This window comes from Pleurodeles waltl, chromosome 2_1 (genome assembly GCF_031143425.1).
Source record: "Pleurodeles waltl isolate 20211129_DDA chromosome 2_1, aPleWal1.hap1.20221129, whole genome shotgun sequence".
NCBI classification, from domain to species: Eukaryota; Metazoa; Chordata; class Amphibia; order Caudata; family Salamandridae; genus Pleurodeles; species Pleurodeles waltl.
Genome location: NC_090438.1, coordinates 89,431,413 through 89,503,501, shown reverse-complemented (window position 1 = coordinate 89,503,501; position 72,089 = coordinate 89,431,413).

Genomic DNA, 72,089 nt, shown 5'->3' with positions numbered 1-72,089 from the left:
CAGTGACTGTTCTCTCTCCCTGTAAATTAGGTTGTTTGATTCACACACACCCCACATTTGGCATACTGGTGGCCCCTTATAAGTCCCTGGTATATGGTACCCAGGTACCCAGGGCATTGGGGCACCAGGGGTTCCCCATGGGCTGCAGCATGTATTATGTCACCCATGGGAGCCAATGTAAAATGTGTCTGCAGGCCTGCCCTTGCAGCCTGCGTGAAAAGGTGCATGTACCATTTCACTTCAGGTCACTACACCAGGTCACTGTAAGTCATCCCTATGGTAGGCCCTCCTAGCCCAGAGGGCAGATACCTGTGTGTGAGGGCAACCCTGCATTAGCAGAGGTGCCCCCACGAACTCCAGCTCAATTTTCCTGGACTTTTTGAGTGCGCGTACACCATTTTACGCGTGTACTGGACATAGGTCACTTCCTATGTCCAGCTACATGATGGTAACTCTGAACCTGGGCATGTTTGGTATCAAACATGTCTGAATCATACCCCAATACTGTTGCCAGTACTGGGTGTATGATTCCATGCATTCTGGGGGCTCCTTAGAGAACCCCCGGCATTGCTCCTACCAGCTTTCTGGGGTTTCTGGGCAGCCCACGCTGCTGCCATCCCTCAGACAGGTTTCTGCTCTCCTGCTGGTTGGACAGTTCAAGCCCAGGAAGGCAGAACAAAGGATTTCCTTTGGGAGAGGGAGGCAACACCCTCTCCCTTTGGAAATAGGTGTTACATGGCTTGGGAGGGGTAGCCTCCCCAAGCCACTGGTATGCTTTGAAGGGCACATTTGGTGCCCTCCTTGCATAAACCAGTCTGCACCAGTTTAGGGACCTCCAGTGCCTGCTCTGGCGCGAACCTGGACAATGGAAAGCAGAGTAACCACTCTCCTGTCCATCACCACCCCAGGGGTAGTCCCCCGAGCTCCTCCAGTTGGCCACTTGATTCTGACATCTTGAAACCAAGGTGGGCAGACGTCTCTGGGAGCACCTGAATGGCCAGGTCAGGCAGGTGATGTCACAACCTTCTCCTGATAGGTGGTCACCTTGCTAGGTGACCAATCCCCCTTCCAGGGCTATTTAGGGTGTCCCTCTTGGTTGGGTCCTCAGATTCAATGTGCAAGACTCCAGCAGGACTCCTCTGCAATGTTTACTTCGACTTCTGGCCACTGGAACTACAACTGGACTCCACAGGAACCTACAATCTGCAGCTACAGTGACAACTTTGCTCTGCAACATTGTTTCTCCAGCTCCTTCCAGCAACAGGAACATTTCCCCAGCCGTGCATCCTCTGAAGGCGGCAAGTCTTCAGTCTGCACCAAGAAGCAAGAAGGAATCTCCCTTGGAGTGAAGGAGTCACTCCCCTGCATCTGCAGGCACCAACTGCAACGTTGGCCGGCTGTGTGGATCTCCTCTCCTCCTGAGCTGCCTGGATGCTGCATCCCGGGTGGTAGTTTGGAGTGATCCATTTGGTTCTTTCTGCCAGCTATCCAACTTTGGAGAAAGTAGACCCTTGCCTTCCCATGCAGGACAGAACCCCTGTGCATCGCGTTTCTTGCAGCTTCCAAGGCTTGTTGGCATCTCCTCCAAGAAATCTTCAGGCTCAATGTAGTCCCAGCCCCCACCACTCCTCCCTGCGATGCACAGCCCTCTGCGTGCTTCTCCTGCAAAGTGGGACCTTTCTTCAGATGTGCTGTGTGGGCATTGCTGCAACTCCTGGGCTCCTTGCCTGTGGGTTTTCGGTGGGGGCTGCCTCTCCGTTTTACGACTCTCTGCACTGCTGAGGGTCACCCGGGACTCCTCTCCATGGGTTGAGTCCCCCTGCACCTTGCTGGTCCCCGGCAGCTCCACTTTTCTTCTACTGCGACATTTGCCTTTGCCAAGGCTTGTTGATGTTTTTTCCACACCACAGACTGACTACAATCCTTCATCCGGCGTGCGGCGTCGACTGCACCTTCCAGGAACTCTTTATCTGCTCCAGTACTGAATTACTGAACATCTTTGTCTCACCGTCGACCAACTCCTGAATCCACAGACGGGTGGGTAGTGGCTCCTGCCACCACCGGACACTCCCACGTGAACTGGACTTGGTCCCATTCTTTTCCAGGTCTTCTTCTTCCAGGATCCACCTCGGGTTTCTTGCATTCTTGTCTGTGTTTTGCAATAGCCTTCTCTGAAATCCTTTTGGTGGGTTGGGGAAAAATCAGTAACTTACCTCTTTTCTCCTGGATGCTGGGGGGCACTCTAGTACTTACCTTTGGGGTTTCCTAGTTCCTCCAGCTCCCCTCTACGATTCCACTTCCTTGGGTGGGGACCCAACTTTAACATTCCACTTTCTTAGTATATGGTTTGGTTCCTCTCCCCCATGCCTTCAGTATTGCCTATAGCTTTCCACTGTTTTGTATTGCTTTTTATGCGCATTTCTGATTGCTGCTGTACATATGTAGTGTGTTTACTTACCTCCTATTGGAGTATTGCCTATCTAGTGTTTTGTTATTGTGTTACTGTAATAGAGAGCCTTTATTTTCGTTAACACTGATTGTTTTCTTTCATATGTGTAAGTGCTGTGTGACTACAGTGGTATTGCATGTCTCCTAGATAAGTCGACCAACCTTCCCCCCCTTCCGGTCCACCCATACGACTTCTCTCACCCCGGACGCTCCTACAATCTGTTATGCCCCCCAGAACCCATAGTTCACCTCCAATTTCAAACCATGAACATCCCTCCCACAAACCGCCTTCGCACTATTCCTCTCCAATCTTCCACAAACCATTATCTCCCGCTCTGGCTGCCATCGCCACCCTCCTTTCATCCCCATAATCTGCCCACACGTCCTCTGCTTCCTCCCTTTCTTTTTCGCCTCCTGCCCCAACATCTCCAAACACCAGACACCAATAACCAGTTCCTCCCCCCTTGCACCTTAACCCCTCAGAGTCCGTCGCTGACAGTCCACCCCAAACCTCCCACAATTACTGAACATAACTGGCCTCCATTCAACATACTCCATTCCTCATTCTAACACCTCTCTCGAAGAATGGACAGCCTCACATTGGTTCTATTCTATCTTAGCGATTCTCTGTCTTCTCATCACTCCTATCCTCATCACCTCTTGTGGACTCTCCCCCCAAACCTCTCCAGCATGCAGAGAGACAGCCGCCTAGCCAGACCCAAATGGACACAACCACCCCTTGACAATTCAGACCTACTCCATCGCCTAAAGAGTTTTGTATCTCCAAATTCCTCTACCCCCTCCTCCTATCTTCCCAAAGGGGACTGCCAGATTTTCACCATCGTCTCCGACCACATTTAAACTCACACACACCATCCTAGTGCACGCCTATCCCCCCTTATACCGATGCAAATCCCAACTACCCTCCTGGATCAGCCAAGTCAAAAATACAACAGATTCTCCCTGAACTGCATGCTACAAAATTGTTGATCTGCAGTCAAACACTGTCTAGAGTTTTTGAATTCGATCCTGACCCATAATCTTGGCATCCTGATCCTCACAGAAACATGGCTTAATGTCTCATCTAACCACACTCTAGACCTTCTTCTTCCTCCCAACTACTCTATTTTGCGCCACAACCATGAAGATAGACAAGGTGGAGGTCTTGCACTCATTCACTGTAACTCTCTGAGATGTTAAACCCTCCCAATGACTCACTTTCAGTCTTTCAAGAACTTGTCGGTGGAACTGCCCACATCCACTACCTCCAACCTCAGATTGAATGTGATTTACCACCCACAGGGTCAAAACAACACCTTCATCGAGGAATGCATGGATTTCTTCACCTCTCAACTTATAAGTAACAACAATTTCTTCATTGGTGACTTCAACATCCACTGAGGAGACGTGAACAAACAGCTTTTGGACACTCTTACCTCCTTTCTCAGAGCCAACAATCTCCAACAACACTGACTTAAACCTACACACCACAAAGGCACCATTCTGGATCTGATAATCTCCAATTACCCCTACCTAAAGACTTATGACCCCATCCCAGTCGACTGGTCTGATCACATGCAGATCCCGTTGTCTCTAACCGGCTCTTACACCAAAACATTTGGGCAACCCAAGAAAGAGAAAATATGGTTTAGAGACACATCCCACCTTGACACAGAAGCCATGGCCATCATTGCCTTTTTCCACCCGAGTTGCGATTAAACCCTATCTTGACATCAGTGAGGCCCCCACAAGTTCAACTCCTGCATGGAATACCTTATTGACAAGTGTGCACCCCTGAAGTGCAAATTATCCAGACCAAAACCCTCTAGGAGCTGGTTCTCTAAAGAGCTTTACAAAGAACTAAAGCTTAACGAGAAAATATTAGAAAGAATGGAGAAAAACACCATCTTTCCTGAGTATGACTAAGCTTTGCAAAGCAAGAAAACAATCCTCAGAGCCAAATCCTCCCACATCAGAGCCCTCGTGAATTCTGCAAAGAATAGACCAAAGAGCCTGTTCAAGGTTGTTGCACAGTATACTAACCCCTTTATCACTTCGGCTCCTAAGCCATCCATATCCTCCTGCAACAACTTTGTGGATTTCTTTGCTAAAAAAGTTAGAGACATCCATATTTCGCTTCCCATTAACAACTACCCTGAAACGGTTGAGTCTCTACCATGCAAGGTACTACATTCATGGTCATCTTTCTCTCCAATCTCCGAGTAGGACACACAACAAACTATCTCCAAAGTAAAACCTTCAAACCATCATCAGGACACTACTCCAGGCTATATCAGAAAATCTCTTGCCACACACCTACTTCCCACATCAACCAACCTGGTCATTTTCCCTCTCAAGCAAGCCATCTTCCCTGAATGAGTAAAAATAGGTCAAATCACCCTGCTCTTAAAAAAGACAAACTATTGATCCAGAGAACCTGAACAACTACTGCTCTGTCTCCACATTCCCATTTTTAGGCAAAATTGTTGAAAGTTGTGTAGCGTTCCAACTAGCCTCACATGTCCCAACAAACAACCTCCTAGACATTCTCCAATAAGGTCTCCACCAGGGCCACAGTACAGAAACTGCGATCCTCCAAATATTTGATGACTCCCTTAGAATCCTCGACTCCAGCAACTACTGCCACCTGGTCCTCCTGGACTTATCCACCGTATTCAAAACTGTCAACCATCATGTCCTCCTTCGTATTCTTGAACTATTCATGGGATGTGGAGGCACTGTTCTCAACTGGTTCTCCTCTTACCTATTCAACCATTCTAAAATTGTTAAAATTGGCAACTTTTTCTCGAGACCAGCCTGTGTTAACCAAGGTGTCCTTTAAGGTTCGATCCTCTCCCCAACCCTATGCAACCTCTACCTAGAACCAATATGTTTGATTCTCGGAAACTCTTGGATTCTCCTCCATCTCTACACCAACAATACACAATGATACTTCAAAATCTCAACCCCGGAGGATGTTGCCCTGCTTTCAAATACACTCCTAAAAATTCAAACTTGGATGCCCAACCACCATTTAAAACTCAACCCAACTAAAATAAAATTTCTTCTGATCTTACCCTGAAAGCAAAAAGGCCAGTACAAGAATGGGTGGCCAACTTTCCCACCTTAGCAGGCTGCCCCGCCATTGTCATAAGTGCCAGATCACTCGGTCTCACGTAGAAGGTGTCGTTCCATGACCTGTGCAAGAGAGTCGAAGACACTGTCAAAGAATGTATTCAGTGCCAAGCCTCAGGCTGGAGACCACTGGCCCCAGTCATTACAGAGGAAATATTCCAGGGGTAAAACATTTTTGCCTTTTCCCTTGCCTTATTATTATGGATGATTGGATGAAATACCCTGAGGCCGCAACAGTACAGTCATCATCATCATCAAGTCATCAAGACTGACAACAACTACCCCCTTCCAGGGTCAAGAATTTCACTTGTAGCTTGAAAAAGTGGGGATCCAGCATTGTTGAATCACCCTCAAGTTTTCTCAGGCAAATGCTGAGGTGGGATGGTTCACGTGGACATTGAAATACAACACTGAGAACGTTATTGAGGAATTATTGATAAACCATTTATAAGCATGGTACAGAAACACACCACACTGTACTACTCAATGCTACCTGGTGCCCCTAATGTTTAGAAGGGCAGTAAAGACATCATACCTGTGGCCCCACAATGGACACAGAGGCCTTCAAAGTCACAGATGGCAATGAAATAATGTGTCAGCCAGCCAAAAGTGAAGATCCTCTCCAAGAGACCTCCAAATAGAAGAAAAGAACACGGATTGGTATCCGGGAGGTAAACTCTGCACTTTGTTTGAGAGTGGCTACTGGACCACTACTTCAGTGAATTTTACAACATTAATTTCTAACAGAAGTGAGGGGACATACACTCATGACTTATCCTGGTTCAGAAGATTGAAGTGCTCCTGCCAGAAAGCAACCTCACAGGAGTTACAAGAAAATCAATCAGACTATTAGAGTATAAATAGGGTCAAAACCAGGAGCGAGGCCTTGGAGAACTTATGACAACAGTATATGGTACTGGGCCCAAAGCCTGGCATCTGAGTAGCTTGCTGTGGCTTACCTCATCAAAGAGGTAGAGCTAAGCTGAGACAATTTTGTAAATTTCTACTTCGGTTAAAATCCTCTAATTCCACTGTAGACTGGAAAAGAAATGAGGTTCATGTGACTCAAAGTCCGCTCACACCTTCAAGCAATGTTTTACCTTCTTCCTGGTGCCAAGAAATGCCTTGCACCAGAAGAAGTAAACAAACAAGAAGCAGTATTAATATGATAAGATTACCACAGAGGATCAAACATCATTACTGGGGAGTGAGGTTTGCATTGTATTCTTTAGGCGAGTCAATGATTCCCAAATGCTCAACTCACATCACAATCCAGTCTCAAAGCTGCATCAGCCGGGGACACAGTTATTGAGGAATGGACGCTGTGAAGGTCCATCAAGTTCTCTTCTTCACTGCCCAAAGAAAAGGTGACTCCTTTCAGTAGCCACAGAGCCTCCCTGCACTTAATAGTACACATGAAATGTGTCAAGTCACTATGTATGAGAGTCCCAGTTAGGAGGACAAAGCCACAAAAAACCTTCCTTGGCAATTTAATAGTTCTTGATTAATGATGAAGATTCTGGATATGACATCTGGGAAGAGGAAAAGACAAGCAAAGATATCCTGTAGAGGATCCATAGAGATTTCAGGCTGCAAGATGCAATAATCTAGGATAATATTAGTAACAATATGGGCGATGAACGTGACAAAAAATAAGGGGAAAATGTGTTGCTAAGTTTACTTCACTCTCTTTTATATATGATTCATACCGGAACTTACATAATAGGAAAAGACTCAACTTCATCTTGGATTAGGAGCCTCAAGCAGAAATGTCTGCATCAACCACTATCTTGGAAAGTACAGTTCATAAAGCTTGACCATGTCTCTCTCTTCTAAAACATAGGGCCTCATTACGAGTGTGACGGTCTTCAGACTCACTTGCGGTGGTGGTCAGGACCGCCACTGTTGTGGCGGTCCAACCACCATATTAAAACCCTGGCGGTCAAACCACCAGGGAACCGCCTGCACCGCTAGGATCCATGATCTCGGTGGCCTTGCGGAGATCGTAATCCACCAGGGCAGCGCTGCATGCGGATTAGGACTTTGTTCTCCGCAAGCCTTTTCATGGCGGTAACACCACCATGAAAAGGAGGAGGGAGAACAGGTGCAGGGGGCCACAGGGGTGCAGGGGTCCCTTTGACCAGCACCTTAGCAATGTTCACTGCAGACAGTGAACATTGCAAGGGTGCTGGTGCACCCTGCGGCTACAGCACTGCAGTCGGCTCGATTATGAGCTGGAGACAATGCTGTAGCCTGCTTCCCGCTAGGCCTGCAGGCGGAAACTGAGGTTTCCACCCGCCGACCTAGCAGGAAACTCTTAATAACTATGGCAGGGTGGTTGCCACAAAGGTAGCGGCCACCCTGTCAGGAGTTTGGCAGACGGGCTTTCCCATCCACCAAACTCTTAATTAGGCCCATAGTGTTGACTAAGCATCTGAGGAAGAAGCCCGCATTTGGCATCTTTCAAGTGATACAGAACTTCACAGTCCCACCATCATGCCTCCAATACAACATGGTCCTCACAGGTCACAGAGAAGCCCACCAGATGACCACAGCCATGGAAACACCAGGGCAGTCTAGGCCGCAAGGATGCCCAAACTCTTTCTGAAAATGATGTGTGCTGCATCATGCTGCCTGGCAGCACACTATCTTTTCCTGTAGGCTCACTGTTTCTGGTAAGCTTGGCGTGGATGTACAACACCGTCCAGCTCACATAATCTTAGGGGCTGCCTCTGGGCATGATTTTGTTTGATGGTATAAAGTTGGGCTATAATCTTCCATCTGCTCCTCCATCTGTTTCTCTGCTGTCCGGATCTCCCTACTGTTCTTGCACCACTCTCTGTACATTCCAAATGTGCTCTTTTTCTACTTGCCGGCCTGGAGCCACTCCTTGTAACTTATGTATGGTTCTTCCAATGAAAGCAATGTATAATGAACGCCATATCCCTTCTGGTCAGCCTCACACTGGCTGTCTGGCTTCTTGTTTATAAGTCTATTGGTAATCATGCCTCCAATTCTTGCTATATTAGTACACACCCTGTCACACCCACAGTCCTGATGAATCCCACAAAGAGGAGTGGAAAGGAGGCTGGAACTCAGATATTCCAACATCTTTGTGAAATAAACAGGAGATACCAGCGACTTGTGATGGAACGCTGAAGAGTATTGTTGGACTTGCCAGGAGTGAAGTAAAGTAACCCAGTTTAAAACCATGTCTCCAGCTGCCCCAGAGCCTGGAGGGTGCATCCACACTTTTATTAAACTTTTATTAACTTCTGAAATGGGGAGAGATGTATTGTGTCATCATACTCATATGGAAATGACCTGCACTCCAGGTACTGTCTATGAGGATTAATAAAGGGCATCCGAAGTGTGCAGGTTTAGGTCTGAAACAGTAGCATAGTGTCGTGTCTGCATCTCTGTGTTTGCCATCCAGCCTGACTCTTGGCCCATAGTTCATAGTCACCACAAGGCCCGCAACTATCGCACACTAGCGGAGAAACCAAACTGTGCTCACCACTGTTGGGAACCGCCCATCACCAGATGCGGCATGCCTGATCCTTCTTCTTGCCCAGGGGTTATTGTTATGTATGCTTCACAGAGACAAGGAGGTAAGTAATCTTCATTTATTAAGTAAAGGTAAGAGTAAAGGCCAAGAAGTCCTCTCGCCACGACGAACAAGTTACCTACCTTTGGTAATGTTTTTTCTGGCGGATACAGTATCTACCTGTGGATTCCTCAGCTTTTGAATTTCCCCAGTGTGATAGCATGTCACTGAAACTTTTCTTCATAGCTCTCCACATCGACGAGGATGTCAATGCCACAGCTCCGCACGCGACTCCATCTGACGCCATCGGAGACATAAGAAGCCCTCGTCAGCGTGCTCACATCAGTTTCCACCAACTTTTTTCGTGCCTTTGAGGGTGAACCTAACATCACAAATGCAACAATTTGCCACAAATCGCATATGTACACAATAATGTACATGAAATAGAAAATTGCATAATCAATATACAAACATATTTCCTTTTTGGCATATGCAGACAAGCAACGGGGAGGCGGGTGGGTCACTGAGGAATCCCCAGATAGATACTGTATCAACCAGAAAAGGCGTTTCCAAAGGAAAGTAACTTGTTCTTCTGATGGACACATCTACCTGTGCATTCCTCACCTTTTGAATAGAATCCCCAAGGAGTCTCTCACTTGGAGATGTGTACTTGTCTGCCTATACCAAAAGATCTCGCAAGACAGAATGGGCAAAGTGTCCATCCCTCCTCACTTCGGAGTCTAAGCAATAATGCTTTTCAAAATTGTGGAGGAAGGCCTAAGTTGCCACTTTACAAATGTCAACTACTGAAACACCTCCAGCCAAAGTGAAAGTACAACACTTAGCTCTAGAGGAATGAGCGCTTATACCTTAAGGTAACTCCTTGTTAGCCAGGATGTAGCAGATCTTTATGCACAGGACGATCCACCTGGACAGTGTCCTCTTTTGTACAGCATTTCCTTTCATTTTGCCTACATATCCAATAAATAGTTGATCGTCCAGCCGGAGATCATGTGCCCTGTCTATAGAAAAGCTTACAGCTCTTTTAGGGTTCAAACAATGAAAGAGTTCCTCCTCTTTAGATGGATATGGAGGAGGATAGAAAGCAGGCAGGGTGATAGACTGGTCCAAGTGGACATGAGTAACAACATTTGGCAGCAAAGCAGCCCTGGTTTGCAACACCAACTTTTCTGCAAATAAAGTCATTAAGAGGGGTTTCACACTTAATGCCTGCAATTCGCTAACACCTCTAGCTGACGTTATTGCAAAGAGAAAGACAGTCTTAAATGTAAGAAGTCTCAAAGGACAGCTATGTAAGGGCTCAAACGGAGCACCCTTAAGGTAAGAAAATACCAAATTAGGGTCCAACGGAGGCTTGATAAATGGAGTGGGAGGATACCTATTAGTAAGCCCCTTAATAAACGTTAGCACTATATGGGACTTAAACAGAAAAGGTTGGTGAGGTAAACAAAGGAATGCTGAAAGGGGAGACAAATGTCCCTCAACTGTTGCAACTGCACAACTTTGTTGCAGCAGGGAAAGTGCAAAATGTAAAATGTCAGACAAATGAGCCTTTAAGGGGTCAACAGGATTTCCTTCGCACCACTTTACAAACCTAGCCCATCTGCCAGCATACTCAGACTTGGTGGAGTGTTCTCCTGGCCGATAAAATAACATCCACCATGTCAGGGGTGAGGGTAACAGAACTCAGGTTGTCCTGCTCAATCTCCAGGCATATAGGTGCAGGGTCTGGAGGTGGGGGGGTGTAGAACCTACCCCTTCGACTACAAGAGGAAGTCTTCCCTTTGAGGGAGACCTAGCAGAGGGCACAGTGAGAGGAGAAGTAGGTTGGTCGACCACACTCTTCTCAGCCAATCCGGGGCTATTAATATGACTTAGGCCTGGTCTTGGCGAATCTTCCTCAGAACCCGTGGAATCAAGTGCGTAAAGCAGCTGGGAGCCCGAGTCCAATTGAAACACGGCCCCCAGTGCTTCTTGCAGAGAATATTGGATGCTACAGAATGACGGGCAGTGCGCATTCTCGTGAGTGGCAAAAAGTTCTATCTGAGGTGTCCCCCATAGCCAGAAAATGTGAAGCACCATCTCTGGGTGGAAACGCCACTTGTGATCGACTGGAAAATGCCGACTGAGGCTGTCCACATTATACGACCCCACACTTCCTTCTTTGTTGACATACCATATAGCGGTAGTATTGTCTGCCAAGAGCTGGATTGACTGACTACAAATGGATGGGAGGAAGGCCTTGAGAGCCTGATGTATCGCCTTCAATTCCAACAGATTGATGTTCAACAACTGCTCCTATGGAGACCACAGTATTTGACCTCCAGATCTCTCAGATGTGCTCACCACCCTACAGTGAAGGCATCCGCTATCACTGTGGCCACTGGAGGTGGAGGACAAAATGGCTTCCCTTGTGACAGTTTGCTGTCCAAACCTCACCATCGAAGATCCGCTGCAGTGTCTCTGGAGATTTTTACAGACTCTCTGAGATCTCCAATATGTTCAAACCACTGTGAGTGGAGGCACCACTGAAGGGCCCTCAGGTGCCAGCATGCATGGATGACCAACAGATTGCACAAACCAACCAGATCAAGCAGGTCTAAGGCCTCCAGAGTTGGAACCATCACTTTACTTTGAAATATCGCAATCTTAGCCTGAATGTCCCGAATTCTCTTAGAAGAAGGGTATGCACGATTCACTGTAGTGTCCAGTACTGTTCCTATAAATTAGGTGCACTGAGAGGGCTCCAGGTGAGACTTGGGTACTTTTATGGAAAAGACCAGGTTGTACAACTGCATTATCGACTGAAATTGATGCAGCACCAACTATGGAGACTTGGCTTTCAGCAGCCAATCGTCCAGGTATGGGAATACCCGTACTCCCCACTTTCGGAGATGTGCTGAAACCACTGCCATCACCTTCATGAAGACTCGCGGTGCGGAAGTAAGACCAAATGGAAGGACTGCAAACTGGGAATGTTGTGACCCCACCCCGAAACAGAGATACTTCCTGTGCTACTGCAGAATGGTGATGTGGAAATTCCTGGAAGGATAAAGCGTACCCATTTTGTACTGAACTCAAAACCCACAGGTCCAATGTTATGGACCTCCACTGTGGTAGAAAATGGAACACTCTTCCTCCCACAGGCAGAGCATGCTCTAAAAAGGTGAACCCATGGCTGCTTTCTTGTGATGTTGGCTGGGGAAGAAGAGGAAGAGGAGGAGGAAGGCTGATGGCCTGCTCCTCGCTGTCTCCTCTTGCCACACCTTCTGTAGGACTTGTAAAGTGGATTGGCTGACTGTTGCTACTGAAACTTCTGTCTGCCATGAAAGGAATAGTTCCGGTTAAACTCCCTAAACTTGCAAAACAGCCTGTAGTCTCTAGACTGAGTTTGGAGGCCTAAAGACCTCGCTGTTGCTTTGCTGTCCTTTAAACTTTCCAAGGCAGAATCAGCCTTTGCATAAAGCAGTCTTGCATCATCGAAAGGTAAATCGATTAGAGTGACTTGCACGTCAGGCAAAAAGCAAGATACCAGGTGTGCCTTCTTGTGGCAACTGAGTTTCGCATCGCCCTAGCCACTGAATCAGCGATATCCAGGCCCGACTGGATGATCTGTCTCGCTGCCGCCTGGCTATCATTCAAGAACTGCAATGTGCCCCCGAACATCTTCTGGCAGCTTTGGAACCACAGCCCTTGCAGAATCTATCAATGCATGAATATAGCAGCCCAAGAGACATGTGACATTGGCAGATTTTTAATCCATACTCCCCAAAGGAAATATGTTCTTCGTGGATTGCTCCATTTTCCTTGACTCCCTCTCCGCTGAAGAAGTTCAGAAGGACTCTGTAGTCGATTTTGAAGAACAGAAAGCTTTACCACCAAGCCTCCAGGTGTTGGATGACTGCGTAAAAACACAGGATCCCCTGATGCAGTCTTGTACCTTCTGGCAATGGGTCAAGACACTGCTGGAATAGATAAAGGTTTCTGCCAAATGTCCAACACAGCTTCTGACACAGAAGAAGCAGAATGAAATTCTTCTGTCAATAGATTAAACTTAAGTTCGGTAGAAAGGGGTAACTCAAACATGTCAAAAGCTTTTGTTATCACCATATGATATGATGTGACCTCAGGAAGAGGCATGCCCTTTGGTGACAATAGTTCCCATTCTGGGGAAGTATCTAAGCCATCTGCAACATCTAATCCCTCAAAATCTGAATCCTGTGAATGATGTTTACCTTCTTCCAGGTCAGGATCTTGCTTTGAGCAGAAATACTGTTCTTCCTCTAGGAGCCATTTAACATCTCTATGGGATCTATGCCTGAACTCCAGCAGCGGTGCTGTAGGAGACTGAGCTGGCGCAGGCGCCACTGGTATTGGTGCTGAGGATTTGGACACCTGAACAGCCGTATCTACAGGGACTGGAGTCGAATGATATGACACGGACATGGAGCCTTCTGACACCTGTATGGGCGCAACCAGCGCTGATGACTCCTGCTGAGTGTCAGTAGGCAAAGGAGTCACCTTTCTCAGTGCCAGAGAAGGCCAGGGTACTTGGGCCATCAGCATGAAAGGCAGGAATGGAGCATGCTGATATGGCACTGGGAAATGTCCCAGGAATAACTCATCTGACCCATGGGGCCCGCAGGTGCACCAGATGGATTCATAGCCCTGATAAAAATGCCAAACATAGCATTGCGGAAGCTGGAAGGAGCAGGGAAAGATGGATACTCTTGCTCCTGTCGAAGAGGCAGCGGAAGAACTGGAGTCGGAGGACAACTTTTGGCTCTGGATCAGGAAGCACAGGTGAAGTCGATGGTTTTACTGGACTCAAAGGCAATACCAAGCAAGCCACAGGGGATGGAGCTGGGGAGTCTTCAGTCGACCTCAGACAAGGAGACATCGACGTTGGAGAGACATCTCTTGAAAATCGACGTCGAGAACTGTGACACCAATTCTTTTTGTGCTTCCTCTTGGATGACTTTGAGGAGTAGAAAGATGGTGACTCTGAGCGAGGTTGCAAGGTTGAGACTTTCTACAACTTCTCTTTTTCTTCCATGCCTTGGCCACGAAGAACTTTGCTTCCCTTTCTTTCAAAGCCTTCCAGTTCATCTTTTGGCACGAAGAACAGGCGTCGATGTCCGAGTTGAGACACCAAAGACAGTCGTAGTGAGGGTCCGCGGTCGACATCTGATCCTTGCACTCCCGCCAGGGCCTTAATCTGGATTTCTTTGGTGGAGACATTCTTGGAGAAAAACAGTATCTACTGTTTTTCCAGACTGAAACACTGTCGCCAACAGTATACCTAAGGGAGAGATGAAAAAAACTGTTACGCGTCGTAGGTGGTGAAAAAACAGAACTGACATCAGCACGTGGACGAGGGCTTCTTTTGGCTCCGATGACGTCAGATGGAGTCGCGTGCGGAGGCGTGTGGCATTATGACATCCTTGTCGATGTGGAGAGCTATGAAGAAAAGTTCCTGTAGAGAGCTAGCACAATGTGGATATTCAAAAGTCGAGGAATCCACAAGTAGATGTATCCATCCGAAGCCCCACTGCAACTTCCCCCAAGTTCCGCAATCCCAACATTCCTATATTCTAAAGAAAACAACTACCATGCACTGCGCACTGTACGTACCTGTCCCAGCATGTGATTTAAAGATATACACAACAATTATACATGTTTGGGCTGTGATTTACCCACAAGGTCCTGCCATCTTAAACCAGACAACTCTCTAATTTTTTGCTGGAACGTGGTCTGTTTCTGAGTGCAGAACCTACATAAGGGCTCTGCTCCCCATGTCACAATTCATTCAGACATCTGCAGCTCAGTTTAAGTGGGGTCAGTCTGGTCACATCCACAAGCGAGACCCCCAAACAGCCTGAGTGGCCCTTATCGGTCCCATCAGCTCTGAAATCTGGCTCTGCTCACTTATGCCGGTAAGTGCTAGGTGTCAGATCTGGTGTGACCCATGATTCTGCGTCTCTGGAAGCCATATTTGACTAGGCTGCAGCCCAAACCCCACTCTGAGTCCAATGCCCTGTAATCTTTAGTTGAAGTTCAGCTAATGACTGGCTCTTTTTGCTGATCTCCACCTCATATTTAGTCAACGTAACATTGACATCCTGCAAAGGTGTCCTTCCAAAGGGCCGTAGTTGTTTCCAGCCACTCTATATGTCTTTCTCCTGGGTGTACGAAAGCTGATATGGTGAATCCTATCACCACTGTACGGGATACTAAGGTCCAGATTCTCAAAGGTTTAGCGTGGGTTTAGCACTGCTTTTTTAATGCTAAACCACACTAAACTTTTTTGGACATTCACAAACCAACGCAAATAGGTATTTGCGTTGGTTTGTGTGGGACAGTAACGCAGATCAGAGCGAAACACTGCTTTGCGTTACTTTGAGTCAAGGCAGCAATGCATGGGTGGTACTTGGACATACCCCTGCTACCACCCATGCGTTTTGACACTTAACCCTATTCCGAAAGATCGTAAGGAAGGGTTTAGCACCAAAAATGTACGCCTTCTAAAAGCAGGTTCAAAACTGAGAAATGTTTTGTTTTCTCCCTGCTTTTCCAACTTTGCATGTGTGCTGCACTGTACAGCACACATACAAAGTGGGCAAAGCATTTGCACTTGTCTAGGTATAGTATTTTGTACAGAAAGGATACTCTTTTCGTACAACACATATACTAGACTCATGCACACACCCTAGCACTATGGCGCCTGGCAGCTGAAATCAGCGTCAGCGCTAGGGTGAGGGGAGGAGATTGCCATTTCTATGTGAATATGGTGCTCTCCTGCTCTCTCCTTGTCACGCAGCGCAGTGCAGCTTTTTTGGATGCTGCGTGACACCTACCAGAATCTGGGCCAAAGTTTTCCAAGAAGTAAAATGTCACACTGTTGCCTGCCACCCCCCCCCCCCCCCCCCCTTCTCTTTGTTCTCATTACAGTTCTGTAAGACAGATCACCTCCTTGCATCAAAGCACACTCGGATTCTACTAAAGAAACCTCCCCTGCTTTGCTTCATTTTTACATGCCTGTGCTAAGCCTGGTCTATGCTTCAGCCTGAGAGACCAACCTTGCCCACTCTCTGTTTACACTCTGACTCATTGCAACCTGATGTGGCTGCCTCTTGCTAAATTGTTCCCCACTGAATGCTAGCTAAAATTGCATATTGGCTTCCTGCTTAAAGTACACCTTGGGTGAACTGCCTGTCTTGATAAATTACTTATTGACTTATGCTTCCTGCTAAAATACACCTTGACTGGCTTGTCTGCCTGGTTAAAATTGCACATTGATTTATGCTTCTTGCAAAATGGCACCTTGACTGAACTGTCTGCCTAACTAAAGCATCTGCAGTGCTCTCACGAGACCTGTAATTCTATTTTTTGTCCCTTGTCTGAGCTTCATGCTCATTCAGTATGTTTAACACAAAATGACCACTGACATATTTCTTTGTAAGACAAAGGGCAATCTCTTGTAGCTCATATTATCCCTTTGACATTGACACCACTTCTCGTCTACCCACATTGACCCCTGCAACAAGAACTGGTCCCAGGTAACACATACTTACTAGAGTGTGCAATCAGTCGTCAGTGAGATATAGCATGTGTCCCATGGCACGGTGCGCATAGGACTAATGTCAAGTGCATATCCAGCACACTTAGGGAGTCAACTGCAACAATCAACAGAGTGATGGAAGGAGTGCTTGGTCTAATTGCAAAACCCGTAGCCAAGAGGACAAACTGAAATATAGGCTGGCCTTGATGGACTTCACAAAGACTGTCGATCCACCCGAGCCCTGTTCTATTCTGATAATGGTGCAGAACTGTCCGAAAACACTACTCCAAGTGGTTAAATCTCTATTGGATCCTCTAATTATCTCACCCTCTACTTTACTCTCACAGACTTAATGTGATGAACTGGCTGATTTCTTCTGTAATAACGTGGCTGATAATCAGACCTCGCTATCTCCTATTCCATTGACCCTGCTCTCAGGCGCAAACAGAAACAGTGACTACTTGTTCTGTGACTTCTTGCTCCCAGTCGCAAGTAGGAAAAGAGGCTATTCCCAGCTCCTCTCTCGCTTGCTCTTTGAGCACTTTTCTGCCTATTGACCTTCCGGTTATTCACTTCCTTACTGAGCTCCATCCAATCCGGTCCTCCTCCTCCTTATTTTAGTACATTATGCCCTCAGTTCAAAGAGTGACCCATCCTTTGAATTCTTCACTTTCTGAGGGCTGAGTCCCCACATCTTGGAAGCATGCAATGGCAATGCCTCTGTTAAGCTGAATCTTGATCTTCTCATCTGGACTAATTACAGACTGATTTTGCTTGTACTATTGTTTTTCAAGAATTCTAGAAAAGCATGTTGCTCAGCAAATTTCAGTGTTTGTAGAAATGAATGGCCTCCTCCACCACTCTCAATCTGGTTTTAGGGCTGGTCACAGCCCCGAGTCCACTCTGCTTGGAGTCACTGAACAGTTCAGACTCCAAATAGATAGGGGCTGCACCACAACCCTGATTCTACTTGATCTCAGTGTCGCCTTTAATACTATATCTAACCAGCTACTTCTACAAAGAGTGGAGGACATGGGTACTCATGACCTGGCCTTGACTTGGTTAAGTTCATTCTCACAAGACCGTTCTTTGCAGGTCTTTACTAGAATGTATACTTCCAACCTCCATCCCTTATTCTCAGGCGTACCTCAGGGTTTAGCTCTCAGCCCGACCCTGGCTGATGTAGCGGAAAGCTGTGGTCTCACGCTATTCTCATACGCAGATGATACCCAGATTATTGTCTCCCTTTCTCCCAGAGAAGGTTGCAGCTCTGACAATCTGAATATCTGCCTTATGAAAATTGCTGCCTGGATGAATGATAACTTCCTTAAACTGAATGTAGATAAGACTGAAGTTCAGGCAATCAACCTCATTCCTGGGGACCACATTTCTGGTCTGATGTTCTCAGTATTCTTCCAGGCCTTGTCTCAGTAGTTAAGAACTTAGGTTTCTGGCTTGATAAACAACTCTCAGCGAATCATCATATCACAAAGGGAGCCTCCATCTGTTTCAGCATTTTAAGATGGCTAAGGAAAAATTATATGGCTACTCACGGTCTCCACCCAAAGATAGTTAATACAGGCCTTAATCATCTGTAGGTTGAACTACGGTAACATTCCTTATTTAGGGCCCCCAAGGCCTCACTCTGGTGTCTTCAGGAAGCCCCGGATGGGTCCCCTAGATAATTATTCGACCTCTCGAAAAACTCCTCTACTAACTAATTTTCTTTGAGAGCTCCATTCCTTCACATCAAAAAACAAATCAATTTCTAAGCTTTATGCTATATGCATAAGGCTATGTCAAATTCAGGCCCTCTTTATCTCAAATTACTGGTGGCACCCCATCATCCAATTGTTCTCTTCGATCAAGCAACAGCAATCTCTCTCAGTTCCCAGAGTGAGGAGAACCAGTCAGGGTAGCCAGTCTTAATGTTACATGGGTCCCAAACAGTGGGACTGTCTACAATGGTACAACGGTTGAAAAATGATGGACCGGAAAGCAGCCCGGGTGATGCCAGTGGGTGAGATTAAAATATTATTATTATTCTCTGCTGTTATGATAAGGTTCTGATGTTATAACTAAATATGCCTAGCGCTGGGAAGCCCTGTTAGGTTAGCTACACGCTCTACAAAAAAACTATGTAACACTATTAGCAATATTAATGATTTAATCTCAGCTACTGGTGATCACTCAGGCCACTTTCCAGTCCATCATTTTTCACTCATGGTACCATTCCAGACAGTGCTCAGACATAGGCAAATCAGTCTTTGTCCTGCTCAGGTAGAAATAGTCCAGTCAGAACTGCCAGACTAGGTGTCCGCCATGTGGGAGAATCAACAACTCCAGACTGGTTTCCGCCTATATAAGCCTCATCCGTGAGGTATAGCTTGAGTCCTGTAGCACAGTGAGCAGTGAAAACATTGCCATATCTGTCTCATCCATGTGTCTCACTTATGGTGTTGTCTGTATTAAACAACTATGGCCTTCTGTCACAGACCTGATTGATTTTCGGAGTATTTGGATTTGAAGAAAGATCACCCTTGAAGAATGTTCACCCTCTTCACAGATACCTTCACATTTTCAGTCAACCCAGTCTCACAGTATGAGTGAAAAGGAGGAAAGGGGAATGGGAAACAAAACTGCAACACAAAACTGCAGCCAGCTGCCAATAAATTACCTGCTACTGGGATTCCTAAGGAAAATAAAGACATATGATCGCTATGTAGGTGATCATACATTGACTTCTGCCAGTGGAATCTTAGTATCACATCTACCATTCATCAGATTGTAAAAGAAACAAGCATTTGCAATGCAATGGGTCTCACGTTTGCTCGAGTTAGAGCTATTAGCGTTGTAAACTCCTAACCGGACTTATCTTAGCCACATAAATTGAAAATTAAAAGTAAAACTGTTTCACATAAGGGAGCTGATTCACAGCCCCATGGCCGCCATGCGTGAAGAGGCACACAAAAGGAAAAAGAAGTTCGCTCGCAGTCAAACTTATCGGCAAAAGTGCAATTAGCCATGTAACAGGGGCGATGGCCAAGGCGGTAACTAAACCTTCCCAAGGAGGGACAAACGTAAATCATTTACCAATGTTATCAAAGGATTTTTGAAGGGCAAGCCCATGAACGAGTGGATTGATGGGCGTGAGGTGGACGTTGTTAAAAGCCCAGATACATACCAACACGTCGAAAAAGCAGCGCTTGTGCGCTGCTATGCTCAACCTAAAAAAGTGTGACCTCGTTCATGTATGCAGAAAGTTACAGCAAAGCCCACAGAATACACAAAGAAAATGAAATTTTTTTCTCTGTGACATACATCAGAGACTGAATACAAACAGATATAAGTACAATTTTATCTTAGGATACTCCTGATTCCACAAAAGTACCTCACCAACAGCCTTATAACAAACAAAAACATGCTATATAGAAGCTAAACAAGTGTATAAAAACACACCATTTTAAATTACTCTGCTGCAGTAGTACTTTTAGTTATTTGCCAGCAGCTAAGCCTGGCTGCATTTGCTGAATAGTTTCAGTTTGTGAAGCAATGTAACTCTTCAACACCAATTTGTGTCCTTTTTATTTGTCACTGTTTGTTATGTCTTTATGGTATTTAGGATTTGGTGCTATCCCTTAAACAGCTCAATGATAAACCCTAGGAGCATATGTACGGTTCCCACGCATCTGGCTGCATACGTTTGTTTCTGTTTCACACCATTTCTTTGCACAGAATCAATGCAGGTTAAGTGTGCTTTACAAATCCTTTTTTTATTTCATGCCATTATTCAGCTGGTAACACCCTTACAATTTCTCTGAAAAAATAATACATATTGAGCTTTAAGTGACTCAGTTAAAGCCAATTCTGGCTTCCGAGCAGCCTTTACATTTGCAGATTAACCAGTTGCACACACTTACATTTATTTCAGACAGCAGGCATCCTGTCAAGAAGGCATGTTTCTTGTTTAGGAGTCTGTCCCTCCCTGTTCTCCACAGCACAGGACACCCCTTCCCTTCAAATTCAGCGGAAGCATATCAACTGTCGGAATTAACAGTCTGGGGAAGGTTGTCTTTTAACAAAAAAGTTGGGCAAACAGTTTTTATTAAAATACAAAATGTGTGGGCACATTGTGTTTGGAGGAAGCCACCCTCTTTGATTCCTGTTTTTAATGGGATAAAAGGTTTTGCAAATCCCAAAATGCATGTAAAACTGGTTTGGAGAAGTTAGACACACAAGGCACTTGGAAACCTGATAGCTAGTTTTCTCTTACCATAGAAAAATAATAAGTGTCTCCACATATCTGTTTTACTATTCTTTGTAAAACTTGGTAACACAGTCCACACAAATACACTCCACACCATGCCACATAATTCCAATCAGCATAATTTCACTCAACGTCACACACGTCCACAACACACAATTCAACTCTACACATTTCCATTCCACACCACATAATTCAACAACAAACTACATAATTCAGCTCACCAACACAAATACTCAACACACCACATACATCCAGTCCACAACACAGATTTCCACATCATGCCACAAAATTCAACAGCACACCACATAATTCAACTTCACTCTACAACACAAAATACCCTTCCACATAATTACACTCCAAAACTCACAATCCCACTCCACATAATTCAGTACATTCAATACCACATAATTACTATCCACATAATTCCATGGCACACCATGCCACATAATTCCACCATACAAATTTACTCCCCACCACACAATTCCGCCACACAAAATTCCACAACTAACAATTCCAATCCAAACCACATAATTCCATTGTACACCACATACATCCACTCCACTCCAAACCAAAGTACATGGATAGAAGACATTGGAGGTCATTACAACCCTGGCGGATGGTGTTAAAGCGGCGGTAAGACCGCCAACAGGCCAGCGGTAAAAAATTTGCAATTACGACCATGGCGGAAACCGCCAACAAAGACAGCCACTTTAACACTCAGACCGCCACGGCGGTACAAACAAACAGGCGGGAGACAATGTACCGCCCACACTATTATGACAGGCCAATCCGCCACCTTTTCCGGGGCGGATTCACCGCGGATGAAAACACGGCGGAAACAGGAATTCCGAAGGGAAAACGCTCACCTCCACACACCCCACGAGGAACGAGGATACCATGGACCCGGAACTCCAAATTCCACCTGCAATAGCCTTCCTGCTCCTCTACCAGGAGCACGAATGCCGGCGGCGAAGACCACAGTGAGTACTGCACCTACGACACAGGGGAGGGGGGAGGGAAAAAACAGGGACACACACGCGCAACACCCCCACCCCCACCCCCACCCACTACAACACACACACTAATGCATATTAATATATCACAGTTACACCCCCAACCCCCCGCAAGAATACAAAGACAATAGAAAATGAGTGTAACCATTGTAATATATTAAAAGCAAGTAGGCAGAAATATATATATACACCATTTACAAAATATATACCAAGCATAGTAGTCCAGGTAGTGCTCCAATTAAGTTCGTGGAACACTGGGACCACACGGTATGGGCGAGGCCCACACAAGATCCCCGACCATGACGGGGAGAACACTGCATTGGCATCAGAGAGCAACTAAACAGGCACCTCAGGGGGAGGGAAAGGGGGGGGCACCTCAGCCGGTTGAGTGCATGACTCCAAATCCACGAGTGGGCCACATGCCCACTGTTCAATCCGGGGGAGTGCAAAGCCACAGTCTCTCAAGTCTCTACAGTGGGTGGCTTGCCCACTGTTCCATCCTGGGGAGTGCAAAGCCACAGTCTCTCAAGTCTCTACAGTGGGTGGGTTGCCCACTGCTTGGTCCTGGGGAGTGCAAAGCCACAGTCTCTCAAGTCTCTACAGTGGGTGGGTTGCCCACTGTTCAATCCTGGGGAGTGCAAAGCCACAGTCTCTCAAGTCTCTACAGTGGGTGGCTTGCCCACTGTTCCATCCTGGGGAGTGCAAAGCCACAGTCTCTCAAGTCTCTACAGTGGGTGGTTTGCCCACTGTTCAATCCTGGGGAGTGCAAAGCCACAGTCTCTCAAGTCTCTACAGTGGGTGGCTTGCCCACTGTTCCATCCTGGGGACTGCAAAGCCACAGTCTCTCAAGTGGATAACAGTCTCCACTTGTTCTGGAGGGGGCATGGTGCCCAGAGTGCTTCATCCTGCTAAGGACAGAGGTAGTGGATGTATCTCTCCACTGGTTCTGGAGGGGGCATTGTGCCCAGAGTGCTTCATCCTGCTAAGGACTGAACCGGTGTAGACTGGCTTATGCAGAGATGGGCAGCATCTGTGCCCATCAAAGCATTTCCAGAGGCTGGGGGAGGCTACTCCTCCCCAGCCTTCACACCTATTTCCAAAGGGAGAGGGTGTCACACCCTCTCTCAGAGGAAATCCTTTGTTCTGCCTTCCTGGGCCAGGGCTGCCTGGACCCCAGGGGGGCAGAAACCTGTCTGAGGGGTTGGCAGCAGCAGCAGCTGCAGTGCAAACCCTGAAAAGGCAGTTTGGCAGTACACGGGTTCTGTGCTAGAGACCCGGGGGATCATGGAATTGTCTCCCCAATGCCAGAATGGCATTGGGGTGACAATTCCACGATCTTAGACATGTTACATGGCCATGTTCGGAGTTACCATTGTGACGCTATACATAGGTAGTGACCTATGTATAGTGCATGCGTGTAATGGTGTCCCCGCACTCACAAAACCCGGGGAATTTGCCCTGAACGATGTGGGGGCACCTTGGCTAGTGCCAGGGTGCCCACACACTAAGTAACTTGGCACCCAACCTTCACCAGGTGAGGGTTAGACATATAGGTGACTTATAAGTTACTTAAGTGCAGTGTAAAATGACTGTGAAATAATGTGCGCATTATTTCACTCAGGCTGCAGTGGCAGGCCTGTGTAAGAATTGTCAGAGCTCCCTACGGGTGGCAAAAGAAATGCTGCAGCCCATAGGGATCTCCTGGAACCCCAATACCCTGGGTATCTCAGTACCATATACTAGGGAATTATAAGGGTGTTCCAGTATGCCAATGTGAATTGGTGAAATTGGTCACTAGCCTGTTAGTGACAATTTGTAAAGAGAGAGCATAACCACTGAGGTTCTGGTTAGCAGGGTTGAGCGTGTGTCCGGCGATGTGGGTGGCGGTGTTCACCAGTTGTTTGAGGCCGAGGTTGTCGAGCAGGGTGGTGGTGTTGGGGTCGTTGTTTTGTTCCAGATGAAAGTTGAGGTCACCTAGGAGGATGTAGTCCGGTGCTGGTGCTGGTGGTGGCCTCCTGGGCAGCTGGGCTGGTGCTGGCGGTGGCCTCCTGGGCAGCTGGGCTGGTGCTGGCGGTGGCCTCCTGGGCAGCTGGGCTGGTGCTGGCGGTGGCCTCCTGGGCAGCGGGGATGATGGCGGTCTTCTCCGCCGTGCTGCTCTTCCCAGACTTGCCGGGTTTCTTGTGGCCCTTCCCCACCTTGGAAGGTGTCACAGCTGACTCCACACTCCAACCGGGACCCCTGGGAGCGGCTTTGGTGGCTGGAGTCTTCCCCCTCTCCCGCCGGGCACTGGCCAACTTCTGATGGTTCACAGGTGGGGGACTGTCTGTGCTGTGGCTCCGTGCCACACTGGATGCCCTGGTGGCCGGTGCACTCCAGATTCCGGTGACTACAGGCACCACTGGTCCCGGAGATGTTGTGGCTGAGGTGCTAGTTCGGGACCTATGAGACGGACGGGGTGGGGAGGTGTTGGAAAGAGGTCAAGGTTGGACAGGAAAAGTCTTTTGACACAAAGGGACGGGTAGCTGGAGGGGGGTTGGGAGTGGAGGAAGAGGTAGTGGTTGTAGGAGGTGTTCGTTTGCTGACTTTGGGTGAAGGTGCATGCGGTGGAGGCTGTCGTGAGGTGGATCGCTGTTGGGTGGGTGTGTGCCTGCGTTTGTGTATCTTGGGAGGGGGTGTCACAGACAGACTGGGAGAGGACACAGGGGACATGTGAATGGTAGTGGGGGTGGTGACTGCACGTGAGCGGGGTGTGGTGGTGGGTGTGCTGGAGAGGGACGTAGTGGCTGTAGAGGTAGTGCATGCAGATGTGAGTGTAGACGAGACAGGGATGGAGGAGGGAGACGAGGAGGAGGGGGACACAGTGGAGGCAGTGGATGTTGATATGTCTGCATGTGTGTGATGCTTGCTTGAGTGCCTGTGGGATGTGTGGTGCTTATGTTTGCCTGAGCTTCCCTTGTGTGTTGACGTGTGTGCATGCTGGTCTGTAGGTGTGCTTGGGATAGGCTGAGGTACAGGGGATTGGGTCTGGGTGGAGGAAGTTGGAGGGGGGAGGCTAGACACAGGGACAATGGCTGCCATCAGTGCTGAGGCCAGAGTCTGAAAAGCTCTCTGAAGGGCCGCCTGACCAGAATGAATGCCCTCCAGGAATGCATTTGATTGTTGCAACTGCCTTTCTACACCCTGGATGGCATTCAAAATGGTAGACTGCCCAACAGTGAGGGACCTGAGGTCAATGGCCTCCTCACTGAGGGCAGCAGGGTTGACTGGGGCAGGGCCTGAGGTGCCTGGGGCGAAGGTGATGCCCACCCTCCCGGGTGAGTGGGCACGGGCGAAAGCTGAGGGGCTGCTGGGAGGGCGGTGCTGAAAGGGGGGGTGGCGGCTGTACCTGTAGATGGGGGTGGCACAGATGTTGCCACCACCATAAGGGAGCCACATGGCCTGCCTTACGGAGGGACCTTGCCTACGGAACTCGCCCTGGCCTAGGGAAACCCACAGCCCACCTCCCCCACCCAGACCCCTCCACTGCGCGCAAAGTCAGCAGAATGCTGTGGCTGCTGTGATGCCCTCAAGCGCCCATCCAACTCCAGGTATGCCACCGCCAGGATCCTGAACATCAGGGGGGTCATGGTGCGACGGGCAACCCTCCCACTTTGGGAGGCCATCCTCAGCTGAGCCTCCGCCGTCTTCTTGCTCCAGCGGCGAATGTCCTCCCATCTTTTCCGGCAGTGGGTGCTCCGTCTGTGGTAGACCCCCAGGGTCCCGATGTCCTTGGCGATGGCACGCCAAATATGTTTTTTCTGGTGGGCGCTAACCTACATGATTTGTACAGGGGAAAGAAAAAGTTATTACCAACTGCACCGTCAAAGTGATTGGCCCCCATCCCTACCCTTGCCATGTGGCACATGCACTCACCGTCGTTTCATGCACGCCGCACTCTCCCCCCTTCCTTCTTACATCCACCCCTCTCCACACAGGCACAGCCCATACATCATGCTCCCAGTGTACTTACCTATTTGTCTGGAGGACCGTAGAGTAGCGTGTACTGGGGGAGGACCCCGTCCACGAGTTTCTCCAACTCCTCCAATGTCAAGGCAGGGGCCCTTTCCCCAGACACTTGAGCCATTGTCTCTTCCAGACCGACGTCACAGCAGCACTTGCAGTGTAGGTCCTCTCCTGTCGAAGATCAGGTATCGAGTGATTGAACAGATAGAAAATGGCAGTCACGTCCGCGGCGGTGCGTACTGTCACCGCCTGCGTACATCGTCATTGGCTCCTGGGACCCATAGGGTACAATGTTAACCAATGCAGCATTGCGCCGCGGTCTTCGACGGTGTACAGCACCATCGCAGTTACCTCACATCCCATTGTCCCACTTTAGAGGTCAGGCAGAAGCCATTTCAGGGACCCACATGGCTTCATTTTCAACTGCGTCACACATACCTAGGCCTAGACTCAACACACATACAGGCCACTTTTTAAGTATGAATGGTGTTCTGTGTAAGCTCTGGGTACGTACCTCTGAGTTGTTTGACTCTGTGCTCGCTGTTGTCCTTCATAGGCACCGTCCGCTGGGACATGTGAGGAGATGGCGGCATCCTCCGGTGTACTGACCGTTGGTCGGCCTGTCGACAATGGAGGAAAGACATGTTATAATCACATACAGGCTTGACCGTGCCACAATCCAGGAACTGTGTACCCAGCTGGAGCCAGACCTGATGTCAGCTATCCGCCATCCCACAGGAATCCCCCCTGAAGTGCAGGTGCTGTCAGTGCTCCATTTCCTTGCAAGTAGGTCATTTCAAACAACAGTGGCCATAACATCAGGGATGTCCCAGCCTATGTTTTCCAACGTGTTGTCCAGAGTGTTGTCTGCCCTGCTGAAACACATGCGGAGCTACATCGTTTTCCCTCAGGTGGAGGATTTGCCTACGGTGAAAGGTGATTTCTATGCCCTGGGACATATCCCCAACATCATAGGTGCCATTGATGGGACCCATGTGGCTTTGGTCCCCCCCCCCCACAGGAGTGAACAGGTGTACAGAAACCGGAAGAGTTATCATTCGATGAATGTACAGATGGTATGTTTGGCAGACCAGTACATCTCCCATGTGAATGCCATGTTCCCTGGCTCAGTGCATGTCGCTTACATCCTGCGGAATAGCAGCATCCCTTATGTGATGGGGCAACTCCAGAGGCACTGTGTGTGGCTATTAGGTGAGCACCTGGAAGGAAGACAGTGGGAATGGTTGTCTGGGTCTGGGGATATCCCTCCAGGTTAGTGTGTGTCTAACAGTTGTCCCTCACCATTTGCAGGTGACTCTGGTTACCCCAACCTGTCATGGCTACTGACCCCAGTGAGGAATCCCAGGACAAGGGCAGAGGAACGCTACAATGAGGCCCATGGGCGAACTAGGAGGGTGATCGAGCGGACCTTCGCCCTCCTGAAGGCCAGGTTCAGGTGCCTCCATATGACAGGTGGATCCCTATTCTACTCACCAAATAAGGTGTGCCAGATCATCGTGGCCTGCTGTATGCTTCACAACTTGGCTTTGCGAGGACAGGTGCCCTTTCTGCAGGAGGATGGTCCAGATGGCGGTGTTGTTGCAGCTGTGGAGCCTGTGGACAGTGAAGACGAGGAAGCAGAGGAAGAAGACATGGACAACAGGGACTCAGTGATCCAGCAATATTTCCAGTGAAACACAGGTAAGGATACAAACCGGCCTACTACATGTACTTTAACACTACTGCCTCTCTACTGTCTGTCTTTTTCACCCAGTGTATGGTCACTGAGTTGTCACTTTCTCTTACGATTTCACAGATCTGGGTCCCACAGTGTGACATCTGCTCTGATTCCTCATGGACTACAGCTGTGTGACATGGGTATGTTGACATTACAAATGAAAGAGCTTTTTGCCACAGTTATTGCTAATACAGTATTCCGAAACCACAGACAGACTCCAGATTGTTTTGTGCTTTAAGGGTGTTTATTTTAGTGCTCAAAATTGGAGGGGGTTGCAAAATGGTGAGGGGTGATTGCAGAGGAATGTCCATGGCAGAGTCCAGTCTATTAGTCTCACAGGTGCATTGCCCATATGGGCATAGGAAGTGGAGCTGGGGCAGTTTAAGTATGGACAGGGTGACAAAGTGGGACAGTAGGATGACAATCAGGGTGGTCTCATTTCTTGGCGGGGGTCTTGGCATCGTTCTCTGTCTTGTTCCTGGATCTCAGGGACCGTTTGCGAGGTGGTTCTCCCTCTGCAGGGGGTGGGGTGCTGGTGTGGTGGTCCTGTGGCGGGGCGTCCTGTCCACTAGCGCCTGCCGAGGTGGTGGGCAATTCATCGTCCAGGCTAGTGTCAGGGGCCCCTTGTAGTGCCACAGTGTCCCTCCTGGTGTTGAGTACTTCCTTCAGTACCCCTACGATGGTGCCCAGGGTGGAATTGATGGCTCTGAGTTCCTCCCTGAAACCCATATATTGTTCCTCCTGCAGGCGCTGGGTCTCCTGAAACTTGGCCAGTACCGTTGCCATCGTCTCCTGGAAGTGGTGGTAGGCTCCCATGATGGAGGAGAGGGCCTCGTGTAGAGTGGTCTCCCTGGGCCTGTCCGCCCCCTATCGCACAGCAGCCCTCCCAGTTCCCCTGTGTTCCTGGGCCTCTGTCCCCTGGACCGTGTGCCCACTGCCACTGCCCGAGGTCCCTGTTGTTGTTGGGATGGTGGGTTAGCCTGGGTCCCCTGTAGTGGTGGATACACTGCTGATTGACGTGTCCTGGGGACCGGAGGTTGCACGCAAGAGCTGGCCTGCAGCCAGATCCTCCGGCCAACTTCCCTAATCACCCAACCCCATGCTGCGCATTGCCCTTTGGCCATGCGTGGTGGGAGCTGCGCGCGGCCTCTCTGGGTGTGACAATAGATGTGAGAGGGTGTATGCATGGCTCCACTTTGTAAATCTTGCGCATCGATTTTGGCCTCTTTGGACCACATTAGCGTAACAAAAATTGATGCTAATGTGGTGCAAGGAGGCGCTAGGCCCTCTTAAGTCTGAGCCATAATATTGTTTTTTATTTAAAAAACAAAAAAGGTTAATGAGTCCAGCTGGGCTCGAACCACGACCTTCACACTCAGCTACGGGGGTTTTATTTTTCTTAATTATTTTTTTTAGGTCTTTATGGGCTTTCTGGGATCACGAGAGAGCCCTCAAGGGCTCCCCCGCGGACCTTCTTTATTCATTTTTTTAAAACATTTTATTTATTTATATTAAAATGGCCTTATCCTGGGAAATAGCAGGAGCCAGCCCTGGGGGGTGGCAGCCCCCAGGGCCATCAGGGGCTCATGAGGGGGGCCCTGCAGCCCACCTCCAAGGAGTACTTAGCCCCGGGGAGGTGGTGATCCCCAGTGTGCCTCTTTTTGGGGTGATGGTCCCTGGGGCAGTGGGGGGGGCGTGCCCCCTTTCTTTTTTTAAATATTTGCCCTGGGGGTGGTGGTCCCTGAGGCAGAAGGGGGGCCACAGCCCCCCCCCCACATTAATCACATTTGTCGTCCCGGGAGTGGTGGTCCCTGGGGTATTGGGGGCCCACCGCCTCCCTGCATTAATCACATTTATTGCCCCAGGGGTGGTGGTCCCCAGGGCTGGGTGGGCCACAGGCTCCTCCACCAAAATTACATTCATCACCCCAGTGGGTGGTGGTCCCTAGGGTGCGGGGGTCCCAAAGGGACCCCCTTTCTTTTTTTTAATATTTGCCCCGGGGCAGCAGTAGCCCCCCTGCATTACTCCCATTTGTCGTCCTGGGTGGGTGGTGGTCCCCAGGGCGTGGAGGTGCCACAGGCCACCCCACATTAATCACATTTATCACCACAGGGAGGTGGTGGTCCGCGGGATAGCAGGAGGGGGCCTGGCACCCCCGCATATTGAAGACACAGCCCCCCTGGGAAGGTGGTGGTCCTCAGGGCAGCGGGGGCACGCATCCCCCACACATCAATTGTAAGCCCCGGGAAGTGGTGGTCCCCGGGGCAGTGGGAGGGTGCCAGGAGGCCTCCCCCACACGGCATTAAGTAGCTGCCAAACTTCTGCAATACAATGATAATAAACTGTGTTTATTATCATTGTATTGTAGAAGGGGTGGGGCCACGGGGCTGGCGAGCACAGAGAGGGAGGGCTCAGCACTCCTCTGCAGTGCGCATGTGCCAAACATACATGCGCACTAAGCTCTGTCCAAACCGGCACCGCAGTGCCGGGTTGGAGAGAGCAGGCAGACTCTCCCAGTCTGCCTAGGAGCGCCCTGGTTGGTCACTCCAACCAGTCGGAATGCTGCTATCATGCTGCCAGCAGCATGACAGCAGCTTCCAGATTGGCCGCAGGGCAAGCTGGGAGCCTGTGCCTGCGGCAAAGGAAAGAGGAGCTAAGCAGTTGTGGCGGCTTCAGGTACGTTTTTTGTTTCTTTCTTTCATTATTAATTTTTCTCCCCCGCATCACCCCGCTACTGCCACGCACCGCAAGCCGCTCCTGTATCCCACAGACGTCTCCTTATTGGTGTCAAAATCAGTTACATATCTGGATTCAAACCTTTTCAGTTCCTGCACTCTGTTGCCCCCTTGTTTATCTGGTGAAACTCTGCCAAAATCAAAGAATTAGAGTTCCTCACTGATCTAGAAATGTGTCTCAAAGACATTACAGGCTCTAGATATTGGTTATCTACGCTTTACAGAATGGATGGTGCTCCCTATTTAACATTAGGGACTATAATTATAATAGTCAGAGTTGCAGGTCAAAAAGTTCTTTATCCTGAAGTTTCTCTGACTATTTGGAACAGAGAATTCTGAGACATTTTTTACTGTTTCTGCAAGCCTTGCGTTTATTGCATCTGAAAAAACCCATCAGATTGGCCAGGTTTTTATTAGTATCGCTATCAAACACATATTCCTACTCAACTTGTCTTTCAAAGATTTTGGGCCAGATGTAGCAACTTTGCAAATTGCGACTTGCAATTTGCGAGTCGGAGCGACTCGCAAATTGCAACTCACAATTTGCAATGCAGAACGGTGTCTCAGACACTGTCTGCGAGTCGCTATGGGGTCGCAAAGACCCACCTCATTAATATTAATGAGGTGGGTCGCAAATTGCGGCCCCTTAGCGACTATGGGCACTCACGGATGTGGAGGCCTGCTGTAGTCAGCAGACCTCCATGTCCGTGACTGCTTTTAAATAAAGCAGTTTTTTTTTTTCAAGTGTAGCCCGTTTTCCTTAAAGGAAAACGAGCTGCACTTAAAAAAAAAAACGAAACCTTTTGTTTCGGAATTTTTTCAGGGCAGGTAGTGGTCCCTTGGACCACTACCTGCCCTGAAAAAATAATTTGGGGTCCAGTCACAAAGGGGACCCCTTCCCGTTTGCGAGTGGGTTACCATCCACTTCAAGTGGATGGTAACTGCGACTCCATTTGCGACCGCGTACGCGGTCGCAAATGGAGTTGCATACCACTCCGACTCGCAAATAGGAAGGGAACACCCCTTCCTATTTGCGACTCTGAAATGCATTTTGCGAGTCGGTCCCGACTCGCAAAATGCATTTCTGCATAGCAAACTCAGGTTTGCGACTCGCAAACGGCGATTTTCACCGTTTGCGACTCGCAAACCGTTTGCTACATCTGGCCCTAAGTTCTTCTGTATGTGATCTAAGGTACATTAGTGATGTATCTAGAAAGCTGGCTTTGCTCCCTCCCACTGGAGCAGCTTTTTTCTCTGCTCCTAACAGGAGGGAGCAATCTCAGTTTCACTGTGCACAAGAGCACAGGCAGCGTAAAAAAATGTGTGTTGTCACCCAGAGGGAGCATTTCTACTACTACCGCTGGCTGGCAGTACACATCTTCTTTCCTGCCGGCACTCTTGCGTGCAAGGAAACATTGTTCCAGGTGAGCCGACCATCAAACTTGCAGGGAGGAGGCGGCCGTCATTCCGGCAGCGACCCCCACTCGTCGTATTATGATATTTCCACCCCGCTGGCTGGCGGAAACACCATATTACGCTTCCGCTGGTCAGACAGGAAGGAAATTCTGATTACAATGTTTCCACCTATCTGACTGGTGGACACAGTGCCACGGCATTGGCCTCGGCTCCCCTAAAGGAGCTGAGGCCAATGCCGGCCCACACCGGGACCCTTGAATGCGCACTGTCTGCACTGCAGACAGTGCGCATTCTGAGGGTGAAGGCAGGGGGGGCCTGGACTGCCCATGCCTTGGACATGGGCAGTGCAGGGGCCCCTCTATGGCCCGCAGCACTTGCTTTCCGCCAGCCTTTCCATGGCAGAAAGTGGAGTCGTGATCAGCACGGTGGCGCTGAACTCAGCATCACTGTGGCTAACCACGATTCCAGCCGCCGTCACCCTGTCAGGAACCACGTTTGACCAGGGTTGTAATGTGGCAGTCGGACCACCTGGAGTGCCTGGGATCCAACTGTCACTGTGGCATTGGTGATCCTAAGACTGCCAAAGTTGTAATCAGGCCCTTAGTGTTTTTTGTATTTGTTGTCCTCCTGTTTCATGATGAGACTATTGTTTTGGTTGGTCATGCTGACCTTGTTAAAAAATGAACATCCAGAAAAAATGTGCTGCACGGCACCCTCCTTGGGCTGATTATAGCCCCAGGGACCCCAACCCCGGGGTCCGGCCTTAATATAAAGTGGGGTCGGCATGCAATGCCCCAACCCAGGCTGATTTGCGCCCGGGGGACCACAAATACTGGGGCCCGACCACAAAAGCAAAAGGGAGGGGGGCGCATGGGAGTCGAGGTCTTAAGGGAGCCAGGGCCAATGCTGTGGCACTGTTTCCACCAGTCTGGCTGGTGGAAATGTCGTAATACAATGTTTCAGCCAGTCAGCCGGGTGGAAACATCGTAATACGACTGGGGGGAAGGCCGCCGGTGTGATGGCTGCCTCCTCCCTGTGGCTTTGGCAGTCAGCTCATCCAACCACCAAAGTCGTAATGAGGCCCTTTGTCCCTTTCTAGCTCTGCATGGATGGCACCGTGCTAATCCTATACTTTAAAACCTTGCTAGAAAAACAGTCATCTGAGGCGAGCAAATCTAGAGGGTCACTGGTGTTGCAGGGTGCTCCTTACTGGATCTACTCTCTACCTAAACGTGGGAACTACTTAGAGTTCTCTCTTCTTTTATGCATAATTTATGCATCACTCTAACACTGAAAGGGTTTTGTTTTGAGATATATATATATAAAATCTAATATGATATAATATAATATAATATTTCTGCAATCGTCGTTGACTTGCTTGGTAGTTCCTGTTTATACAAGTACTCTGGAACTTAGGCACTTTCTGACTTCCTGATGAAGAAACAACTTGAAAACACTATTAGTCAATTCACAGTGTCCATTGCAATTCTGAGTCCAGTTTCTCATCTTATTTTATCCAACAATGAAGTACACATGATAAACCAGCATCCTTATGATAAACTTCTGATCTCTTAACTGGCGCTACTTGAGGGATTCGGTGTCCGGTCGGGTCTTAGGGTTAACAGGGGAAACACGTATGCTTTCCCGCTGACCGAGGGTGCTGGATGCCCGTCCACGTGCCCAGTTGATCTCTCCTGGGCACCTCGCTCCTTCAAGTATTTGGGTATTCAGATCTATCACGAATTCAGTGAGGTACGCAATGGGAACCTTGGAGCAGCTCTCTGTTCTCTATGATCCTCTGTGACGTTCTGGCGCTCGCTGAGACTCCCAATGATGGCCTGAGTGGCCCTGTCTAAAATGGTCATGTTGCCACGGCTCCTATACTACTTCACCAATCTACCTGTGACTATATCGAAGAGCTGGTTCAGGGAACTGAACATGCTACTTAGGGGGCTACTTTGGGATGGGGGGCGTCAGCGGACGTCTATCTCCACTCTATGTCGACCTACTCTAGAGGGGGGGCTGGCGGTCCCAGATTTTGAATTGTACTACTTGTCATGCCAACTCCAGTGGGTGGCTCACTGGGTATCGGGGAGGCACCGAACGGGATTGAGTGTAACTGGTGACGAAATAACGCCGGATCGCCTTATAGCAGGACTGATGGGCGCTGAGAACCTTCTGCCTGGGCGGTCTGGATTATTGACGGTAGCCTCTCTCGCTGGGAAAACTGTTTGAAGCGCACTGGAGTGGTGGTAGCCTACTCCCCTGAGCTGCCATTGACTGGTATACTGCTAGGAGTACCGGGCCGCATTTTGGCTGGAAACCAGATGGTGGCTTGGACCCAGGCTGGTGTGTTGGCGTAGGGAGACCTTTTTCGCGGGGCGGTCATGCGCACCTTTGACAGACTAGTAGAAGAGGGGGGTCCCAGGGGGACAGTTTCTGACATATCAGACACTGGTCCTAGCTGTACGACTATTTATGGCCCACAGTAAATGAAGAGACACATGCTATACTACACGTACTATTAATGGGGGGGAAAGACAACCACCTGGTCACCAAACTCTACAAGGCCTTCACCGATACTACATTAAAGTCCCTACAGATGCTGACGTCGAAATGGGAGGAGACAGGGGGCAGAGAATTAACAGAAGCAGAGTGGCAGAGAGTGTTAACATACCCTCGGAAGGTGTCCAGAAATACACGGTTCAGATATATCCAATACAACTATGTTCACAGAACATACCTCACTCCACACAGACTTAGGGGGTGATTCTAATCCTGGCGGGCGGCGGAGGCCGCCCGCCAGAATTCCGCCCCCATAATACCGCTCCGCGGTCAGAAGACCGCGGAGGGTATTATGAGTTTTTCCCTGGGCTGGCGGGCGGTCTCCAAAAGACCGCCCGCCAGCCCAGGGAAAAACTCCCTTCCCACGAGGATGCCGGCTCGTAATCGAGCCGGCGGAGTGGGAAGGTGCGACGGGTGCAGTAGCACCCGTCGCGTATTTCAGTGTCTGCAAGGCAGACACTGAAATACCTTGCGGGGCCCTCTTACGGGGGCCCCTGCCGTGCCCATGCCATTGGCATGGGCACGGCAGGGGCCCCCAGGGGCCCCGCGACCCCCCCTATCGCCATCCTGTCCATGGCGGCTTTCCCGCCATGAACAGGATGGCGGTAGGGGGGGTCAGAATCCCCCATGGCGGCGCAGCAAGCTGCGCCGCCATGGGGGATTCTGAGGGCAGCGGTAAACCGGCGGGAGACCGCCGGTTTACCCTTTCTGACCGCGGCCAAAGCGCCGCGGTCAGAATGCCCTGCGGGGCACCGCCGGCCTGTCGGCGGTGCTCCCGCCGCCCGCCGGGGTTAGAATCAGGGCCTTAGTGTTATATACGGGGGAAAGCCCAAGGATTGCCCCAGGTGTCAGACAGCAGATCCGGATTTTGGTCATTTGGTCTGGGACTGCCCCATCATACAGAGAGGCTGGATAGGAGTGTTGAAGGACTTGGGTGGGACTTTGGGGACGCGGCTAGACCCAGACCCCCTCCTGTACTTAGTGGGTTTACATGAGAGACCGGCATCCAAGAGAGTGGGTAGCAGGTTTCTGGATCTTGCTCTGGTGTTGTTCAGGCGCCGCATCGCAATGGCCTGGAAGTCTCAGACGGGCCCGCGGCTGGAGTATTGGAGGAATGACGTGTCGAAATGTGCTCAGGCCGAACAGCAGGTGCTGCAGGGTGAGGAGGCACAGGGGATACAGGCGAGACCTATAGCCCCACTGTGGACAGAAATAATGGTGGCTTGGGAAGACCAGAAGTGGGGGGAGGAGGGGGTGTCAGAATGTGGGGGAGAAGTGACACCAGTGGAAGAGGACCAAGGAGATAGATGATGGGGCGGGAGGAGAACGGGAGGGCAGGATGATCATTGGGCATGCGCCAAAGGAGCTTCCCTACCCCGTGGTTATGGACGAACCCTGGGGCAGGATGAGTGATGCTAATATTCATGGTTAAGAGGTATGACCATATTTGAGGGGTGGAGGGACCCTAGTGGAATGGGATAGCTCATACAAACGAAAAGGAGACGGGAAGACATTTAGGATGACCCTACCGGTAAAGCGACCTAGATATACTGGCAGGACCCAATTTAAGTGTGCCACAATTTATTAACCTGCGCATAGTTTGTTTTAAGTAATTTCCTTATTATCACTTTGTTGTTGAATCAGTTCAGAGTTTATTTGGGGACACAGAGTACAAGGATGGGAGCTGAAAACGAGAGTAAATGAGACGTGTCAATGTTATGTAATGTGTACGGCCTAAACAGTGACTAGCCGAATGTCCCAATGAACCACTCTGTACTTGCGGTCTGTATAAAATAAGTTTGAATGCATGGCATGTAAAGAAGAACATACACATGTATTTATGATTACTAAATTATATGAAAAGCCAATAAACAAAGTTTAAAAAAAAACAGTTTGCTAAACATAAAGGAAATACTACCCGTATTCATCATACTGCCAAGGAAAATACATATTCATTTCATTCTAATCCTCAAAAGGTCCCATTATCATACCAAATTCGTCTACTAGTGATATATACAATACTACTATTATTAAATCATTAATCACATTATAGATAATATGGGATATATCTTCATTAATTCAATTCCCATTATTAATAACATTGTAACGGCTTGTATCAACTGCCCAGTGGCTGTGCAGTTATTTATATCAGCCTATCCTTCGGGGGTGTGAGCAAACAAATATAAAATAAGCCAACTGTAATCCCCTAATCCATGAACCCAGATCAAAAAAAAAAAAAAACATTACCTGACCAACATAAAGCTCTTCATCCCGGTTCAATCCTCACAGACGTTTACTGTTTAGTCTAAATATATACTCAGATTCCATCTTTCTGAGATTCTGTTCCTTGTCGCCTCCTCTCGGGGTCAGCAGCACCCTGTCAATTCCAAAAAAAGACACACTGTCAATTTTACCTTCATGCACCAGTCTGCATTGACGTGCCACCGGATAGTTCAGATCATTATTCTTGATGGCACGCCAGTGTTCCAAAATACGCTTCTTCATTGGAAAAGTTTTACTACCCACATACTAGAGTCCACACTGGCAGGAAATAAAATATTCAGAAAAATCAGAATTACAGTTCAAGACTTTTTTAATTTTAACTTCCTTGCCTGTGGGTAAAATGTATGTTTTGTAATTCACACTATTCTTACAGGCCTTGCACTTTGAACACTTGTAAAAACCCTGCTGACTCCCCAGGAAGGTTTCCCTCCTCTTTGTCCAATAACTCTGTACTAACATATCCTGTAGGGAGCTACTCCTCCTATATGTCATTGTTGGATAAGGGCTGACCATCTGTCCAATCACCTTATCTGTTTTAACAAGGTGCCAATATTGTCTCATAATCTTCATCACCTGGTCCGAATAAGCACTATAGGGAGAAATACACTTGTTCTTCAACTCTCAATTGAACTGTACTCATCTAGGGGGCATAATATTTGTATAGTGTGTGTATTAGAGAGAGCGGCATGACACCAACTCCCAGGAGCCACTGTTTCCCTAACTCCAAATACCAGACCATTTTTCATTTGTACAGATACCCCTGCTCATCAACTCTCAATGGAACTGTACTCACATGGGAGGATACCGTGTATATAGTGTGTGTAGTAGAGGCATTAACATGACTGCACCTCCCTGAAGCCACCGTTTCCCCAACTCCAAACAACAGACCAGCTTTCTTCTCTTCAAGTACTCCTGTTTGTTAACTCTCAATTAAAGTGTACTCACCTGGGGGCATAACATTTGTGTAGTGTGTGTGGTACAGGGATTGGCATGACTGCTAAAATTCGGAGGCCTAGTGTCTGCAACTCCAAACACCAGACAAGGGTTCACTTCTTGGAAACTATCTGTTACTAAACTCCAAAATAAAGTTTACCCACCTGGGAGGATAACACATGTATAGTGGTGGGAAGTAGAGGGAGTGACTGAAATGCAAAGCACAAAAGGCCCTGTTTCACTAACTCAAGCAACCAGCACAATGGTCACTTGTGCAAATACCCTGTTTGTCAACTCACAAATTAAGTTTACCCACCTGAGAGGATAACATTTTTCAAGTGTGTGTAGTATAGAGAGTGACAGCCCTCCAACTCCCAGGAGCCACTGTTTCTCCACCTCCAAACATCAGCTCAGTGGTCGCATGCTACAATACATCTGTATGTCAACTCTCAAATGAAGTATACTCACCTAGGAGTGAGCAAGCACAGATTATGCCCAAATCACAGACGTACATGTCAACATAGATCCATCATGACTTGATAACCTAAGATTAAATATTGGAGGACAGGATGAACACCTTACTCAGTGTCCAGGACAATGATCCATAAGCCCTCAATATGCATAACTAGAATTATATTGGCAGAACACACATCCACAGTGCACTGAACACATGATGACTCCAGTCACATGTACAACTGACTCCTGTATCTACCTGCACCACACTCAACTGGGCCTCCTAATGGGCCAAGACCTATCTTGCCCAAATACTGTTTTGCCAGCACTGGTATCAAGATGGCATTCTCAGGCCATCCTTACCTGGGACAATCCATGTCCACTACGTATGGTCAGAACAGCATCAGGATACCTGCCAATGTCACAACTCTGAAATGCCCACAAGAAGATGACATGGTGTAGGCACCTGTTCAAAGTACAAAACAAGAGGTATAGGCTTGAAAACATACATATGGCACAAGTCACATAGCAAACAACTGGGAAACAAGGCACATTGCAAGGGAACTGACACAAACAAAGTAATATCAGCAAGGCTGTGATGTGTTCAAAGCTATCTTATCAAGCATCCTTTGGCTGTATATTGCAGAGTATCACCTCCCTAGCTGTTTCCAAAACACTCAACCATAGAAGCGAGCCTTCACTTTGGCTAAATCCTCATGTCCGGGGAACATGATATAGCTGTCAACGTGTTTCAACATTGCTGAGAGGAAATCCTTCAACACCAAACTGAACATAGGTTGGGACATACCAGCAGATAGGGCCACTGTATGTTGTTAGGTCCTTGTGGCCAGGAAGTGCAAGACTGACATGACTCGTATAACGGGGTGGTATGCTGGTTGGATAAGTGATAGCTGGCATCAGATCTGGCTCCAGCTCACAACATACATCCACTATTGTTTGCTTATCCAGGCAGTAGAACATTATTATATGACATTGCTCCAAGGCCTGAAGGTCTGGCAGTGGATGGTAGACAGGAGGTTGTCACCTCCTCCCTTTCCCAGGGTACTTATGTGTGACAAGACATGAGTTGTGACAGTCAGTGTGTCCAAAGCAACATACATAGGGGTCCCCGGCTTCCAGTAATGATTCATTGGGGGTCCTCAGGAGTCAAAAGGTTGGGAACCACTGATCTAGAATATACACATAATCAGATAAAAAATATTTATCAACACAGGCATATGCAGTCCATAGCTGTTTGAATATGGTGGTTATGAAGGAAAGAGCAAACTCTTGAGTAGTCTCCTAAAGACGAGATAATTATCTGTGGATCTTATATTTGGGGGTAATGAATTCCATAGTTTGGCTGCTTGAATGGAGAAGGATGTACCACCTATAGTCTTTTTCTTGTATGGTGGTATTCTAAGGCGGGGTGCCAAACTTGAGCGGAGGTTTCTTTGTTGAATGTATTTGGTTATTTTCTTTCGGATAAAATGTGGTCCTGTTCCATGTATAGCTTTGTGGGTTGCCAGAAGGTGCATCTTCTGGCAACGGGTAACCAGTGTAGTGCTCTCAAGGCAGGGGAGATGTGGGCTTGTGGCTTTACAAGTAATAGTAGCCTGGCTGCGGAGTTCTGAATACGTTGTAGTTTTTTCATATTAGATAGAGATGATCAATAGTAGAGGCCATTGGCATAATCCAGTTTGGATAGTACAAGCGAGATAGTACCCTACACCTTGTGTGGCAATCCGAGGTGGGGAAGATGCGTCAAAGAGTCTTCAAGGTGATGAAGCTTGTCCGTGCTAATTTGTCCACTTGGGCATTCATTGCTAACTTGGAGTCCATGGAGATTCCAAGGTTTTTAACTTCCTTGGATAATTGAGGAGGTGGTCATAATTGTTCCGGTCACCATATATGAGTATATCTGTTTTGGAGGCGTTTAGGCCCTCATTACAACCCTGGCAGTAAATCCCGCTTTCCGCCGTGAAGAAGACCGCCAACATACCGTTGCGGCAGCGGAATTCCGCTACAGGTATTACGACTCACAGCTCGGAATCCGCCACAATACAGACACCCACACAAATCCACGACACCAAAGGTCAGTGATAAACTGGCGATACCAAAACCTACACCGTCATGCCAACAGGAATAAGCCCGCAGTATCACGACCCACGAATCAACGCAGCGGTCTTTCAACCGCGGTATTCCATTGGCGGTACACAGCGCCGCCCTCAAAATACACACACATTTACAAAACACAACCACATTGGACAATTCAAAATACACACACCTGATACACATACACACACCACACCCACATCACCCACAAACCCTCACAACCAAAATTCAGAAAGAAGGCCCACAGAGAGAGACTACCTAACACAACACCAGCATCCACAGGCACACAACACCATCACTCATACAACATTCACACACCTCAAACAACACACACCAACACATCCCTTCACACATCACAACAGATACCACCTCACACATCACCCACACCACATCATGGCACCTCAAAGACACCCCAGGTTCTCTGAGGAGGAGCTCAGGGTCATGGTGGAGGAAATCGTCAGGGTAGAGCCACAGCTATTCGGATCACAGGTGCAGCAGACATCCATTGCAAGGAAGATGGAGCTATGGAGCAGAATTGTCGACAGGGTCAACGCAGTGGGACAGCATCCAAGAGCACGGGATGACATCAGGAAGAGGTGGGACGACCTACGGGGGGAAGGTACGTTCCGTGATATCCACACACCAGATTACTGTGCAGAGGACTGGCGGTGGACCCCCACCTCCTCCCCCACAACTAACAACATGGGAGGAGCAAGTCTTGGCGATCATGCATCCTGAGGGCCTCGCAGGAGTAGCAGGAAGACTGGACTCTGGTAAGGCAAATCTTTACTACATTATCCCCCCCACCCCACCTGCATGCCATCACATACTCCCACCCTCACCCTCACACCCATCACCCCAACAACCCACAGATACCCCACTAACACAGCCCACACATCCCAAAATCAAGCCCTGCACGTAAAACCAATGCATGGACATCCATCACCAAAGCATGTCCAGTAGAGAGACTCACTCATGCCCCAAAATCACCAATTACACAAGGGCCACGACAATAATGCAAGCACAGGAGTAGAGGGTCACGCACCCATTGCACAAGATGGCACACACAGATACAATAACTATGCATTTACACCCCAACAGGACCCCTACCCAACGTCACTGGACAGAAGGTGCCAGACATATCCAGTCCCCCCACAGAAGAGGCCCACAGTGACAACAGCAGCTCTGCACGCCTGGATCAAGATGACCAGCCTGGCCCATCAGGGACCTCGGGACAGTCGGTTCCCCTGACACAGTCACAAACCACTACTGAACCTCCCCCCTCAGGAAACTCCGCCACAGCACCCACCCAGTGGGCCCATCCCTCTGTCCCCAGGACACGTCAATCAGCAGTGTGTCCACCACTACAGGGAACCCAGGCAACCCCACTAACACAGGACGATCAGGGACCTGGGGGCAGTGGCAGCGGGCACATGGTTCAGGGGACAGAGGCACAGGATAACAGGGAAGCTGGGAGGACTGCTGTGCGACAGGGGGAGGACAGGCTCAGGGAGCCCACTCTCCACAAGGCACTCTCCAACATCATGGGAGCTTACCACCATTCCCAGGAGACCATGGGCACAGTACTGGCCAAGTTTCAGGAGACCCAGCGGCTGCAGGAGGAACACTGCCTGGGGATCAGGGAGGACTTGAAGTCCATCAACAACACCCTGGTCACCATTGCAGGGGTGCTGGCAGACCTTCTCAACACCAGGAGGGACACAGTGGCACACCAACGGGCCCTGACACTAGCCTGGACGATAAACAGTCCTCCACCTCCGCCGGCGCTAGTGGACAGGAGGCACCGCCACAGGAACAACAGGCCACCAGCACCCCACCCCTGCAGATGGAGAACCACCCGCAAACGGTCCCTGAGATCCAGGAACAAGACATAGAACATTGCCAAGACCCCCGCCAGGAAATAAGACCCCCCTGAATATCACCCTTCTGTCCTGCTTTGTCACCCTGTCCACCTTAAACTGCCATTGCTGCACTTCCCATTGGACAGTGCACCTGTGAAACAAATAGACTGGACTCTGCCATGGACATTCCTCCACCATCACCCCAGCCCATTTCACACACCCCTCTACTTATGTGCACAGAAATAAACACATTTCAATCACAAAACAATCTGGAGTCTGTATGTGCTTTCACAAATTTGTAATTGCAAAACCTCTGGAATATAGCAATGTCAATGTACTTGTTCACATACCAATATAACACAACTGTAGGCCAGCAGTAAACATAGCAGAGGGCACAAAGTGGGACCCAAATCTGTGAAATGGAAAGGCAAAGTAACAAGTCAGGGTCCATACACTGAGTGAAAATTACAAACTTATGCTAGCTCCAACAATAGTATGAGATGTGGGAAGCATTCTCCTGGGCCTCTTACCTGTGTCTCACTGGAAGTATTGCATAATGATGTTGTTTCGGTTGTCGACATCTTCTTCTTCTGCCTCCTCTTCTTCACTGTCCACAGGCTACACAGCTGCACAAGACCACCATCTGGCCCATCCTCCTGCAGAAAAGGCACCTGGCATTGCAAAGCCAGGTTGTGCAGCATACAGCAGGCCACAATTATCTGGCACACCTTCTTCGGTGGGTAGTATAGGGAGCCACCTGTCAGATGGAGGCATTAGAATCTGGCCTTCCGGAGGCCGAAGGTGCGTTCTATAATCCTTCTAATACGCCCAGGTGCCTCATTGTAGCGTTCCTCTGCCCTTGTCCTGGGATTCCTCACTGAGGTCAGTATCCATGACAGTTTGGGGTAACAAGAGTCACCTGCAAATGTCGAGGGACAACTGTTAGACACACACTAACCCTTAGGGACAACCCCATACCCAGACACCTATGTCAACTGTGTTGGGACCTTGGCCTCACCTATTAGCCGCACACGGTGCCTCAGGAGGTGCCCCATCACATAAGGGATGCTGCCATTCCTCAAAATGGAAGCGTCAATCACTGAGCCAGGATACTTGGCATTCACATGGGAGATGTACTGGTCTGCCAAACACACCATCTGCACATTCATCGAATGGTAGCTTTTCCGGTCTCTGTACACCTGTTCATTCCTGCGGGGGGTACAAATGCCACATGCGTACCATCAATGGCACCAGTGATGTTGGGGATATGTCCCAGGGCACAGAAGTTACCTTTCACTGTGGGCAAATCCTCCACCTGAGGGAAAACGATGTAGCTGCGCATGTGTTTCAGCAGGGCAGATAACACTCTGGACAACACGTTAGAGAACATTGGCTGGGACATCCCTGATGCCATGGCCACTGTTGTTTGAAAAGACCCACTGGCCAGGACATGGAGTACAGACAGAACCTGCACTAGAGGGGGGATTCCTGTGGGATGGCGGATAGCTGAAATCAGGTCTGGCTCCACCTGGGCACACAGTTCCATGATTGTTGCATGATCAAGTCTGTATGTCATTATGATGTGTCTCTCTTCCATTGTCGACAGGTCCACCAGGGTGTGTACACCGGAGGATGCCGCCATCTCATCACCTGCCCCAGCAGATGTGCCCTATGGAGGAGAACAGCGAGCAGAGGGTCATCCATCACTGAGGTTATTTGCTGAAACGTTGGTAAATCGCAATGTGCCGGTATCTGTCTGTATTCCCGGCCTAGATAGGTGTGACACAGTTTTTATCCATCCCATGTGGCCCCCTGAAATGGTGGCTGCCTGACCTTTAAGGTGGGACAAGGGGAAATGAGGTAACTGCGCTGGCGTTGTACACCGTTGCAGTGGGCGGTCAAAGACTGTGGCGCAATTCAGCACTGGTTAGCATTGGGCCCCATGGGTCCCAGGAGCCAATGACGATGTACGCCGGTGGTGACGGTACGCACCGCCGCGGACGTGACTGCCATTTTCTTACTGTTCACTCGCTTGATACCTAACCTTCAACAGGAGAGGACCTACACTGCAAGTGCTGCTGTGACCTGTGTCTGGAAGCGACGATGGCTACAGTGTCTGGGGAAAGGGCCCCTGCCTTTACTTCAGAGGAGTTGGAGAAACTGGTGGGTAGGGTCCTCCCCCAGTACATGCAACTGTGCGTTCTTCCAGACAAACAGGTCAGTATACTGTGAGCATGCTGCATGGGCAATGCCTGTTTTGAGTGTTGTTGATGGAAGATACATGTGGGGGGGGGTGCTGAGGCCTGCATGTGAGGATGGTGAGTGTATGTGCGTCAGGGCATGGTTGGGAACTAGTGGCCAATGAGTATGACGGTCCGGACGGGTGAGTAATTTCCTTTCCTCCTGTACCTTTCCTCTAGGTCAGCGCCCACCAGAAGAAGGGTATTTGGCGTGCCATCGCCAAGGACGTCCGGACCCTCGTGGTCTACCATAGACGGAGCACCCACTGCTGTAAAAGATGGGAGGACCTGCGCCGCTGGAGCAAGAAGACTGCGGAGGCCCAGCTGGGGAGGGCCTCCCAACGTGGAAGGGGTGCCCGTCGCACCATGACCCCCTGATGTACCGGATCCTGCGGTGGCCTATCCGGAGTTGGATGGGCACTTGAGGGCATCACAGCAGGCATAAGGGGGAGAGTACACTCTCATTCAGCTGACTCTGCGCACATTACGAGGTGTCTGGGTGGGGGAGGTGGGCTGTGGGTTCCCCTAGGCCAGGGCGAACTTGGTAGGCAAGGTCCCTTGTTAGGCAGGCTCTGTGGCACCCCAACCCCATCTATACCTAGTCAGGCTCCTGTGACTTCCAGGTGTGCAGCAATTGGGGGTTAGGCCTCGTACCCTATGGGCATGTGAATTTGCTAGGAACTGTTAGTGAATGGCTTAGTGCAGAGGGCTGCTCCCTGTGTGTTGTGTCTGCCAACGGTAGTGGTGTTGCATGCACTGAACATGTTTTTCTTCTGTCTCCCCCCCCCTTTTTGTTTTGTCTCCCTGTTCTTGTGTGCAATAGCATCACCTGGCAGAGGAGCTGTGGCACTGGAGCAGGAGGGAGCTGAAACCAACTTGGCCCTGGAGGGCGAAGCAACAGAAAATGAAGCCACCAGTGGGACGGAGGGCGAGGGGAGCTCCACGATGGGGACAGGAGCATACACCAGTGACAGCAACTCCTCCTCTGATGGGAGCTCCCTTGCGGTGGCAGGCACAGCATCAACAGGTACAGCTGGCACCCCCCACAAGCACCGCCCTCCCAGCAGCCCCTCAGCGTGTGTCCTGTGCCCGCTCACCCAGGAGGGTGGGCATCTGCTTCACCCCAGGCACCTCAGCCCCTGCCCCAGTCAGCCCTGCTGCCCTCAGTGAGAAGGCTATTGACCTCCTGAGATCCCTCACTGTTGGGCAATCTACTATTTTGAATGCAATCCAGGGTGTTGAGAGGCATTGTAAACTGTGTACTTGTATAGCGCACTACTCACCCGTTAGGGTCTCAAGGCGCTGTACGCATACCGCTGTGGAACCCCTCCTGGCTTTTCCCTGTGAGGTGCCCACTCCTGGGCAACCTCCAAGGTGAAGCCAGGCATCCCAGCGCTGTTGGGGCCGTTGTGGAGATTAAGCAAGCTATTGCCCAGAGTTACAGAGTGGGACCCATGAATTAGATTAGGCACCGATGCGAGAATTATCAGGTCCGAGGAAATTGAGCCCAAGACCCGCTGAGGCGGGAATTGAACCCTGGTCCCGGGCCAGATTTCTGCATCAGGGTCTGCCGCTCTAACCATTGAGCCACACTTCTGCATACCTGGAGGGCATTCATTCTGGGCAGGCGGCCCAACAGAGAGCATTTCAGGCTCTGGCCTCAGCACTGATGGCAGCCATTGTCCCTGTGTCCAGCCTCCCCCCTCCAACTTCCTCCACCCAGACCCAATCCCCTGTACCTCAGCATATCCCAAGCACACCATCAGACCAGCATGCACACTCATCAACACACAAGAGTGGACATGGCAAACATAAGCACCACACATCCCACAAGCACTCACACAAGCGACATACCCATGCAGACACAGCAACATCCACTGCCTCCACTGTGTCCCCCTCCTGCACATCCTCCTCCTCCCTCCCTGTCTCGTCTCCACTCACACCTGCATGCACTACATCCTCAGCCACTACCTCCATCACCAGCACGCCCATCACCACACACTGCTCACGTGCAATCACCACCCCCACTACCATGCACACATCCCCAGTGTCCTCTCCCAGTGTGCACAGCCACCTGCACCGCCACCGGCACGTCTGCAGCCTCAGCAACAGTCCCCAGCATCTTCCCCAGTGGGCAACCGTCCAAGGCTGCAGGAGACGTCCTGATATGTCCCTCAACAGGTGCTGACACATGCACCACTGCCAGCACCGCCGCCACAGACACCGCCGCAAGCACCGCCACCAGCCCCGCGACGTGCTCGGACAGTGGCACCACCGTCTATAGGTGCATCGGACACTCCCCCTCCTGGAATCTGAGGCCAGCAGCCTTAGACGTTGGGGCCTCCGCAAGGTAGTTCCTTGCCACAGGTAGACCCTTTTATTTGTTCAAATTAATTTCCCCCCCTTATTTCGGGCAGATTGTCTATCTGCACTTTGCATAATGTTTAGGGATCCTAGGCCCTGAAGAAGGCCCCCAGACCTTGCTTGGCTCATAGTAGAGGGCAGAAACATGTCGGCCAATTTTTAGGTAGGCGACCCAGTGAGTCCTTACTCCCACCGAGGTGTCCCATCCTTGTTTTTAATACACCAGCAGACACCACTATTAAAAGTGTAGATCACACACTGGTAACTGCCTAGGTGTTTTTATATTCCCTTAGCTTAGCTGGATCCCACTAACTCCAGATTAAAATACATTTACGCACTCCCTCCCGTTCCTTCAACGGTGAGGTTGAGTCCGCCCAGGTGGCACTGTCCTACCTGGGTGGGGCTAGGTGGTCAAATGATGAAGCATGACACTATATAGTGTGTGAGACCACCTCATCCGTAAAGGAAATACCCCCTCTCCTCACCCACCCCCCACAGCACCCCCCACAGCACCCACATTCCACTTTATTTTACACCCAGCGAGATCTGCATAGTTGTAGCATGTGAGATGAAAATCATTGATCAGTTCTGGTAATGATATCATGTAGATGTTGAAAAGCAAAGGTGAGATGATTGATTCTTGGGGGACCCTTACTTTTGTGAGGTAGGGTTTGGACTGGAAGGGGGGAGAATAGATGATATTAGTACTTTTTTGAAGGTAGGATGTAATCCAGTCGAGAGCAGTCCCTTCTATGCCGGCTTCCTGTAGTTAAAGAGTTGTTGATGATTCTTCTTACAGATGTGGCAGCAGAAGTAGATAAAAGAATGTTCTTGGAGATTTGTGGTGGGCAAGGGTCAGAAGGGCAACTGGAAGGTCTGCTTGCTTTGACCAAATCCATAGATTCACCTTGTGATATTTGTTTGAAGGACTGTAGAGGCTGGGTTGGTTTATTCTTAGAGGGTATTTTAGGAAAGGGTTTGGTGCTGATGGTTTTCTTCTGTTTTAAATAGGAGTCCAATGTGTCTGCCTTGGTTTGTGTAATCAGTGGTTCCCAACCTTTTGACTCCTGAGGACGCCCAATAAATCATTAATGGAAGCCGGGGACCCCCAGCAATTTGTACAATTTAATTTTCAAATATTAAAGCAGTAATTCGCAAAGAATATAACAAGTACACACCAAACAAATACTCAAATTACTAAAGATAAAATTCTTTTATATTGAAAAAATATGCAAAAATCTAAACATTTTAGTTGGTACTGCATCTCGGCAACTACCTTTTCAATGTTTGGTTTTATTTAGGAAAGGTGAATCCTCAAGTCAGATTCTTCACTTCCAGAGCGATTTCTGTTTTTTAGGTATGCAAGATCTGAGAAAGCTTTTTCACATAAATAAGTGAAGGGGAAAGGAAGTAAACCATAATGGCCTCTCATCTCTCCCTAGCCTCTCTGTCAAATGTACTTAATTTGTTTTATAGCACCTCTCATACCACTGTAGAGTGTGGGGACTACAAGGTGTAGAATTCACATGTCATCCACACTCGCAGACATTTTCTAAGAGTGCTTGGTCGGGAGAAGCACAAACTTAGGATTCAAAACACAGCACAGAGATTAGCGATGACATTAGCAATAAGAATGTATTTCTACACAAGCAAACCTTTTTTAGCAGCATAAGGAAAATCCAAGACTAGGAAAAAACAACTTTCTAATTTGTGCCATGCGGTTTGCATGCAGCTCTTTAATGGCAGTTCACAGCTCACTGTGCTAAATTACGATTATGAACTGCACAGTAACAAAAGAATAGCTGCGACAAAAGCAGTAACCCACTGTGCCATGCACATAAAATACTGTTCTTTGCATGATACACGTTCTTTGCAGCAGGCATATTAACCATCTGCGATACCTTTTAGTCAAAACTGCCACTACACAAAACTCCCATCTCTCTACAGCAGATACAATAATCACTTGAGTTAGCTTGATGCTTTTATTTTTGCAGTACAAGGAGCTTTGCAGTGCGTTTAAAACTGCTCAACAAAGGAAGTAATAAATATGAAAACACGCATGCACATGTTTGTCAGAGGGCCCAGCTGGAGAAGTGCCTTCCTCCCAGCTCACTCTGCAGATCCTCTGGGAATGTGTCAGGGACCCCTGGGGGTCCGCGGACCACAGGTTGGGAACCACTGCTCCACGTTATAAATAAATCCAAGTAGCGTCTGTTTCAGTGTAAGGATATTGGGGGATCCCACTATCCGAGTGAGGGTGCTCATAATGTGCTGCCAGTAGGAGGCATTTGGCAGACATTGGCATACCACATGGTAAATGTCCATGTCCGGACATGGGCAGGAGGAGCATTCCACGCTAGGTGCCCACGCCACACACTACAGCCTTCGCGAGGTGAGGTATGTAGTGTGTAGATAATTGAGCTGTTTGAGCCTGAGTCTTAAAGACATCCCAATTTCCCAATGAACCATACGCGTCGGAGTCCAGTCTGTGTCCTCTAGTGGTTCAGCTCTCCCACTTCTGTTTCAGGGATGAGAATTTGATGGGTGAAGCTGCCTGACCTTTGAGGTCACTTCTTCCGAGCTGCTACTGAGCCTTCCGCAAGCGCTCGCAGCTCTCTCCAGCCTCCTATGCTCCCGCATTCTCAGCTGTGCCCCGCCTGCGTCCAAAGCAGGTTTCTCGCCAGCCAGCTTTCCCGCCTCCCCAGCAGTCCCCGTCCTCCAGCCGGCACATTTAATGCCAGCCACAGCGCAACCTGGCTGAGAAGCTGCCTGACCTTTGAGTCACTTCTCCCCAGCTGCTCCTGAGCCTGCCGCAAGCACTCACTGCGCTCTCCAGCCTCCCATGCTCCTGTGCGCTCAGCTGTGCCCTGCCTGCTTCCAGAGCTTGTTTCCCGCCACACAGCTTTCCCACCTCCTCAGCAGGCTCCACGCACCCGCCAGCACATTTAAAGCTGGCCACAGCAAGACCGTGCGTGCCAAAGGCAAGCCCGTCTGTGCCCGTCCACGCCCAGACCATGCCCAGCGCCAGGACCCCTGGCCCTCGTACCACCCACCGCTACTCCTCAAAGGAACTCCTGGAACTCAACACTGGATTGCACAACAACTGCTGTTTCTAATCTTCTCCACGCTCAATGAAAGGACCTTTCAGCTGCATCCAGTGTTGTTTCTCCTGCGACTGACACCAGACATCTGTCACTTATGCCCCCAGAGTGCCCACACCAAAGACCTCAACAAACCCCGAACCTCTCCAGTGCTTCTTGTTCAATGCTTGCCCTCTATGCAAACACACCATGGAAATCTGGAATACCATCACCTCCCTAGACGCAGACATCACCGAAACAAGGATCACCCCTACCTCGGCCCCTGACATCGCGGCCGGATACAAGATGCTTCACTAAGACAACATCAACAAGCATGGTGGGGACATTGCCATCATCTTCAAAGAATCCATTCACTGCATTATCACTGTTGACGACCAGACGCCCCTCATGGAACACCTCAACTTCCAAATCCGGACCGACACCAACATCACAATGAGAGGCACCCTAGTATACAGACCTCAGGGCCCTCGAACAGCCTTCTACAATGCCATCACTAGCCATCACTAGCCTTATCGCTCCTCTCACCATCGACTCCCTTCATTACCTCTTCTTCGGCGACCTCAACTTCCACCTTGTCAATACCAACAACACCAACTCCACCACCCTCTTGGAGGACCTCAACAACATCTGTCTCACCCAATTGGTCAACAAACCCACCAACAAAGCAGGACACATGCTCAATGCCACATTATCCACAACGCCCGCATCCACGACTTAACTCGCCCAGGCAGTAAAGAACTTCTTCCTCTGGATCACCATCTACGCTGACAAAATCGCTCCTCTAAAATTGATCAAATCCAACAACACCCCCAAACGTGCCAGGTGGTACACACGGGAGCTCAGTAAACTCAAACGCAGCTGCTACCAACTCTAAAAAAATGACGATCAACCAAAGACCCCTCTGACAGAGCACAATCACACCCAGACAACCAAGAAAGCAGCAATTTCTAACCCACATCAACACCGCAACCAACCAGTCCCAGGAACTCTTAAATATTATTAACAAATTTGGCAACCCAACAGCCATAGAAACCACCATCCACCCTTCCCAGGAACTCTGCAACTCCCCATCCAACTACTTCAACAGCAAAATTGCCACAATCTACAACAACTTAGACCCCCAAACCAACATCACCGACATGGATCACCTGCCACGAGCAGCAGTCTCAATCCACACACCGACCTCTTGGACCCCAGTCACCACACAGACCACTGCCAACATCATGGCCTCCAGTCATTCAGTGGCAAACACCGCACCCTGCCCCCACCGCCACTTCAATGCCAGAGCGAGTGCAATAAGCCCAGTTCTAACCAACATTCTCAACACCTCCATCTCCATGGCCTCCTTCCCAGATGTCTGGAAACGTGCAGAGATCACCCCACTCCTCAAGAAGCTCTTGGCAGACCCCAATAATCTAATAAACTACAGACCCATCCGCCTGCTGCCGTACCCCACCAAGGTCATTGAAAAAGTAATCAACCAACAGCTCATGGAACACCTAGAACATAACCAACCACTGGGCTACTCGCAAACGGGTTTCGGGCCAACCACAGCATGGAGACTGTGCTAGTCACAGCCATGGACGAAATCAGAGCCCTTCTCAACCAGAAAGAAACAGTTGCACTTATCCTACTAGACTTCTCTTTGGCTTTCCATACTGTCTTCCACCACATGCTCCTCCTGAGACTTCACCATATTGGCATTCAACATAACACCTTAAAGTGGATTGCCTCCTTCCTCACAGGACGCATGCAAAGCATCCACCTCCCACCCTTCACCTCTGCACCCAAAACCATCACCTGTGGCATACCCCATGGATCCCCAGGGATCCTCTCTCAGCCCCACCCTCTTCAACATCTACATGACCCCCCTTGCCAACATCATCAGATGCCACAGCATCACTATACTCTCCTACTCTGGTGACACTCAACTGATCCTCTCCCTCACCAAGAATCCCCACAACGCCAAAACCAACTTTCACGATGCCATGAACGACGCAGCCGCATGGATGAAGGATAGCTCCCTCAAGCTCAACACAGATAAGATGGAAGTCCTGATCTTTGGGAAAAAAAACAATATATGGGACCACAGCTGGTGGCCAGTGCAACTAGGACCCCACCCCTTTGGACCACGCTTGCAACTTCGGCATTATCATATACAGCCAACTCTCGCTGAAACGTCAAGTTAACTCAGTGGCCTCCTCCTGCTTCCGCATAGTCTAGTTGCTCCGCTGAACTTGCACGTGGATGCCCACCAGCGAAAGAAAAATAGTCACACAAGCACTCATCACCAGCCCCTCGACTATGGCAACGCCGTCTATGCCGGTCTCCCCTCCAGCTACTCAAGACTTTGCAGTCCATACAGAACGCAGTGGCTAGAATCATCCTGGATCTCCATAGACGCGCCACCGCCACCACCACCACCACCTCAGAGTCCTTCATTGGCTCCCGGTCCAAAAGAGGTTCCAATTCAAGATCCCCACGCTACAATCAAGGCTCGATGTACCTCAACCACAGACTAAATATCTACACCCCTGCAAGACAGCTTTGCTCCACCTCCCTCCGTCTCGCACACGTTTCCCGCATCCATTGCTCACGTTGCGGCGGCCGCTTCTTCACCTACGTCACTGCTAAATCCTGGAACAACCTACCTTCACACCTCAAGACAGCCCCCTCATTGGCAGTGTTTAGGAAACAACTCAAAACATGGCTCTTCGATGGAGACACGTCTTCCCCAGCACCCAGAGACCCGTAAGGGTGACAATTTCGCACTTCACAAATTTGTTATTGATTAGTTGATGTATGACTAGTGTGTGGTAAATTTGGGATGCGTCCCCTTTCCCCAGTTTACTTGTCAGTAGCTTTACTTCCAGGGGGTTATGGTCAGGAAGTCTAACCAGTCAAAGTTTATATGTATGTAGTGTGTGGCGAGGTGGAGGCATTGATGGCACTGGGTCTTGAACAGGGAAAATTGTGTTTTGTAAGTCTTGAAAGGAGCGAAGTGTATCTCCTGACCAAATGTCTACTACGTCACCATTTGATGTCTACTACGTCACCATTTGATGAAGCCTTTAATTTGTACTGTGTGTGCAAGATGTGTGCAAGATGCCAGACCTGCCACAGTGGAGACTGCTGTGTCAGTGTTTTCCCCCAGTCCGTTCCTTGTGAGGCCTCCCGAAAGCATCTGAAGACCACTTTGGTGTCATCGGGGAGGCCATGTGAGAGTGAGTAGCTGTACAAGATTCCCATCAGTCGGTCCAGGCCTAGGAGTGAGAGTTCAGCTTGGTAGGCCAGGTCGTCCCATCCTCCTGACAACCAGTCATTAACAACAAGCAGATGCACTACTCTATAGTAAAGCTGGAGGTCTGCCATGCCCATTCCCCGGTCATAGACTTACTTCCTACATTTTTCTTGAGCTATGCAAGGAGGGCGGTTGGAACATAAGAAGGGTCGGATCATGGCTGAAAAGTTGCAAAAACCGCTGTGTGGGATATAGAGGGGGAAGTTTTGGAACACATATAGGTATTGAGGGAGAATCATCATTTTGAACACTTTCCCTAATATCTGCAGAGGCAATGACGTCCATCGCTGTAGGTCTGTTTTCACGGTTTTTGTAAAGGGGGTCACGTTAAGGTTCCAGGTGGCATCAGGATCGCTTGAGATATGGGGCCAGATGTAGGTAGGTCCGATTTTGCGAATCGGAAATTATGAGTCGGTGTGGGGTCGCAAAGACCCACCTCATTAATATTAATGAGGTGGGTCGCATTATGCGACCCCATAGCGAGTCCCTGCACTCACAGGGATGGTGGCCTGCTGAAGACAGCAGACCTCCATGTCTGTGACTGCTTTTTAAATAAAGCAGTTTTTTAAAGGAAAACGAGTTGCAAAATAAAAAAAATAACAAAACCATTTGGTTTCGGTTTTTTAGAGTAGGCAGTGGTCAATTGGACCACTGCCTGCTCTGTAAAACTCTTTTTGACAGCATTCACAAAGGGGAAGGGGTCCCATGTGGACCCCTTCTGTTTTACGAATGGGTTACCACCAGTGTGACACTGGTGGTAACTGCGAATTGCTTTGCGACCGCATTCGCAGTCACAAAGCAATTTAGCATATCGATGCGAGTCGCAAATAGGAAGGGGACACCCCTTCCTATTTGCGAGTCGCATTCACAATTTGCGAGTCGGTACCGACTCGCAAATTGTGAATGAGCATCGCAATCTGCATTTTGCATGGCGCAAACTGCGATTTTCGCAGTTTGCACCATGCAAAATGCTTGCTACATCTGGCCCATGGATCCTAAGGTATTTAAAGCTTGTGTGTTGTATGGGTATCGCAGTATGCCGTGTCATGACCAAATCCTCTCCTTGAAGTGAAATCAACAGTTATTTACTCTGGTTGGCCTGGAGGCCCAATGCCTTTTTATACACCTTCAATATTTAGATACATCTTGGACCCAATGGATGTGAGAGAAAAATCAGGATGTGTTCCAGGATATAGGGCTATGCAGTTTTCGGTATTGTCTGCCCAGTGCCCCCCTTAGGCCTCAGACATCACATTGCAGCAGCCGGCTAGAGGTTTGATTACAGGGGCGAGAAGGATTGGTGAGAGTGGGCACCCCTGTCTAGTTCCCCGGCAGATGGAAAGGGGTCTGACAGCATTCTGTTAACTAGTGTTCATACCTGGTGTTCGGAGTATAGTAGCCCAATATATCTGTGTAGCCTGGGATCCAGTCCCATTTTCTCCAATATTCGAGACAAGAAGGACCAATCTACCATATCAAAGGCTTTTTCAAAATCAAGAAGAAGGAGGGCCATTGGATTATCCAGGCCTTTCAAATGGGGCATGGCTACAAGGACACGGCAAATGCAGTGGTGCATACTGCAGCCCAGTATGAAGCCGCAATGGCCTGTGTGGATCAGTTTGGGCAGCACTGGATGAAGTCTATTGGCTAAGAACTTGGTGAATATCTTAACTTTGGTGTTAATCAGGGATATGGGTTATAAGGGGCACAACAGTTGTTGAGTAGGCCTGATTTAGGGTTAACTACAATTGTGCTGTGTCTATCTCTTGGTAGAAATGGCCTCTGTCTGCTGCTTTGGTATATAGTTTGAGTAGATGGTAGCAATCAGCTCTCCTTTCTTGCTGTAGTATTCTGCCAAAAAGCCACCAGGGCCCGGCGTCAGTCCCTGTATCGCATTCCTGATCTCTTCTTTCATGATTGATCGTCGAGGGACATTTGGTCCTCCCAGGAGAGCGTCTCAAGTGGTGTATCATGAGCAAGGAGTGGATTCTGCACCTCGCACATTGAGCAAGCCCGACGCTAATGCAGTGATTCATTGAATGCAGCAAAAACCACAGCTATCTCAGAATTGCTACTCGTTGGAGAGTTACGTACTTCTAGTATTTAAGGTATGATTCAGGAGGTCACATCCCTGGTGACTAGCCAGTACAGTAGCTTCCTCGACTTATTGCCATACCTGTATACTTTTTGCGTGGAGGCTCTCCAACATTGCTGTGCCTCCTCATTGGCTTTCTGTTGGAGGGCTGTCTTCACTAGAGTTAATTGTCATACTATGGTTTCTGTTGGGCATCTGATGTACTGATCTAGAGATCTAGAATGTGGGTTTCAAGGACCATCATGGTTTGAGCTTTAACCCTCTCTTCATTTCGGATGTAGTACTTGGCACTCCTGCCAAGGGTGGCTTTGCATGATGCCAACGGCACTCTTGGAGAGTCCACCATGCCTTGGTTGTTAAATTAATTAAAGTAATTCTCTGTTTCAGTGAAGAGAAATTCTTTGCATTTCTCGTATTTCAGGTGCCGGGTGCTGAAACGCCACGTAGTTCTTGCGACCCCCTCATTGTCACCCATGGTTACCATCACTAGGGAGTGTTTGGAGATGTCCCTGGGGTGTTTCTTGATTGAGGTAATTTGTAGCATGTCAGTCGCCGGAAGCAGGATGAGGTCTTTGAGTGAGAGTGACTTGTGAGATGCAGATGTGTCAGTATAGCCCTCATTGTGGGGTGCCCAGTCCTCCAGCTATCACATAGACCCAGAAAGTCCATCCTGTCCCTATGTTTGTTTGGCTACTATCAGGTGTTTAGCTGTGGGTGGTCTGGAGGCATCTAAGTTGGTGTTTAGTGGTGGTGTTAAAGTCGCCTCCCACCACTGTCATCCCCTAGGGCATTCCAGAGATGCCCATCGTCAAGACAAGTTATAGACTGCATATGGGCTGTTACATAAATATCAATAAATTTGTATTGTCTCCCTTTTTATGGTTCTTTCACTTCCACAAATCTACTCATTGGGTATGTAACTGTGCTTGTCACTGTCATATGTAGAGTTCTATTGAAGAGCACAGCCACTCCCCTAGAACTCCGGGCAAATTCAGCATAGTAAATCCTGTCATAGCCGAATCTTCTAAGGAATAGGCATTGTGTGCCCATCAGGTGAGTTTCTTGATGCATCAGGACCAGAGGCTTGGTTCGCTTAGCTATTTGAGGACTGATGCCATCTTGAAACAATCTTGCTGGGGTTTGCTGACAGCCCCCTCAGGCTGGTCTCGAATGTGGTCTTATGTGTGTGAATGGTGCAAAAAAAAACAGTGAGCAAATAATAATTCTGTATCACCCCCAAGTCCCACTCCCTATACTTCCTCCTTAGAAGCATCTGTCATCCCACAATCGTCCATAACAAGTCAAACAGTTTTCATGCATGAGAGGTGGACCTCCTCCCTTGGTACTGATCTTCTAAGTATTTGACCCTTATAAAGTGTTTCTAGTAGCATCCACTAAATGGGCCAGTGCAGACTAGTATTGCAGTTGAAAACTGCTAACTCGACTTTGCCAATTAAACCAATGGCAAAGCCCAAACCTCCCTTTTTAATAAATATGTCACCCCTACAGCAAGATTATCATGCCCTAAGGCAGGGTGCACCATATTAAAAAGTAGACCTTGGCCCTCATTACAACATTGGCGGTAAAAGCTGCTTACCGCCGTGCAGAAGACCGCCAACACACCGCTACGGCCGCGGAAATCCGCCACAGCTATTATGACCCACAGCTTGGAATCCGCCAAAATTCAGACACCCACACAAGTCCGCCACACCAAAGGTCAGTGATAAACTGGCGAAAACAAAACCCCCACCGTCACGCCAACAGAAATACGCCCACACTATCACGACACACGAATCCACGCGGCGGTCTTTCAACCGCGGTATTCCATTGGCGGTACACACCGCCGCGCTCAAAATACACACACTTTTACAAAACACAGCCACATTGGACAATTCGAAATACACACACCTGATACACATACACACACCACTCCCACACACCCATTACAATATAAAACACACACCCACATCACCCACAAACCCCCACGACCAGAATCACAGAGAGAAGGCCAGAGAGAGACACCACAAACAACTACCAAGCATCCACAGGCACACAATACCATCACCCACAGAACTTCCACGCACCTCACACAACACACCACTAAATATCACCCCACTTATCACTACAAACACCACCCCACACATCACCCACACCACCCCATGGCACGGCATTCTCAGCTTCTCTGAGGAGGAGCTCAGGGTCATGGTGGAGGAAATCATCTGGGTAGAGCCACAGGTATTCGGAGCACAGGTGCAGCACACCTCCATAGCTAGGAAGATGGAGCTATGGCGAAGAATAGTGGACAGGGTCAACGCAGTTAGACAGCACCGCAGAAATAGGGATGACATCAGGAAGAGGTGGAATGGCCTACGGGGGAAGGTGCGTTCCGTGGTCTCCAGACATCACCTTGCGGTTCAGTGGACTGGCGGCGGACCCCCACCTCCTCCCCCACATCTAACAACATGGGAGGAGCAAGACTTGCCGATTCTGCATCCTGAGGGCCTCGCAGGAGTAGATGGAGGAATGGACTCTGGTAAGTCAAATCTTAACTATTACATCCCCCACCCTACCTGCATGCTATCACATACCCCCACCCTCGCCCTCACCCCCATCACTCCAACTCCTCACAAATGTCCCAATATCACAAACCACACATCCCAACACCAAGCCCTGCATGCAACAACAAAGCATGGACACCCATCACCAATGCATGGCCACTGCACATACCCATACACCTCCCTAAACCACCATCACACAAGGTCCCACACAGGAATGCAAGCACTGGGGTACACGGTCACCCACCTATTGCACACCATAGCACACACAGATGTAATAAACATCCTTTTATACCCCTGAAGGTCCCCTACCCAACGTCACCGGACAGGAGGGTCCAGACATGTCCACACCACCAACAGAAGAGGCCCACAGTGATGACAGCAGCTCTGTCCAACTGGATCTAGATGACCAGCCCGCCCCATCGGGGACCTCGGGACAGTCGGTTCCCCTCACACAGTCACAGGCCACCACAGAACTTCCCCCCTCTGGAAACACCAGCACAGCACCCACCCAGCGGGCCCATACCACTGTCCCCAGGACACGTCAATCAGCAGTGTGTCCACCACTACAGGGAACCCAGGATAACCCACCACCCCAACAACAACAGGGACCTGGGGGCAGTGGTAGTGGGCACATCGTTCAGGGGACAGAGGCCCAGGGAAACAGGGGAACTGGGAGGGCTGCTATGCGACAGGGGGAGGACAGGCCAAGGGAACCCACTCTCCACGAGGCCCTCTCCAACATCATGGGAGCCTACCACCACTCCCAGGAGACGATGGCAACAGTACTGGCCAAGTTTCAGGAGACCCAGCGCCTGCAGGAGGAACAGTATTTGGGCTTCAGGGAAATACTCAGATCCATCAATTCCACCCTGGGCACCATCGTAGGGGTGCTGAAGGAAGTACTCAACACCAGGAGGGACACTGTGGCACAACAAGGGGCCCCTGACACTAGCCTGGACGATGAACTGCCCACCACCTCCACCGGCGCTAGTGGACAGGACGCCCCGCCACAGGACCACCACACCAGCACCCCACCCCCTGCAGAGGGAGAACCACCCCGCAAATGGTCCCTGAGATCCAGGACAAAGACAGAGAACGATGCCAAGACCCCCGCCACACTGATTGTCATCCTTTTGTCCCACTTTGTGACCCTGTCCATCCTCAAACTGCCCCAGCTCCACTTCCTATGCTCATTTGTGCAATGCATCTGTGAGACTAATAGACTGGACTCTGCCATGGACATTCCCCCACCATCACCCCTCACCATTTTACAACCCCCTCCAATATTGAGCACTTAAATAAACACCCTTGAAGCACAACACAATCTGAAGTCAGTCTGTGATTTGGAAATTTCACACAGCTCTAGTCCATGAGGAAACACAGCAGATGTCACACAGTGGGACCCACATCTGTGAAATCGTAAGGGAAAGTGACAACTCATTTACCATACACTGGGTGAAAACGACAGACAGTAGAAAGGTAGTAGCGTTAAAGTACATGTAGAAGGCAGGTTTGTATTCTTACCTGTGTCTCACTGGAAGTATTGCAGGATCACAGAGGTCCTGTTGTCGATGTCCTCTTCTTCTGCTTCCTCGTCTTCACTGACCACAGGCTCCACAGCTGCAACAACACCGCCATCTGGACCATCCTCCTGCAGAAAAGGCACCTGTCGTCGCAAAGCTAAGTTGTGAAGCATACAGCAGGCCACGATGATCTAGCACACCTTCTTTGGTGAGTAGAATAGGGATCCACCTGTCATATGGAGGCACCTGAACCTGGCCTTCAGGAGGCCGAAGGTCCAATCTATTATCCGCCGAGTTCGCCCATGGGCCTCATTGTAGCGTTCCTCTGCCCTTGTCCTGGGATTCCTCACTGGGGTCAGTAGCCATGACAGGTTGGGGTAACCAGAGTCACCTGCAAATGGCGAGGGACAACTGTTAGACACACACTAACCTGTAGGGATATCCCCAGACCCAGACAACCATTCCCACTGACTTGCTTCCAGGTGCTCACCTAATAGCCACACACAGTGCCTCTGGAGTTGACGCATCACATAAGGGATGCTGCTATTCCGCAGGATGTAAGCGTCATGCACTGAGCCAGGGAATTTGGCATTCACATGGGAGATGTACTGGTTGGCCAAACACACCATCTGCACATTCATGGAATGATAACTCTTCCGGTTTCTGTACACCTGTTCACTCCTGCGGGGGGGGTACCAAAGCCACATGTGTCCCATCAATGGCACCTATGATGTTGGGGATATGTCCCAGGGCATAGAAGTCACCTTTCACTGTAGGCAAATCCTCCACCTGAGGGAAAACGATGTAGCTCTGCATGTGTTTCAGCAGGGCAGACAACACTCTGGACAACATGTTGGAAAACATAGGCTGGGACATCCCTGATGCTATGGCCACTGTTGTTTGAAATGACCCACTTGCAAGGAAATGGAGTACTGACAGCACCTGCACTTGAGGGGGATTCCTGTGGGATGGCGGATAGCTGACATCAGGTCTGGCTCCAACTGGGCACACAGTTCCAGGATTGTGGCACGATCAAGCCTGTAGGTGATGATCACATGTCTTTCCTCCATTGTTGACAGGTCCACCAGCGGTCTGTACACCGGAGGATGCCGCCATCTCCTCACATGTCCCAGTGGACGGTGCCTATGAAGGACAACAGCGAGCACAGAGTCAACCAACTCAGAGGTACGTACCCACAGCTTACACAGAACACGAATCATAATCCGAAATTTGGCCTGTATGAGTGTTGAGGCAAGGCCTAGGTATGTGTGACGCAGTTAAAAATTAAGCCATGTGGGCCCCTGAAATGGCGGCTGCCTGACCTGTAAAGTGGGACAATGGGATGTGATGTAACTGCGCTGGCGTTGTACACCGTCGCGGTAGGCGGTCGAAGACCGCAGCGCAATTCTGCATTGGTTAACATTGGACCCTACGGGTCCCAAGAGCCAATGACGATGTACGCCGGCGGTGACGGTACGCACTGCTGCGGACGTGACCACCATTTTCTATCTGTTCAATCACTCGATACCTGATCTTTGACAGGAGAGGACCTACACTGCAAGTGCTGCTGTGACCTCGGTCTGGAAGAGAGAATGGCTTGTGCGTCTGGGGAAAGGGCCCCTGCCTTCACATCGGAGGAGTTGGAGAAACTCGTGGATGGGGTCCTCCCCCAGTACACACTACTCTACGGTCCTCCAGACTAACAGGTAAGTACACTGGGAGCATGCTGTATGGGCTATGCCTGTGTGGAGTGGGGTGGATGTAAGATGGGGGGGAGATTGAGGCGTGCATGAAACGACGGTGAGTGCATGTGCCACATGGCAAGGGTAGGGATGGGGGCCAATGACTGTGACGGTGCAGTTGGTAATAACTTTTCTTTTCCCCATGTACAATTCATGTAGGTCAGCGCCCACCAGAAAAAGGATATTTGGCGTGCCATCGCCAAGGAAGTCCGGACCCTGGGGGTCCACCACAGACGGAGCACCCACTGCCGTAAGAGATGGGAGGACATTCGCCGCTGGAGCAAGAAGACGGTGGAGGCCCAGCTGGGGATGGCCTCCCAATGTGGGAGTGGTGCCCGTCGCACAGTGACCCCCCTGATGTTCAGGATCCTGGCGGTGGCGTACCCGGAGTTGGATGGGCGCTTGAGGGCATCACAGCAGCCACAAGGGGGTGAGTACACTCTCATTCTGCTGATTCTGCGCGCAGTGGAGGTGTCTGGGTGGGGCAGGTGGGCTGTGGGTTTCCCTAGGCCAGGGCGAGTGTGCTAGTTAGGTCCCCTTGTTCTGGCAGACCCTGTGGCACCCCACCCCACCTGTGTACAGTGCCAAGTTCACCTAGTCAGGCTCCTGTGTCATCCATGTGTGCAGATGTTGGCCCTAGCCTTGTAGGCCATGTCCCTGGGATTGAACAGTGGAGCCCAAGTGCGCGGCGTAGTGCAGGGGGATTCTGTGTCTGTAGTGTCTGCCAATGGTAGGGAGGGCGAGACTACTGATTCGGAGTTCACCAGTGGGACGGAGGGCGAGGGGAGCTCCAAGGCGGGGACAGGAGCTGACACCAGTGACACGGACTCGTCCTCTGATGGGAGCTCCCTTGTGGTGGCTGCAACTTCTGTGCCCCCCGCATCTACAGGTACAGCCGCCACCCCCCCTACCAGCACCGCCCTCCCAGCAGCCCCTCAGCCTTTGCCCCGTGCCCGCTCACCCAGGAGGGTGGGTATCACCTTCGCCCCAGGCACCTCAAGCCCTGCCCCAGTCACCCCTGCTGCCCTCAGTGAGGAGGCCATTGACCTCCTCAGGTCACTCACTGTTGGGCAGTCTACCATTTTGAATGCCATCCAGGGTGTAGAAAGGCAGTTGCAACAAACAAATGCATTCCTGGAGGGCATTCATTCTGGTCAGGCGGCCCTTCAGCGAGCTTTTCAGACTCTGGCCTCAGCACTGATGGCAGCCATTGTCCCTGTGTCTAGCCTCCCCCCTCCAACTTCCTCCACCCAGACCTAATCCCCTCTACCTCAGCCTATCCCAAGCACACCTTCAGACCAGCATGCACACACCTCAACACACAAGGGAAGCGCTGGCAAACATATGCACCACACATCCCACAGGCACTCACGCAAGCATCACACACATGCAGACACACCAACATCCACTGCCTCCACTGTGTCCCCCTCCTTCTCATCTCCCTCCTCCCTCCCAGTCTCGTCTCCACTCACACCTGCATGCACTACATCTACAGCCACTACTTCCATCACCAGCACACACACCACCACACCCCGCTCACGTGCAGTCACCACCCCCACTACCATTCACACGTCCCCTGTGTCCTCTCCCAGTGTGTCTGTGACGCCCCCTCCCAAGATACACAAACTCAGGCACACACCCACCCAACAGCCATCCACCTCATGACAGCCTCCAGCGCATGCACCTTCACCCAAAGTCACCAAACGAACACCTCCTACAACCACAACCTCTTCCTCCACTCCCAAACCCCCTCCAGCTACCCGTCCCAGTGTTCCCAAGAAACGTTTCCTGTCCAACCTTGACCTCTTTCCCTCACCCCCCCACCCCATCCTTCTCCTAGGGCCCGACTCTCCAGGTCCCAACCTAGCACCTCAGCCACAACATCTCCGGGACCAGAGTGCACCGGCCACCAGGGCATCCAGTGTGGCACGGAGCCACAGCACGGACAGTCCCCCACCTGTCAAGCATCAAAAGTTGGCCAGTGCCCGGCGGGAGAGGGGGAAGACTCCAACCACCAAAGCCGCTCCCAGGGGTACAGGTGGGAGTGTGGAGTCAGCTGCAACACCTTCCAAGGTGGGGAAGGCCCACAAGAAAGTCAACAAGTCTGGGAAGAGCAGCACGGCGGAGAAGACCGCCATCATCCCTGCCGCCCAGGAGGCCACCGCCACCCGCCCAGCTGCCCAGGAGGCCACCGCCAGCACCAGCCCCGCTGCCCAGGAGGCCACCACCATCATCCCCGCTGCCCAGGAGGCCACGGCCAGCACCAGCCCCGCTGCCCAGGAGGCCACCGGCATCATCCCCGCTGCCCAGGAGGCCACCGCCAGCACCAGCCCTGCTGCCTAGGACAGGACCGCCAGCACCAGTCCTGCTGGGCCAGGCAGGACCGCAGTACCAGCCCCGCTGGGCCAGACAGGACCGCCAGCACCAGCCCCGCTGGGCCAGACAGGACCGCCAGCACCAGCCCCGCTGGGCCAGACAGGACCGCCAGCAGCTGAGTCACTGCAAAGGACCCCTCCGCCACAAGCAGCGCTGAACAGGGCACCGCCGCCACAAGCACCGCTGAACAGGGCACCGCCGCCACAAGCACCGCTGGCCCATGAGCGCCAAGGGTACTGACGCTACTGAGTCCATCACGAGCAGGATGAAGCACTCTGGGCACAAAGCCCCCTCCAGAACCAGTGGAGTATCACATCCACTACTTCTGTCCTTGGCAGTATGAAGCACTCTGGGCAAAATGCCCCCTCCAGAACCAGTGGAGACTGTTATCCACTTGAGAGACTGTGGCTTTGCACTCCCCAGGATGGAACAGTGGACAACCCACCCACTGTAGAGCCTTGAGAGACTGTGGCTTTGCACTCCCCAGGATGGAACAGTGGTCAAACCACCCACTGTAGAGACTTGAGAGACTGTGGCTTTGCACTCCCCAGGATGGAACAGTGGGCTTGTGGCCCCCTCCTGGATTTGGCGTTGTGGACTCAACCGGCTGAGGTGCCCCCCCTTTCCCTTCCCCCTGAGGTGCCTGTTTTATTGCTATCTGATGCCCCTGCAGTGTTCTCTCCGTCATGTTTGGGGATTGAGTGTGGGCTTCGCCCATACCGTGTAGGCCCAGTGTTCCACGGACTTCAATGGAGCACTACCTGGACTACTATTCTTGGTGTATATTTTGTTTATAGTATATATATATATATTTTTGCGTACTGGATTTTAATATATTACAATGGTTACACTCATTTCCTTTTGTCCTTGCATTCTTCCCGGGGGGGGGGGGGGTTGGGGGATGTAACTGTTATGTATCATGCTGTATTAGTGTGTGTGTTGTCATGGGTGAGGGTGGGGGTGGGGGTGTTGCGTGTGTGTGTCCCTGTTTTTTCCCTCCCCTGTGTCATAGGTGCAGTACTCACCCTGGTCTTTGCCGCCGACGTTCGTGCCCCTGGTAGAGGAGCAAGAAGATAAGGGCTGGCAGGATGTGGAGTTCGGGTTCCATGGCATCCGGATTCCTCGTGGGGTGCGTAGAGGTGAGCGTTTTCCCTTCGAAGTCCTGTTTCCGCCGTGTTTTTGTTCTCAGTGAATCTGCCCCGGAAAAGGTGGCGGATTAGTAGGTTGTGATACTGTGGGGGGTACATTGTCTTCCCCCTGTCTGTTGGCGGTGACCGCCAAGCTGTTTGTTTGTACCGCCGTGGCGGTCGGAGTGTTAAAGTGGCTGTCTTTGTTGGCTGTTTCCGCCACGGTCGTGATTCCATTTTTTTCAGCCGGCCTGTTGGCGGTCTTACCGCCGCTTTAACACCGACCGCCAGGGTTGTAATGACCACCCATGTTCTTTACATATTCTAACGGTAAAAACTTGCAATTGCCATTTTTCCTGTATTGCATGGTGAGTACAGGGTTATTTGCAGACACCTCAGCTGTACTAACTTCTGAATGGGACTATTAAAGTTGGTACTTGAAGGTATCAAACATCTCATTGCATTAAACCCGGCATGATGGCAGGTTGAACTTAATGTAACTTTTTGCTACCTGCAACTTCTATAAAGCTGCCACGCTGTTGCACACGTTTCCCAATGGCCATTTGCAGATGCTGGCCATGAGACAGCCTTCTGCCCATCTGGGGATAGGTGTAAATGAAGTGGTGCCAGTGCGGACCCGACTTAGCATGCCCCCAGCCTCAGAGGGGTTCCCATCTTGCAGAGTTGTCTACGTTTGAGCTTTTCGCGATGCCTCGGATCCTGAGGACCATCTGGCATGGGGTTGATTCCTCTGGCCTCGCATTCAGCAGCTCGTACAGGATCCTGTTGCACGGCTACTTTCACTGGGTATCCTGTCAGGGCTGTTTTGGTTCGGGATGACAGATCTTTTCAAGTCTTTCTTTTCAGTTTCCCACTCCCTGGCCGCCTCCGGGGTGTCAAAGAAAAGGGAACGGTCCTGGAAAACCACCTTAAGCCTCGCTGGATACATCACCATATGCTGGACATTTGGGGCTCGAATCTTTTGCTTCACGTCATCAAATGATCTGCTCTAACTCTGGGTTGCGCAGATGTAGTCCGGGAAGATCACAATATAAGAGGACGGAAACTTCAGAGGCCCTGCAGCCCGGGCCTCCCGCAGGATAGTGTCTATGTCTCAAAAGTTGAGTAAGCAAGCGATCAGTGCATTAAGCAATATCCCTGGAGAGGGGCGTGGAGGCAGGAATTGGTGGTCTTGCTGTAAGACAAAGCACTGAGAATCTTCCCTCCAGTATTCATGATTTCAGCTAGTTCTCAAGAATTGTTGTGGGGGATGGGGCCTCGGTCCCCGATGGAAACCAAATGAATCAGATGTTCTTATGCCTCCACCTGTTCCCTGTATCATATGCTCATTGCTAGAGGGTGACCATGGCTGAGAGCATTTTCGCCATGTTGGTTTTGAGGATGGCAACATAATTTTCCACTCTTGATGTTCTATCTTCAGCTGCAGCTATTCTAGTCACCATTTACGGAGATCTTGCCTTAGGGTTGAGGCATCTGTCTCTACTCCCACTTTGGTCTCCACAGCTTCTTGAGATGCTTGGATGGCAGAGAGGATGGCAATCATGTCCGTGGGATCAATGATCTTCAGGGGATCCTGGTCAGGGCCATGCAGGCCTATTCCTTCTACCGGGGCAGTTGTGAATCTGTCAATCTTGGTTTGGATATGGGATGAGGTGATTTTGTGAGCCGATAGGTGTGATTGTTCGGCTCTGTACTGGGATGAATTTGGCACACTGCTTAATCTACTTACTAATTAACAGGCCTCAGTTCTCTCAGCTCTCTCAGTTCCAGTCTCCATCCATTGGGGACCACAGAATCGTATAGGTATCCTGTGTGTGGGTCTCCGTGTTTCAGGCCATCATCTTTCAGGCCTGCTTGCCCCTGAAATTTCACAGAGCAGCACAAGCAGCCAGCTGGACACTGCCAAGGGGGCAGTTAACATAGGACCTGTGCTCCCAGCCATCCAGGTCATCGACCCAGGACCATCCAAAGCCACCCCAGCACCTTCAACGCATCTCCCTCGGATCCCATTAGTGTCCCACTGCCCGCTTGTCCATCCTCGGGGAATACAGCACGTGCAGCCGGGGCTGAGATCAATAGGTTCCTTTCTCCCCACAGGCACCACATTAATCAGCATCCCCGTAGCACTCAGCGTCCAATGACAAAGGGGCCTATCCTGAGAGTCCAACCGCCTCCTCCAATGGCACAGATAGGGGAGGACCTCCTGCAGCTGTGGAGTGGGCCCGGTGTGGCAGCTAAATTTGGGCCAGCGGGGATGGCAGAACGGCTCCACTGGCCAGGCAGGAGGGGACTACCTGCTCATCAGTTCTGCCCAATTCAAGGTAAGCACATGGATTGAAGGCCCATATCTGGCATCCACCTATCGCCCGGCCAAGAGACACCACTCAAGGACCCCGACCAGCCTGTCAAGCGACCAGGAAGTCCAGAGAGTCCTCCTTTTCCTGCACTGCCAACGCCACTCTCTGCCCTCCTCTGGGAGTTGGACATCAGTTTAGGGAGGGAGGAAGGTACTCCCTACCAGCCCCAGCGGAAGAAGACCTACTTTCACCCACCATAGCTCGCTAAAGTCGGCCAAGCGGCTCAGTGCGTATGGGACCACATGATAGTCTCTGGGTCCTGGAGAAGTGTGCCATGGGCCTGGTGATTTCCCGCACCTGGTCCAGAAATTGTCAGTGTCCACGCCTGGGTCCACATAAGGTTAGATGTGTCCGGTCGCTAAGCAGATGCATTGGATGGCAGAAAAGGTCTGGGAGCACCACTAAAGTGTGCCTGCCTTCTTCACCAGTCAGGCCACACCCCTTCAATTAATCCAAAATCTTGACATGTAGCTTAACCAAATAGCACAATTCTTCAGCCAACACGTTTTGCCAAAAACAGCTTTTTCAAGGTTGTTTTTTCTACTCTCAGAATGCACAGAGGCCTGCTAACCAGACCTCAGTTCCAGTGGTATGACCCTCTAAAGTATAGGTTGTTTGGCTCATACCCAATTGCCTTAACTTAACTTGTTTATGGGGGTCATTACAACATTGGCGGTAAAAGCCGCTTACCGCCGTGCAGAAGACTGCCAACACACCACCGTGGAATTCCGCCACAGCTATTATGACCCACATCTCGGAATCCGACAAAATTCAGACACCCACACTAGTCCGCCACACCAAAGGTCAGTGATAAACTGGCGAAAACTAAACCTCCACCGTCACGCCAACAGAAATACGCCCACACTATCACGACACACGAATCCACGTGGCGGTCTTTTAACCGTGGTATTCCATTGGCGGTACACACCGCTGCGCTCAAAATATACACACTCTCACAAAACATCCCCACATTGGACAATTCAAAATACACACATCTGATACACATACACACACCACTCCCACACACCCAATACAATATAAAACACACACCCACATCACCCACAAACCCCTACGACCACAATTACAGAGAGAAGGCCAGAGAGAGGCACCACCATCAACAAACTAGCATCCACAGGCACACAACACCATCACCCACACAACGTCCACGCACAAAATACCACACACCACTACATATCACCACACTTATCACCACACACACCACCCCACACATCATCCACACCACCCCATGGCACTGCAAAGACAGCCCAGGTTCTCGGAGGAGGAGCTCAGTGTCATGGTGGAGGAATTCGTCCGGGTAGAGCCACAGCTATTTGGATCACAGGTGCAGCACACCTCAATTGCAAGGAAGATGGAGCTATGGCAAAGAATAGTCGACAGGGTCAACGCAGTGGGACAACACCCAAGAAATCGGGAGGACATCAGGAAGAGGTGGAACGACCTACGGGGGAAGGTGCGTTCCGTGGTCTCAAGACACCACCAGGCGGTTCAGCGGACTGGCGGCGGACCCCCACCTCCTCCACAACAACTAACAACATGGGAGGAGCAGGTCTTGGTGATTCTGCATCCTGAGGGCCTCGCAGGAGTCGGTGGAGGAATGGACTCTGGTAAGTTAAATCTTAACTATTACATCCCCCACCCTACCTGCATGCTATCACATACCCCCACCCCTATCACTCCAACTCCTCACAAATGCACCAATATCACAAACCACAAATCCCAACACCAAGCCCTGCATGCAACAACAACGCATGGATACCCATCACTAAAGCATGCCCACTGTACATACCCATACACCCCCCTAAACCATCATCACACAAGCTCCCACACAGGAATACCAGCACTGGGGTACACGGTCACCCACCCATTGCACACCATGACACACACAGATGCAATAATCATGCCTTTACACCCCTGCAGGACCACTACCCAACGTCACCAGACAGGAGGGTCCAGACATGTCCACTCCACCCACAGAAGAGGCCCACAGGGATGACAGCACCTCTGTCCACCTGGATCTAGATGACCAGCCCGGACCATAGTGGGCCTCGGCACAGTCGGTTCCCCTCACACAGGCACAGGCCACCACAGACCTTCCCCCCTCTGGAAACACCAGAACAGCACCCACCCAGCGGGCCCATACCTCCGTCCTCAGGACACGTCAATCAGCTGTGTGTCCACCACTACAGGGAACCCAGGATAACCCACCACCCCAACAACAACAGGGACCTGGGGGCAGTGGGCACACGGTCCAGGGGACGGAGGCCCAGGAACACAGAGGAACTGGGAGGGCTGCTGTGCGACAGGGGGCGGACAGGCCAAGGGAACCCACTCTCCACGTGGCCCTCTCCTCCATCATGGGAGCCTACCACCACTCCCAGGAGACGATGGCAACGGTACTGGCCAAGTTTCAGGAGACCCAGCGGATGCAGGAGGAACAGTATTTGGGGTTCAGGGAGGAACTCAGAACCATCAGCTCCGCCCTGGGCACCATTGTAGGGGTGCTGAAGGAACTACTCGACACCAGGAGGGACACTGTGGCACTCCAAGAGGCCCCTGACACTAGCATGGACGATGAACTGCCCACCACCTCCGCCGGCGCTACTGGACAGGAGGCACCGCCACAGGACCACCATAACAGCACCCCACCCCCTGCAAACGGAGAACCACCCCACAAACGGTCCCTGAGATCTAGGAACAAAACAGAGCACAATGCCAAGACCCCCACCAAGAAATGAGACCACCCTGATTGTCATCCCACTGTCCCACTTTGTCACCATGTCCATATTGAAACTGCCCCAGTTCCACTTCCTATGCCCATATGGGCAATGCACCTGTGAGACTAATAGACTGGACTCTGCCATGGACACTCCTTCGCCATCACCCCTCACCATTTAACTTCCCCCTCCAATATTTTGTATTGAAATAAACACACCTAAAGCACCAAAAGATGTGGAGTCTGTCTGTGATTTCGAAATAGTGTATTTCCAATTACAGTGACAAAATGTTCATGAAATAGTAATGTCAACATAACTATGTCATACAGCTCTAGTCCATGAGGAATCTAAGCAGATGACACACGTTGGGACCCACACCTGTGAAACAGTAAGCGAAAGTGACAACTCAGTGACCATACACTGGGTGAAATCGACAGACAGGATAGAGGTAGAAGTGTTAAAGTACATGTAGTAGGCAGGAATGTATTCTCACCTGTGTTTCACCGGAAATATTGCTGGATGACTGAGTCCCTGTTCTGCATGTCTTCTTCCTCTGCTTCCTCCTCATCACTGTCCACAGGCTCCACAGCTGCCACAACACCGCCATCTGGACCATCCTCCTGCAGAAAAGGCACCTGGCATCGCAAAGCCAAGTTGTGAAGCATACCTCAGGCCACAATGATCTGGCACACCTTCTTTGGTGAGTAGAATAGGGATCCACCTGTCATATGCAGACACCTGAACCTGGCCTTCAGGAGACCGAAGGTCCACTCGATCACCCTCCTAGTTCGACCATGGGCCTCATTGTAGCGTTCCTCTCCCCTTGTCCTGGGATTCCTCACTGGGGTCAGTAGCCATGACAGGTTGGGGTAACCAGAGTCACCTAATAGCCACACACGGTGCCTCTGGAGTTGCCCCCATCACATAAGGGATGCTGCTATTCCGCAGGATGTAGGCGTCATGCACTGAGCCAGGGAACATGGCATTCACATGGGAGATGTACTGGTCGGACAAACATACCATCTGTACATTCATGGAATGATAACTCTTCCGGTTCCTGTACACCTGTTCACTCCTGTGGGGGGGGGACCAAAGCCACATGGGTCCCATCAATGGCACCTATGATGTTGGGGATATGTCCAAGGGCATAGAAGTCACCTTTCACTGTAGGCAAATCCTCCACCTGAGGGAAAACGATGTAGCTCCGCATGTGTTTCATCAGGGCAGACAACACTCTGGACAATACGTTGGAAAACATAGGCTGGGACATCCCTGATGCCATGGCCACAGTTGTCTGAAAAGACCCACTAGCAAGGAAATGGAGCACTGATAGCACCTGCACTTGAGGGGGATTCCTGTGGGATGGCGGATTGCTGACATCAGGTCTGGCTCCAACTGGGTACACAGTTCCAGGATTGTGGCACGGTCAAACCTGTAGGTGATAATCAAATTTCTTTCCTCCATTGTCGACAGGTCCACCAGCGGTCGGTACACCGGAGGATTCCGCCATCTCCTCACATGTCCCAGCGGACGGTGCCTATGAAGGACAACAGCGACTACAGAGTCAAACAACTCAGAGGTATGTACCCACAGTCTACACAGAACACCATTCATACCCAAAATGTGGCCTGTATGTGTGTTGAGACTAGGCCTAGGTATGTTTGACGCAGTTGGTAATTAGGCCATGTGGGCCCCTGAAATGGCGGCTGCCTGACCTGTAAAGTGGGACAATGGGATGTGAGGTAACTGCGCTGGCGTTGTATACCGTTGCGGTAGGCGGTCGGAGACCGCGGCGCAATTCTGCATTGGTTAACATTGGACCCTATGGGTCCCAGGAGCCAATGACGATGTACGCCGGCGGTGATGGTACGGACCGCCGCGGACGTAACCGCCACGGACGTGACCGCCATTTTCTATCTGTTGAATCACTCGATACCTGATCTTCGACAGGAGAGGACCTACACTGCAAGTGCTGCTGTGACCTTGGTCTGGAAGAGACAATGGCTCGTGCGTCTGGGGAAAGGGCCCCTGCCTTCACTGCGGAGGAGTTGGAGAAGCTCGTCGATGGGGTCCTCCCCCAGTACACGCTACTCGACAGTCCTCCAGACCAACAGGTAAGTACACTGGGAGCATGTTGTATGGGCTATGCCTGTGTGGATAGGGCTGGTTGTAAGAAGGAAGGGGGCAGAGTACTGCGTGCATGAAAGACAGTGGGTGCATGTGCCACATGGCAAGGGTAGGGATGGGGGCCACTCACTTTTACGGCGCAGTTGGTAATGACTTCTCTTCTTACCCTGTACATTTCATGTAGGTCAGCACCCACCAGAAGAAGGATATTTGGCGTGCCATCGCCAAGGACGTCCGGACCCTGGGGGTCCACCACAGACGGAGCACCCACTGGTGTAAAAGATGGGAGGACATTCGCCGCTGGAGCAAGAAGACGGCGGAGGCTCAG